Source organism: Euprymna scolopes, chromosome 6 (genome assembly GCF_053919585.1).
Source record: "Euprymna scolopes isolate OS-2025 chromosome 6, ASM5391958v1, whole genome shotgun sequence".
Lineage (NCBI taxonomy): Eukaryota > Metazoa > Mollusca > Cephalopoda > Sepiida > Sepiolidae > Euprymna > Euprymna scolopes.
Genome location: NC_136487.1, coordinates 82,720,636 through 82,792,724, shown reverse-complemented (window position 1 = coordinate 82,792,724; position 72,089 = coordinate 82,720,636). Strand labels below are relative to the sequence as shown.

General features: G+C 32.8%; 1 protein-coding gene and 1 pseudogene across 1 annotated transcript; both read left to right on the top strand.

The window, feature by feature from the left end:
- The first annotated feature begins 16,137 nt into the window (after positions 1-16,137).
- LOC145277734 (RING finger protein 151-like) lies at positions 16,138-51,502 on the top strand. The gene is made up of 3 exons (XM_080129439.1): positions 16,138-16,761; positions 22,024-22,577; positions 50,606-51,502. The coding sequence occupies exons 2-3, from the start codon at positions 22,070-22,072 to the stop codon at positions 50,695-50,697; spliced, it is 600 nt and encodes a 199-aa protein (XP_079985565.1). The 5' UTR covers positions 16,138-16,761; positions 22,024-22,069; the 3' UTR covers positions 50,698-51,502.
- A 24-nt stretch (positions 51,503-51,526) lies between these two features.
- Positions 51,527-51,709, top strand: LOC145278444 (U2 spliceosomal RNA; annotated as a pseudogene).
- The last annotated feature ends 20,380 nt before the right edge of the window (positions 51,710-72,089 follow it).

Genomic DNA, 72,089 nt, shown 5'->3' with positions numbered 1-72,089 from the left:
ACAAAGTATGGAAATAAAAAATCGAAAAATTAACAAAAAACGTTTATAAGTGTTTTTGATATAGATGTACATAAAACATACTTATCAAAGTATTCTTAACTTAAATAGGGATGGTATAATAAAATTGTGGGGTCTGCATTCGCGCCTGGCCTTCATAGAATGGAAATAGGCACAAACTTTAATAAAGACTTTTCATATCTATCTGCGTAATTATGCTTTGATAATTATGTTTCAGTTTGAAGAAATATGGTATAGTAAAATTATGGGGTGTCTGTTCGTGCCTGACCTCCACAGAATGAAAATATGTCACAAAGTTTAACAAGGTTTTTTAATATAGATCCATAGAATATTGTGATAAGTGTTTCAGTGTGAACAGGTATGGTATAATAAATTATGGGGTTTATTTATTTTATTTTTACTTTCATCATATTTTGCTTTGGTTTTGATACCTCCAAATTCGAAGTTATCTCTTTACAACCCTTCCTTTTCATAAGCTATCATACTTTCATAAATCAGAGTCTATTTTCTGTAGGCTGTTTTTGAACCCAGTCAACAACGTGTACTCTTGCTAGTATATATATATATAGATTCTATACTTCTTTGTGACGTCAGTACACGGGCCAGACATGTGAATTCCATGCACATGCTTCCAACACGTGTCCTGGCAACACAAGTCCTAAACTTTCTTTGTGGACATTCTTTAATTCCATTGTTCCATTATTCCTGCTTTAACCCAAATTAACCTGCACAACTTTCTGTTTACCGCATTCTTTTTTTATATAAGTTTTTCTAATTTGCATTCCTCACTACAATGGATAATTCATTGCATTCCTGGAATCGTATCTAACTAAGAAAAATGTATTCTTTTTAACTTTTAATAACTGCATTCGATTTCACAATTTTCATCAATAATAATATTCGATCCTAATTACTTTGTTTCTAACTAAAAACCGAGAGTTGTCCCCTTCGATATACAAAAGTGAGACTGAATCCCCATTCTTTGTAAAAGCCCTTAGTGGTGCTGAAATTATTTTTTTTTCCTCAATAAAGAAACGTGACATAGAACTGCCTGTACGCATTGTGTTGTCTCTTATCCATCAGAATCCACATATGAGAATTGATGAAAGATAGGGTATATTTAGTGAGAAACTATATGTATCTATTAATGTTAAGATGATTAATCAGAATCGGAAAAATCAGAATTTTTACGGGTATCGGAACCGTGTCTTTTTTCCAAAGCCAAAATCGATTCTTTTAATTGTCTTTTTATTTGATTTTGTTTAAAGCAAAATCTTTCACTATTGGTAGTAATAGTAAAATAATAAAAATTTATTGGTTTTTAAACTACCAGTAAAGCCAAAAATTGATAGATTATCCCCATACGTGATTATTTTTACGTTTGAGAAAATATATGCACATTTAACACGTGATTTGAGAGTAATTGGAAAAAAAATAACAATTCTGTATTTCAATATAAAGAGATCTATAAAGAATCAGAATCAGTAATTGTATCAGAACCAGGAAAAATATTGGAATCATCCCATCACTAATATTTATGAAGTTATATACATGTGCGTTTATTGAGTGGTGTGTATGTGCTTTGCCATGTTTAGAAGTTCATGAAAGTCTCTCAATCGTCTGTTGTGGTCCTTCACCTGGAGTTGGAATTACCTTTTAAGGATGTATCCACATGACTTGCGCATGGATGATAATACTGGAACAAAAAGAGAAATAAAGCTGTGTTTGGTGAACACTGAAATTCATTGATTGGGTGAAACAAACTGTTGATTGTAGGTTTTAGTCCAATGAAGAGTCGATACATAAGTATCACATTCATTGCACTGCTACTCATCAAACTTTAACCTCTGAAGAAATCTTGTTAAGGTTGAAGTTGAAAATTTATGACAAAGCGATAATAAACAAAATTATCATTAGTAGTTAGCTGGCTTTTTTTTTTATATTGCAGAGGTCATCCTAACCAACCCTAACAGCAACTTAACATACTTATACTTTCTATTAAATTGTTTTTAATGTAAATAAATCACACACAAGTAGATAAACTTTAAACCAAAATTAAATGTTTTGGACTAATTTGTCAGCCATATTTCCTATAAAATCTTTTATGTCACCAATAATAACATTTATCTATTACTAGCGAGGGGTACCCGGCATTGCCCAGGTGTTTGGAGGTGTGTGTGTGTGTGTTGAGGTGGGGGGTAAATCAAAACAACCCTGTTAAAAAAAACAAACAAAAAAAAAAAAAACGTTGTCCGGGCGGGTGTTTGGAGGTGTAAAAGAAAAAAAAAAAAAGTTTTAGTAGAAAGGTAGGCTTGAACCCCGAACCTTTGATGCGGAGGTGGAAAGTAAATGGAAAAAAAACCCTGCAACCTAACCATCTCGACCACAGGAATAGATGAATTGATAAGTGTGTTAAGTTGACGTTTATAAAGTGAAATTAACAGGTGCAAGAATGTCAAGTCACGTGATGTTTGACCAAGTTTTGCGCTGAAAGCCAGTTTCTGTTTTCCCCTCTACGCGGTGATCAAAAAATATCTCGAAAATAAGCTGTAAAAATCGGGTAAATTAAAAATAGCTGCAATCAGAGTTCCTTAGTCGTAGATATTATTATTATTTAGACAGCATATAAAAAGTTTTAAGAAGGAGCGAGCCAATCGAGAATCACGTCCAAAAAAGCCTTTTGTAGACATACACAAAAAGCGAACACACATACATACACACATTTTTGCTTTTATATATATAGATTATTATTATTTATTTATTTGTTTTACTGTAAACCATGATTCAGTGATTTTACTGTTGTGGTGTGTGTCAGACCACCATTCCACTCAAACAAAAACAAACAATGGCTACGCTTGTTGGTAGAAAAGGTCATGTGACCGATCATGATCATGAGTATACGTGCTAATGACTCTTTTGTCTTAAACAAAAACAAAAGGAGAAAAAAATATAAAACTTGATGTTTTCCAAATAAACAATAAGAGCAGACTTTTGATTTTAAGCTGAACTTAATATAAACACAATTAATATACATCTAAAACTCTTGATTGTGACAAGTTCAGTTGAAAATTAATTTTCTATATTTGTTTGTTTATTAGGAGCATTCCTAACTCTTTCATAAAGAGAGCGTTTTCTCAGCCAAATTTTTTCAACTCTGCTAGGGATCTTTATCCTGGGTCTTCAAAATCAACAGAGATTAGACCATTCCTGTAATGATCCAGTCCCTGTTGATTTTGCAGTGGGAGTAAATTTTTGTGCAGTTCTAGGAGGTCTTGCCTTCTCTCTTTGAGAAGAGGTTAGTTTATAGCTAATCGTCTGAGGTGCCCTCGTCGGGGAATGCCTAAGTTTTGCAGTGGGAGAGAACTAAATATCAACTCAGCTAGGAAGTAGGAAGCTTCCTGAAATGTGATTTTGACTCTCCCAGTCAAGTCGCAGCTGAAGGGTCTCCAGCAGCAGTAACAGCAGTTCTAATAGCCCTTTTTAGGGCTAACAGCCATTTTCAGGAAGACTTTCCACAAATTACTCTACTACCTGCCTGCCCTTTGGAACTATCCTTTACAACCAGTGAACTCTGGCGCCTGTGGCTACCAGATTCCAGAGTCTGCTGACATCTGGCTACCCATTCCAGTGCCCATTGACATCCAACTACCTGTCTCCGTGTCCACTGACGTCCAACTATCTGTTCCAGAGCCCACTGACGTTCAGCAACTGATCCCATCTCATTCGGACAGATCTTGATTATACAATCTCCATCTCTCTTTTGTTTTCTCGGTAAATAAAACACGATATCCATCGTCTTTAAACAAATATCAGTGCCTGTCATTCTCCTTTGCCATTAACGTTATCTCTTTTGCCTTTGTGTCTACCTTGTAGTTGTATCGTCGATTGGCACCTTCATACCGTCTTTCGCTTCTCTGCAACATTACGAGTAACAGATGCCTTTTTCACCAATTTTGAAAACAATATAAAAAAACAAAACAGTAATAAACAAAAAACAAGACAAAACAGAGAAAGATAATTCAATAATTCAAACTTGCAAGATTTAATGAATTCTCATAAATCGCTTAAAAATGATTTTCTTTATAAAAATAAAACTATTTGATCAATCTACGTATTTTTTGGAATATGACATTTTCGTTTCAGCACAGGTACTACATCATACAGATTTTTCTTTATTTTATTTCTTAATCTAGGGGGGATTCTGGACAAAAACCCCAAACTTTAAGAACAATATCAACAACAAAAAAAAGTGTACCAAGTTTAATCGCCTACATAAAAAAAATCAAAAAGGGAGGTAACTCCAAGTTTTTTTTTCTCAGCTCATAAGTGAAAAGCAAACATTAGAAAAGAAAAAAGAAACTAGGAAAAACTTCGGGTTTGTATTACTGTACACATAGATTCGAAAAAGTTGTCAAAAAAACAAATATATAACAAATAAATGTTATCAAAGGCAAGATGTTATTTTTCTGCCAAACTGGATATATTTTTTGTGTTTTTATTCAATGTAACATATTTATTCAGCTCGAAAAACATACAGTGTTTACCGATGTATTGGAAAATTCAAGATGGCGTCTGATTCTCTCTTTAACACGGTAAGTTTGGGAAAAGGTGTTATAAATAAAAAACTATACAAAATACTATTAAAAATCCGCCCAATATATGTCAACCTATGTCACGGTAACATATATTGAGCGAGTTTTTAACAGTATTTTATCTGGGTTTTTATTTATAACACCTTTTCCCAAACTTACCGTGTTAAAGAGAGAATCAGACGCCATCTTGAATTTTCCAATACATCGGTAAACACTGTATGTTTTTAGAGCTGAATAAACATGTTACATTGAATAAAAACACGAAAAATATATAGTTTGGTAGAAAAGTAACTTATCTTGCTTTTGATAACATTTATTTGTTATATATTTGTTTTTTGACAACTTTTTCGAATCTATGTGTACAGTAATACAAACCCGTAATTTATCTTGCCTTTGATAACGTTTATTTGTTATATATTTGTTTTTTGACAACTTTTTCGAATCTATGTGTACGGTAATACAAACCCACGTTTTTGTTTTGTTTACTAAGTAAATTTTTTTTTTAATCTTAAATTTTCAAATGCTACTTTACTAGTTGGGGTGGTGTTTCTTATAATCTTTTATTTTATGAAATAAATGATCGTTACCAGTTCTTTCAAAAGCCGTAAGCAGCACAGGTAAAACCCTACTCCCTTTCTTTGGGAGAAACGTCATTAAGCGCCTCACCTGTGCTCGTCTGTCATTGTCTATGAAAATAGACGATCTGTGGGCCGAGCCGATCAGTTCCTGTTCCATGAGGTTATCGACCACGCCCTCCACGTCCAACATGTTCTCAACAAATTCCACGTGTAACCTTTGAAACATCTCCCTGTCTTCATCGCTCATTTTACCGGATCTTTTCGGTGAAACAGCGACAGTACAATCATTATTATCTTTACGAAAAGGGGGAGTTGGTGAAGAAGAAGTCCGGAGTTTTGACGCGATCATTTCGTTATTAGTTTGATCCAGAACGGAACAGAATTTTTCAAATATATCGGCTCCCTTTTTTTCGAGTACGTCCAAAATGAAACGAATTTGTTGCCGTCGTTCTCGTTTGCATCTTATTTCATCGACGGTCGAGGCGGAGAGGACCGCTTCGCCGAGACTGTGGTCGAGGACTTCATCTATACAAAGTAAATTCTCTACGATAAAGCATCTGTTTCTTCGAAGTTTCTTCTTGTGTTCATCCATGCCGTTGCTATTTATAGCAAAAAAAATATTAAAACTTTAAAATAACTTTCTAGATAGACACGGCACCACTGCTTGCGTAAATAGCACATGCTTTACGCAAACCCGTTACATCATTGTTATTGTACTGGGTGTCACTGTACCTGCATTTTAAAAACAGTTCCAGGGAAATGGAAGTGATGGTGGTGGTGGTTATGTAGAGGTATTGCCGGTCGCCTGAGACCGGGGAATAATGACGAGTTTTTGCTCAGCTATTTTTGTATTCTTCCATAATGTCTCCTTGAGGGAGTTAGTCCTTCTCACATTTTAAAGTGATTGAATATGAGGCTTAGATACTTCCTCGGTAATATTGACAGGTTTCTTACCGGTCTCCGCGACGAAAAATAGTTCGCCTCAAAGTTGTATCAACAACCTGAACTTGATGTAAGAACGAAAACATGAAATCCTATCCTATTCTATGGAAACGAAACGAAACTTCTAGCGTTTTTTTTTAATTTTTAATTTTTTTTTAAATACTGCAATACTTAGTTTTCATTATTTTCTTTTGTATCCTTACTTTCACTGCAACAAAAAATAAAATAGAAAAATATTTTGTAATAAAAAATATTAGGTGCATTCAAAATAATTAAAAATAACAATTCATCGTTTTGGGAAGTTCTGTTAAGAGAAGTCAACAAACAAAAAGTGACAAAGGCAAGATAAGTTACTCTTCTACCTACTTGGATAAGTTATGTATTTTGATGTTTTTATTTAATTCAATAAGTTACTCTTCTACAGACCTTCACTTCGAACTATCGAAGCCTTATAATGGATACATTTACTTTTAAATCAAATTTTCATGATACTGAAAAGATACTTTTCCGCATGTTTCATGTAATGTAACGCGGCGGCCATAGTTGTAGTTTTCCTGATATTAAGCAATATAACTGTTACATGTTATAATGTTATAAGTGGTGGACTGGTGGCCATTTTCTTACCGAATAAAAGCATTAAAATACATTAAAACACAAAACTTATCCAGGTAGGTAGAAGAGTAATTTATCGAAAGTGTGTTCCCAAGGTCCAAATACGCTATATATATATATATATATATATATATATATATATATATATATATATATATATATATATATAAAGCTGAACGTCTGTGTGTGTGTCTGGTTACGAATAGGCTCCTATATGGTTAACTATTATAGAAAACTGATCACATATAATGATAGAAGATGCATCGAGACACAGGAATGGGCATGTTTGATCTGGCATAATGATGATTCATTAAAATTGTGGGGTCTGCGTATGCGCCTGGTCTACAAAGTATGGAAATAAAAAATTAAAAAAAAAGTTTACAAGTGTTTTTGATATAGATGTACATAATAATACTTTGATAAGTATGTTTTAACTTAACTTTAATAGAGATGGTATAATAAAATTGTGGGATCTGCGTTCGCGCCTGCCCTCCATAGAATGGAAATAGGCACAAGCTTTAATAAAAGACTTTTCATATCTATCTGCGTAAGTATACTTTGATAATTATGTTTCAGTTTGAAGAAATATGGTATAGTAAAATTATGGGGCGTTCGTTCGCGCCTGCCCTCCATAAAATGAAAATATATCACAAAGTTTAACAAGGTTTTTTTGAATATAGATCCATAGAATATTGTGATAAGTGTTTCAGTTTGAACAGGTATGGTATAACAAATTATGGGGTTTATCTATTTTAATTTTTACTTTCACCATATTTTGCTTTGGTTTTGATACACCCAAATTCGAAGCTATCTCATTACAACCCTTCCTTTACATAAGCTATCATACTTTCATAAATCAGAGTCCATTTTCTGTAGGCTGTTTTTGAACCCAGTCAACGACTGGTACTTTTGCTAGTATATATATATATATATATATATATATATATATATATATATATAAACAGGTCGGTGTGCTAAAATGGTTTCATCCTAAATTCTACACAATTATGCACAGCACAATGTCAGAACTATGGATAAACAGAATTACATTAAATAGAACCAATCATCTAATTAGAAACCATAAAAATGAATGATTAATTAATGCTTTTCAGAGGAATATGGAAATTAGTTAACCTTCATGTAGTCGCTCGCATATCCATGACTGAGTATATTAAGAAGTTCGTTTAAATAATTTTTTAATAGAGAAAGTAGGCTTTTAATATCAGTCAGAACAAAAAAAAAAACCTCAACTTTTTAGATATTTAGATAAATAAGAATACTCAAAAACTGATGTTTTTCAAATATGGGTTTTTACATACATTTTTCGAAAAATATCGTTTTTTCAAATAAATATTTTTATTTACATCTATTTAAAAAAAAAAAAAATGTTTATTCGCATTTTTTTTTTCAAATAAATGTTTATTTATATATTTTTTCAAATAAATATGTTTATTTACATTTTTCAAATATTTATATCTATTGACATCCATTTTTTTAAACAAATATATTTATTCATATATTTTTTTTTCAAATAAATACGTTTATTTTCATTTTTTTAAATAAATGTTTATTTACATTTTTCAAGCAAATACGCTTATTTACATATTTTTTCAAATAAATATGTTTATTTATATATCTTTCAAATAAATATGTTTATTTCCATTTTTTACAAATAAATGTTTATTTAAATATTTTTCAAATAAATATGTTTGTTCGCATATATATTTTTTAAAATAAATATGTTTAGTTACATATGTTTTCAAATAAATATATTTAATTACATACTTTTTTTTTAATTGTGATTATTTGCATATATTTTTTTCAAATGAATATGTTTATTTACATTTGTTTTCCAATAACATATTTATTTATTTATATTTTTAAAAAAATAAATATGTTTATTTACATATATTTTTAAAATATGTTTATTTACCGACACATTTTCTTAAAAATAATGAATATTAAATAATAATAACATACTATTAATTTTTCATGTGGAATAACTTAAATAAAATATGATAAAGAAAATAAATGAATATTAACTGAACATATTTCCAAAAACATGAATTTTTCACATATAATTTCTCAAATAAATATGTTTATTTACATAATTTTTTTTTTTTTACATGGAGGTCACCACTTATCAAGGCCCGGAAGCCGCTCAGGGATAAGGGTTATTGCGTGTACAGTAATCAATGGGATAGTATCGTAGTAATCGTTAGTATTGGAGATTTGATAAAGTGTCTTACTTAAGGGGGCAGTTCATCACGAATTTGTTTGTGTTGGACTTGAAGACATCCAAGTTGTAGTCAGGTGGGAAACAGGCAAACGGAAAAGAGTTCCACAGGCGTGCACTTCTAAGAAAGAAGCTTTGTTCATGGAATCTACGTTTTGATTTAAGCACAGATAAAAAGTGGGGAAAATTACTGACAGTGGTTTCAGCTAGACAGGTGTTTATCATGAAAAACATACACATTTTCACAGAAATAATCGATATTAAAAAAATAAGTTTACGATTATTCTCATTTATTATATTTAAAAACAATATTTTTCATCAAATAATTGTGCGAAAATAAAATGAAACACACAAGAAAGCATAGAACCTATATGGGCACAATCATCAAATTACCTGACATCATCTACTTCCTGTGATGTACAATGACATTCAAAACAGGAAATGACTCAAGAAAGTTAATATGTGGGTTCGCCAAAATGAGAAATGCAGACGAACATTTAAAAAAATAGAGATCGTTTTATTGCATCAAAAATGTATAACAAAAATAATGCTGTCAGACGTTAGAGGTGTAGGAGATGCAGAGGGACGTCTGTTAGTGCAGGAAGGACATAAGCAGTAACAGGAGATGTAGAATCACGAACAAGCTGCAGATGTTGATGATGCATGGATCAGTTGGTAGTTCGTATTATGATAGCGATGATGTTAATAATCACAGGTAGTCATTGTTGACGAGCTGCAGAAGGAAGTGAGCTATGGTATGTGCTGGAACACATTGTTGGTTTCTTACACATGAATTTTGTAGCCATGGATCAGGGGTATGATGACTTTGATGTCTCAATAAACAACGTCCAGCATGCTTTCAGTTGTTTACAACCCTGTCTGTGGTCTTATTCTAGATCACAATAGACACAAAAGTCTGGATCTATGAAGCACTCATTCAGATTAAGCTTCTGTATGGCTGTGACACCTGACCAATGAGAATTACAAATCTCAAAAGGGTTTGACCAATATTGCTTGCGCTGAATTCTTCAGGTTCGTTGCGACCATTTTGTCTCCAATACCTAAGCCAGGGCACAATGTAAGATTATCTCTGCAACCAATCTCTCTTAAAGAAAAAACATTGCTGGTTCAGCCACGCTGTGCACCGTGACCCAAGAGAGTAAATCCATGAAGCAATACTTCTAGAACCACTCTAAGGTTGGTGACGATGCTTAGGAGGTCAACTAAAGACATGTTTACGCACCATCAAAGTTAACGTTGAACTTAGTTCTGGTCCACAGATCTATGATGTTCATCAGTGAATCCAGGACTCACTGCGCATCACTATCTTTGCTGCTACAAACTGTCATACATGGTCTGTGTTCATCTGGGATGCTGTGTGTTCTATGGGAGGAGCTGGCTCAAACTATCCTGGGGTGACTGTCACCTCAAGTACAAGTACACGAGTTAAGGATTAAATAAATGCTTTTATTAGGAGCACCAAGTTGTAAATGGGGTCTGCACAACAACTGCTAAAGTGCTCAAAGATCAAACATCTCGTTTTTTTAGCATTGCTGAGTCATAAAAAAGAGTTTGTCAGTGAAAGAGAAATCCTTCTCGACTTAGGTAATATTTATTTTTGTTCCAATCCAGCGTAACCCTTTTTGGTGATCTGAATTTTTCCTACATTAAAGACCGACCTTGTGTCTAAATTTGACCGCAAGGGGAGCCAAGTAAATAGAAAACTTATTCTCTAGTGGCACCTCGTTAATAAATAAATAAACCACACACACACACACACACACACACACACACACACGCACGCACGCACGCACGCACGCACACACACACACACACACACACACAAAAATATTGAAAACAGTAAATTATAACAAGATTCATCATACATGTGAAACGCCAAAATGAAAAACCCATCGTGAACAATATAGTTACCATCTATATAAGCATGTTCCAAGGTGATAGCTCAAGTTAATAATTTTCTAGTTTAAGGATGCGGAACCTTTTTTTTTTTTTTTTTTTTTGAGAAAAAAATTATTTTACCATTTTTGATTGATAAATTTTCAGTAGTAAAAATAATGTTTTTCTCGCAAAAATGATTCTTTTGTCCCTATTTACTTGTCTTTCCATGAGGGCAGAGTTAGACACATGGTTGGTTCTTGATGTAGGGAAAATCCAACTCCTCAAAACAGGGAAAAATGAAAACTGACTCATTCTAGAATTTCTCCATATTTAAGCGAGGACAGAAAAAATGAAGTGTAGTATCAAAACAGATACTACACTTTGCATTGTTTATTTACAAAAATATAAAATCACATTTTAACAAGTTAGGCACAAGGCTATGAAAAGTGCTAGGAATTAACTTTGCTACGACTCAAAAGGCCAAGTTAATTATGAAGTTGAATTATCGCCCTTGGACCTGTTTATAAAGCTGGCAATGATATCGTCCTGGTCGAATTTTCATTTCTTATACGATGGAAAGATATTGTTTGGAAGTAATGCCGAATGAAAAAAGTACATAAAAAATAAAATTGCAACATAGTATATATATATATATATATATATATATATATATATATATATATATATATATATATATATATATATATATATATATATATAAGTAAAACAATAAATTTATAGCAAACGAAGTAGAATTAAATTCTCTATCGACCACTATACTTTTAACATGTGGAAACTGTTTGTAAAAATGTTTTTTTTTTTTTTTTCAGAATTTTATTTCTAACATCGTGTGTTGATAAGACACATATAAAGTAACATGCCGTATGAAATAATAGCTTTGCCTCACTAAATTTAGACAATTAAGTGTGACTTTACAAGTTTTTTTTTCTTTTTGAGGTTTTGCCACCCAGAATGAGAGTTAATGATAGGGTAGTTAATTTTTTACTATCTATTCATTATGAATTTAACTGATGTATTGCCTACCATTGTCAATAATTTTGATTTTAACATGACGATAATCCACATGAACATAAAAAGCAAATTCCGGAGTCTGCATGGAATTCCGAATGAAACCCTTTATTTTCTGATCTCGTTTCATCAGCCATGACTGGGTAGAAGTCTTAAGTAATTTGCAGTTTTATTTTTAATATCACCTGCTATGCAAAAGGTCTGTGATGTAATGGATAAAGACATTCTTCTGGAGGTTGAAGGTTCGATCCTCAGTGTGGGTGATACTAAAAATACAATTGAAAATTACTTAAAAATTCCATGCAAATTCCCAAGTTCAACAGAAAGATTGCCGAGTTTAATAAGATAACCTGAAGAAGGTCAGAGGTTACATCAGCCGAAATGTTCTGAGAATAACACTCAAGATGAGAATAGTGGTCGATATATAATTTAAATAATAGAAATTCTTAACCCTTATCACAAAACTTCAGAGACATGGTAAACAAATTCTGAAATAAGAATTGTTTAAAATTTCTGAAATAACAAGAATTGTTTAAGATTTCAGAAATAACAAAGATTGTTAAAAATTCTGAAACTTCAAAAAATTGTTACAAAATTTCTGAAAAAACAAAAATTGTTTAAAAATTTCTGAAATAACAAAAATGTTTATAAATTTTGAAATAACAAAAATTGTTAAAAATTTCTGGAATAACAAAAATTGTTTCAAAATTCTGGAACTAAAAAAAAGTTGTTAATACTTTCTGAAATAACAAAAATTATTTGAAAATTCCGAAATCATCAAAATTATTTAAACTTTCTGAAATAACAAAAATTGTTTAAAATTTCTGAAATAACAAAAATGTTTAGAAATTTTCAAATAACAAAAATTGTTTTAAAACTCTCAAACCAAAATGTTTAAAAATGTCAGAATTTGTGCATTCATTCCTTTTGCGGACTGTTATCCTCATCTTCATATTTGTTGTTTCACCAAGTTTTGACCATGGTAAAAATCAAAGGATTCCAAAAATAAAAAAAGAAAGAAACAAAAAAAAAATGTCAGTATTTTAATAACTTTTTGGTTTGACTGTCTGCAGACTAGATGTTGCCCTGCTTTGGAAATGCAGGAACTTGTTGCCGGACGTCCTAGATACTACCAGAAGAAAGGTGTTCTTTCTGTGTGGAAAACTCATTGGCCACCTCTCGGATTGTGGCTAGTTCCGAAAATCAACTAATATCATCAAGCAAAGGACAAGTGCAGTGACAAAAGGATGAGACCATTGAAGCAAGGATGCACCATTAATATGTAAGTTGGGCCGACCCATACATGTGTCAGTGACGAGAAACTTAATATGTGGCTTGATACAAGTTCCCTGATCACCATTGTCATTACTTAAAATATGTGGAACCACAATTGAAAATACATGTTGGGTGTGGCCAGAAACGTACGTATGGCATATAAATCTTGGGGAGTTGAATGCTATTCTAAAAAAAGTGATTCTTTCTATACGCTGGGAAACCAAATCTTTACACCTAAAGACTAACTCCTTATGCGTCCATTGATGGCTCACAAACATATTGACTAAGAGCATGTTCTCATACAGAAGTTCCATAGCAAACCCCACTCTCCCAATGGTTCACTCCTACTTGTGCAGCTGCCATTGCTCAAAGGTAGCATGCATACTGCAGATTTATCTGACATGTCCAGTACAAATAGACAAAAGTTTATAGAAGCTAGAAATAATTGTAAGAGCGAAATAGCCGTAGCTAAGAAAAGTTTATACTGAAACCATCATTGAGGTGCAGAAATTAGGAACTCGTGATTTCTGGAAAATTTATAGCAGTGTAGTAAATAATAGGCAATCAACAATTCTCCCACTATCCAACAATTTTGAGGTTGTTTGCATGGAAACTGAGAAGGCTAATCTACTTGCTTGCCCAACGGTTTGCCCCCAACTCTACTTTGGATCTAGCAAACCATTTCCTTCCAGATTTTCCTTTGCGGACAGAAACCACATTCAATGATCTGAAAATCACCCTATTCTCAAATTCGTGATATCATAAAAAATCTAGACACTTCAAAGGCATGTAGACATGATTTCATCCCGGCTATACTATTAAAAAATGCTCCTCTGAGGTTGCCCCAGTTCTCTCCAAACAATTCAACAAATGCCTTAACGAATCTTGCTTTCCTGACTCATAAAAAACTACTTCAATAATTCTGGTGAAAGAACTGACCTGCTCAATTATCGTCCTATTACTCTCCTTCATCTCTTTGCCAAAATCTTGGAGTCCTTAATTAATCAAGCACCGGCTCAAACATACTGAACTTCTTTCCAACCAATACTATGGATTTAGTCAAGATCTATGAATGTATATACCATGCTCTGGATAAGGATGAGAACAGTAAGAAGTGTAATGGAGAAATTCAATCCCCTCGACATCAGGGACAAATAATTACTTATGCCTGGAAGGTTATTTGCATAACTGGTAGGCGAACTGATAAAAACGAGAGTGTTAATGGGTGGGACAGAACGAACTAAACGACGAAAGAAGTTGTATGTTTCTGAATTTTTGAGATCAAGAATGATAAATCGTATTATTTGGATTATTCAGACTACTCTTCTCATCTTGAGTATTATTGAGTATTATTGTCAAACTCGTGAATCATTCTTTCTAACGCGGGAATCTTCACGAAATTTTTAGCAGAACTAATAAACTGTTATCAGGGGAAATAACTTAAAATTCATTGAATAATGTTCATGTTATCTCCCGTGTGTTAAGTTATTCCCCTTGAACATTATTATAAACCTTCAAATTTTAACCAGAAATTCCCTTTCGAATTGACATTTTAAAAGCTAAAAAATCACATTCCATTTTCTCATAAACGGTATTTAACGTTGTTAGCCATGTTTGTTTTTCTGACTGTAAAAAAAAACAAAAAAAAAACAAAAACAAAAACTAAAAAACTACAGTGATTTTGGAGTCTTTAAACTGCTAGATAGAAAGTAATTTCTGGCTACAGTTACAGACGAAAGTAGAGTATGGTTTTAGGCGCTAACGGAGTTTAAGATGATTATGTAAGAGAGATAATTAGCATCAACTAAACATTAATTATAATTTAAATTATCATTTTTTTTTAATTTTTAGATTTTAATTAATGTGTTTCATTTTCGTAAACTGTTTCGGCAATCTCCGAACTAACGGTTCTGTGGAGATCATGGTTCGAGTATTCGTGTATTGACTGAAACGCCAAATCGACATTTTTTGTTTGTTTGTTTTTTGTATTAAAAAAATTTAATTTTTAAATTATATTTTGGATGATGGATATTTATGATCGCAAATTTATTTTTCAGTTTCGAAAGAGTACAATATTTTACGTGGTGTATTTCCTTTCCCCAAACCGCCTCGGTAAGTTCCGGGGTCATGCTGATGCTCTTGTGGAGATGAAGGTTTTATTTTTACTTGAAATTATTTCATTGTTCGATCTATTAGTTAGCGTCTCAAATTATCTTTTGCAAAAAAATCTTATTTTTGCTTAGTTAATGCTAGTTATCTTCCTTCATAATCGTCTCGAACTTGGTTAGCACGATGGTTTATTTGTGTTAGATGATTAACATTTCTTAGAAGAATCACTCAAGAACCGATTTATATATATTAGTTTTTACCTTTTATTTTTAATACTAATAAAGGATGCTATAGCGCAAGAAGTGATAATTACTGCTGGTCGCATGACTCAAACTCAGTCAACAAAATCAACCTTGGCTTTGCAGACTAGCAATAGCATACGTCTTCTAAGCTATGAGAAATCAACATATAAGTGGAAGCAAATTAAAATACTTATGAAACCATGTAAGTCGGCTTGTCATAATCAACGGTCATAAGAATATTCAAACAAACACGATACATGTGGCCGTTTATTCTCAATTCACTAAATACGACTCAACTGTAGATTGAATCGGGAAGCGATTCTTACGGACGCGAAAATGCAAATCCCCATGATTGCTTATGCTCTTTCCTTCTCTGCTTCGTTGAAATTCGCTTTCATGTTCAACCCCTAAAGCTAACAACTTTTAACACGAAGGTGTGAAATGAAATAATAGAAAATATTTGCAACCCACCAAAAAATAACACCTATTCGTGAAAGTAATAAGCCAGTGCGAGGTTGGAAATTCTTTAAAATGAGAATACAAACATCGAAAAGAGACGCCGCCATTTGGCTCAACAAAAAGGAACCCAAGAACACGTTCTGTACAAACCATTCTGTGCTCCTCTAAGGCTGATAGTGGCGAAAGTAAAAAAAATCTATAACTCATGTAGCTAACTTTTATCACTTGTGTACATCTATATATGCACTATAAGAACAAAAGTAATCAATACACATACATAATGTCATGCTGCCGAATACTCAAATACACACCTATTTACACAATGAACATTTCAGGCCTGCGCAAATTCGGTGTGCAGAAACGAGTTTATGCACTTTGATTTTGGAAACCGAAGGGTAAACTTCAACTACAGTCATATTCTTGGAAGACTCAAAAGTGTCATCTGCTTCTCGAGCTTTCTGATTAAGCATTTACGTAAACGACCGGAAGATTCCGAACAAAAAGTCGGTTTTGTCTTGTTCCAAAAACCGTACCAGTACAAAAACTCAAATCAAAGTGCAAAGGCCAGGAGACAGAGTTGAATTTGTTTTCATCTCGCGTTATTTGGTAAAAAAAAAAAAAAAAAAAAAAGATGTAATTCCGAAAATGACGTCACACAGCGTCTTAAAAACATTGTCGTCGCCAAAATCAGTTTATTTATTTACGAGTTATTAAATGTTGATTATTTTTTACGACCGAAAATCGGATAAATCTTTTTCTGTAACGGAAAGGTAAATTATTATTATTATTATTATTATTATTATTATTATTATTATTATTATTATTATTATTATTATTGTTGTTGTTGTTGTTTATTTATTTATTTATTTATTTATATTTTTTTGTAAAAATCTTTTTGTTTTGATACTCCCACACAATACGAAGCAAACTGTTTTTTAACTCTACCATAACTAAACAAGCATAAACTAAGTTTTAAGTTTTTATTTATTTTTCATCCACATACAGTTACAGTACTGTTTCATTATTGTATCACAACTCATGAGTGAGACCGAAAACCTCCTACAACCATCACATTCATTGTAGTCTGCAGCTCTCACCATTGGACCACGAATCAGTGCCATAAATATTTCTCCTCGAGTGTGTATTAAATCCACACCCACCCGTCGCAACAGTGCTCTTGCTCTAACTATCAGCTTGTTTATAAACAAATTAATAATGGGCTTGGCTTCGCTGTATAGCTTAAATACGCGTCAGGTGAGAATATATTTACAAAGTGCCTAACCTAAAGAGGAGGACTTTAACTGTCTACCTATCTATCTATCTATCTATCTACCCCCCCCCACACACATATATTCAGCCACTCTGATGAGTCGTAGACGACGAAACACGTGTCAGTGGATAATTATATTTAAAAAATAATATATAGGCCGCTCCCCATGTGGGGGTACCAAATTGGTTAAAGGGAAAATTATTCCCAACTCACATTTAGGTAAAATGCACTTCCGTAAATAATTGAATTCATTACAGACGTATCGCAAAAACAAAAACAAATAAGATATACGTAAATCGCAATATATCCGAACAGTTAGCGAGGTGAACGAGGGGTAAGGGTTTAGGCTTCTTACTATGGGGTCCCGATTTCGAATCTAGCTAGATAAGTCGTATATATATTATTTTTTAAAATATAATTATCCACTGACACGTGTTTCGTCGTCTAGATAGGTAGACAGATAGATATCTCTATCTCTTGTCTATCTCTCCTATCATATAAAAAGAACTCTGTGTGTGTGTGTGAGGTAATCCCCTATGGACTCAGAAACAGCTGGGCCGATTTTTTAAAAATTTCACACGATGGTAGTTAATGTGTCTGGGAGTGTTCTTACGTAAGTTTTGTATTAGAATGCATTTGGTAAGTATTGAAAATCGACAATAGAAAAAATCCGATTAATGCAGGGATTCTGATTCTAGCCTAAGTTAACACTTTTATACAACCTAGTATCATAGGTGCATTTGAGAAATTTTATCACCGCACAAGCAGAAAGAGCCCTCCCTATAAAATCAATGGTAGATTCTTTTATAAGACAGAGTTGCGTTCGAAATGATCTCTTTTTAGAGTATAATTGAACCATAATACGTGACTTTTGTATGAGTAACTTTAATTCAAGTGATTATGTAAAAATAGTTTAATAAAATCAATAGTTGATTCTTTGATGAGACAGGGGCGCGTTCAAAATAAATGTTTCTTTTTAAAGCACAATTGAACCATGATACTTGACATTTATGCATTTTAAACCTTAGTTCAAGCCATTATTTACTAATAGTTTTATAAAATCAACAGTAGATTCTCTACAGTGCAATGTAGACTACAATGTATTGTGGACCAAGTCACTGTGGGGAGGCATGTGGAGTTTCCTCTCGGTACACTGTGAGCAGGAGGGGGGTCCCTTACTAGAGCAATCAATCAATGGATTTGATTAAAAGATGGGCAATTTCACCGATTTCGATGACAATAAAAGTATGGGGGTGGTGCAACAAAGTTCCTTTTATATAATAGTCGACGGATTTTATGTATCCACATAAAATGTTATAAGCATATTTGGTGTAAAAGTTATGTTTTAGTGAAGAAATAAAATGAATGGTTATATACAGAACATGCATACATAACAAAATAAAAATGAAACTAAAACATTGAAACAATAGAAGAGTCTCCAGGTAGCAACGGCTGCCTAAAGCATAAACAGAGTTTTATATATAAAAAAATGGACAAATACGGCAGTTTATAATAAAAAAAAAATTTATGTAAGAAATAAGAATAGAAAAGTTACTTTTATGCTAGTAAATGTTTATAGTGCAACACGTGTTTAGCTGAAGAAGTTGAATGGATTTCTACTATTATATGAAAAGAACTTTGTCTGTATATCTGTGCGTCTGTGAGTTCGTTCCCTATGGACTCGAAAACGGCTGCGTCGATTTTTATGAAATTTAACACAAAGGTACTTTATGTGCCTGGCAGTATTCTTAGATTGTTTTTTTTTTTGTCAGAATGTCTTCGATAAGTATTGATAATCGAAATAATCAGATAAAAGAAAGAACAGGCGATATTGACCAAAGTTAACATCTTACACAGTCTAACATCACAAGTGCACTTGAGAAGTTTTCATATAAGCCAAAAGGTCCTAAGATATAAAATCACCAGTAGGTGCTTTGATATGACAGAGGCACATTCGAAATGAATGTTTCTGTTTAAAGAAAAATTTCATAATGCTTAACTTTTGCATTTTAAACTTAAATTCAAGCCATTATCGCCCCAGAACCAGTAATGCCAAGCATATAAAATCAACAGTAGGTTCAAGGATGCATTCGAAATGAATGTTTGTATTTAAAGCACAATTGAAACATGATACTTGACTTTTTCATTTTAAAGCTTAATTCAAGCCATTATATATAAAAATAATTTTATAAAATCAACAGTAAATTCTCTACAGTGCAATGTAGACTACAATATATTGTGAACTTAGTTACTGTGAGAGGCATATGAAGCTTCCTCCATGTGTATCATAATGTGTCCCAATTAGAGTAGGAAATCAATCGATTTGATTGAAAATTGATTTTGATGACAACAAAAATATGGGAGTGGGAAACATTCGTTGATCATCATTCAAACCCGAGCAACTTCAGGTCACCATGCAAGTCAATATGTTCATTGTGTATTGGGCAGCGTGGCATTTTGTTTTGTGTGTGTGTTTACCTCTATTCTTTTAGTGCGTATATAGCTGTGCATCAGTTGAAGTAGATATGTGAGTTGCTAAGTTCTTTCGCCTTGCTCTCGCCCCCTCCCCCCCCTCATAAAAGAAAGGCACAGGGTGGTTTGTGGAGAATCTGTGCTTGGATTCCTCTGGTTCAGGCAGACAGGCGAAGTCTCTCTAAATCTGATTTTTTTATTATGACTTATAGGAATTTCTAAGTTCACGCTGGCTTTCTACATTCACATATGTGTGTTACTTTTCTTACACAAGTGCATTTTAGAAGTTTTATTACCACACAAGCAGAAAGGTCCAACATATAAAATCAACAGTAGGTGTTTTTAGGTTTGAAACGATTTCCATTAGCTGAAAATACTTTTGAGTTTAAAAATTTTTTAGTGTCAAAATTTCCTTGCTTTGAGGAGTGAAGAGAAGAGCAAATTCTAATGAAACAGAGAAGGAAAGAGTGTTAGCAATTAGAACCATTTGATTTTTAGCGTTAGTATGAATCAATACGCGATTAAGTTACCACAAAGTAAAGCAATTAATTGATGTTCCTCCCTTCTTGACCAGACACTTGGGTTTAATCAGTCTTTCTTGGTACAAGCTGCCTTTCTCAGGACAAATTGTTATTTTCAGGATTGCACTAATTACAGCACTTGCAAGCTATCATTCCTTTCTAGCAAAAACTTTGTCCTTTTTAGGAGACTTCTCTTTCATTCTGCTAAGCTGTTTTTCAACCTCATTCAGACATCCACACTCGACCAGCATCGTTTGAGAAACGACTAAACTTGCCAAAGAGATTGCCATCTTTTAGAGTCTAATTTTGTCTGTTTTTTTTTTTCTCAAAAATGACAGTGTAAATTAGTGAACTGTACAAATTTGTGCAAATATTAGTTTGTTTTCTGATTTTTTTGCGAATTTCTTTTTTACTTTTTAAAATTTTTATTTTACAAATACTAATTTGTTTTAATTAATAAGAGATTGTTTTTCTGAAGACGTCCCACCTGCCTTAGTTTTTCAGCAACTTAAACAAATACACTCTCCCTTAGTCCTATCACTAACCTTACGTCTCGGTGGCATCCCTCCAAATAACTCTGAACTGAAAAAGAAATAGTAATTATCACCTGTTCGTAGAGTTAGTAGTACCTATTTACTATGCCTCCCCATGGGTTAGAGTTAGACACCAGGGTCGTTTTTTAACGTGGAGAAAAGGTACAAAAATAAAAAAATTGTCTCAGTCGTGAAGGACTGATCCTCCACCGAAAGAGGACAAGAAATGGAAGTGCAGCATCTGAAGAACAGATACTACACTTTGATCTTGGCCAAGTAGTAGGGTTAACAAGGATTGTTCTTAAATTGCTGAAAAACATTAATCTGTAATAATAATTTGAAATATTTCCAAACACCTGCCGATAAAAAAAAAAAAAAAAATGGAAAAAAAAATCTGGAAAAATCATTTTCTTCATGACGGACTTGTGAAAAACATTCAAAACTAGTCGATAAAATATATCAGTCTCTTTAGGTAGGTTTAGTCAATTTCTCCAACGATGCACGTTGGATGTGAATACCTCACTAAGGAAAAACAGCTCAATAGAATTCTACTAATTTAACTCATTTTAATGTAAAATAAAATGCGTATTAGATATGTTTGAAGCCGAAACAACGCATTATTACAAATAAACAGATATTTATTTTGTTTGAAATTTATATTAGAATTTATAAATATATTTCGAAGATAAACTTCATCCTCAGTATGTCTTTTTTTTTTTTTTTTGCCATGTTATTGTTGGAGCAAGTAGAAGTCCATTTGTTGTTTTTACAGAAGTCTTTTCAAGTGTTGGAATGGTGTGTTGGTCATGCGGAATTCACGTTAGGGTTTGTGTTGCTTGATAGAAGCGCTGGTTGAGTTTAAAATATGTTTATAAATTTCAATATAAATTTCAAACAAAATAAATATCTGTTTATTTGTAATAATGCGTTGTTTTGGCTTCATACGTATCTAATACATATTTTATTTTATTCAAACTCAACCAGTGCTTCTATCAAGCAACACAAACGCTAACGTCATTTTAATGTATTTTTTACTTAAAAATAAAGGTAGTATAAAGTCTGTGGAATTAAACCGAAAAACACAATGGTAGTCTCATTCGAACCAGAGTTGAGCCTCGATAATTCAACATTCGAAAATTAACTTTAACCACTATTATCATATCCACATACAAAAATTGATCGATTTGAATGTCGACATCCATAAAGTTCACTTTTTCTTCTTTTTATTTTTTTCAGAGTAACAAATTTAAGTTAAAAAGATAAAAAAATCAAAACAAAAAGAATGTCCCGGTACAATATAGAAAAATTCTTACATACTCCAAGCCCGGAACTTATCTGCTGCATCTGCCAATGTGTCTTTGACAACGCTGTAGAAAGTCCATGTCAACATGTCTTCTGCAAAGTATGTATTGAGCAGTGGCTTAATGACCACTACAGTTGCCCAACGTGCCGTGCACGGCTGTCAATGCAAACGATTAAGAACGTCCTTCCCTTGGTCCAGAGCATTATCAACAAACTGGCCATGCACTGCGATTACCAGAGTAATGGCTGTAAGCAGAGTCTCCTGCTCGAAGAGTATGATGCCCACGTTCAACAGTGTGAATTCAAATTGCTGCAGTGTCCAAATGCTGGTTGCAATGTGAGTATCTTCCAGAAGGATCTCTCTCGGCACATCAATGAGATTTGTGAATATCGAGAGGTTACATGCATCAGAGGATGTAATCTTCAAATACCAATCCATGAATTAAACTGTCACGATTGTATTCTAGCTTTACGACATAAACTTGAAAGTAAGTATTATTATTATTTGCACTCACTAGGAGTTCTTACACAGGTAATCACCAGAGATTACTCACTGACAACAACTTGGTGGTCTTCCCTGGAGTCTGGATGACAATTAGTCACCACAGATTTTCAGTATTCTCCACCTCTTACGATAACCTTTGCAAATGAACTTGCATTATCGCAACAGTTATTTACCATTGACTTCTTGCTGGCAGCGACCATTAGCTTTCACTGGAATTTGGGTGGGAATAAGTCTCCCTAAGGTCCCAGTCCTCTTCGCACTCAGCCAGATGAAGTCTGGCTAACGCTTTTCTTTCCTCGGTCTTTCCATCCTCTTTAACCCTTCATGATTATTTTAGCTTGGTGCCAGTCAATGTCAACATTACATTATTATTATTATTATTATTATTATTATTATTATTATTATTATTATTATTATACCTTTATATGTTTTTCTGTATTTGAATGGAAATAACTTTTAACTTAAACATTATCCTCTTTTTCAAGAAAAATTTTGAAATATTAATCTGTCCAGTGTTATCTGCTCCTACATTGAGCAGATACCAATAGAAGAGGAAAATTCAAAATGGATGATGCTATCGAAATGGACTCGGTGCGAGATAATTAAATCTTCCTTAGTCACAATAAATTGTTAATAAATAATTTATTATGTGTTGATGTTCAGAGAATCGTTTTCATCCACTTATTTCCTCATCTTTGTATCTTACAACTCACAAACTACTTTGCACAAATATTATTATTATTATTATCATTATCATTATTATTATTATTATTGTTGTTATTATTATTATTATCATTATCATTGTTGTTGTTGTTGTTGTATTGTTATGGTGGAGCTGAGGCTAGTGCGATTGCAAGAATTGGAAGTGGGTGGAATAAATTCAGGGAATTCTGCCTTTACTAACCAGTTACCACTGTCGACGAAGGGATGGCGCCATTAGGCATGTGCACGTAGTGTGATCATATAGGGAAATAAACCCTGGCCATTGAGGGTTAAGGCCATGCATTGTATGAGGAGAAATTATATGTGAATGATACAATGGATGTGTAGTGTGAGTCTTAAAGACAGGCCTAGATGTGACACCTTTACAGGAAGATTATATCTGGAGAGTATAGGGAAATATGTACAGAACAGGAGACTTTGTTGGTAGGGTCATATTGAAAAGAAATGGCCGAGAGTGCTTGGGTTAGTAGATGTAGAACAGTTGAGGAAGCAGAGTCAGTTGGCAAGGAGAGGTCAAGAAAAACATGGGAGGAAATGATAAGGATGGATCATTTTCTAAAAAATATCGTATACATGCCAGCATTACTACTACTGATGATGATGATGATGATGATGATGGCGGCAATCATGCATTAATAGAGGTGTACCTTTCCTTTTTAGTTGCACCCTGCTACGAAGAAAGCCAGGCGAGAAAAGAAGGCTGAAAAACATGATTAGCAACAATTTACAAACAACAATATTTTCCGCCATTAAAAAAGATAATGTCAACAATGTTGTAAATTCTATTACTTATTTTAAAATAATTAATTTATGCAATCCCGTGGCGCAATGGATGACTGAGTAAAAATCAATTGCAAGTGATGATCATCTTGAAGGTGATACAGCTTGAGGGAGCTGCTTGTCTAGCTGCACTGAAGAGCTGTGATACAACGAATCAGTTTGTCTGTGGATGACTTAAATATGCTCCCTTTCTTGAGTTGAGTATCTGATAAATGAAATAACGAACTTACACTAACATATAAACGCAATACGCTTTGTGTAAATAAATGAAATAAGAAACTTACACTAACATATAAACGCAATGCGCTTTGTGTAAATAAATGAAATAACGAACTTACACTAACATATAAACGCAATGCGCTTTGTGTAAATAAATGAAATAACAAACTTACACTAACATATAAACGCAATACGCTTTGTGTAAATAAATGAAATAACGAACTTACACTAACATATAAACGCAATACGCTTTGTGTAAATAAATGAAATAACGAACTTACACTAACATATAAACGCAATACGCTTTGTGTAAATAAATGAAATAAGAAACTTACACTAACATATAAACGCAATACGCTTTGTGTAAATAAATGAAATAAGAAACTTACACTAACATATAAACGCAATGCGCTTTGTGTAAATAAATGAAATAAGAAACTTACACTAACATATAAACGCAATACGCTTTGTGTAAATAAATGAAATAAGAAACTTACACTAACATATAAACGCAATACGCTTTGTGTAAATAAATGAAATAAGAAACTTACACTAACATATAAACGCAATGCGCTTTGTGTAAATAAATGAAATAAGAAACTTACACTAACATATAAACGCAATACGCTTTGTGTAAATAAATGAAATAAGAAACTTACACTAACATATAAACGCAATACGCTTTGTGTAAATAAATGAAATAAGAAACTTACACTAACATATAAACACAATGCGCTTTGTGTAAATAAATGAAATAAGAAACTTACACTAACATATAAACGCAATACGCTTTGTGTAAATAAATGAAATAACGAACTTACACTAACATATAAACGCAATGCGCTTTGTGTAAATAAATGAAATAACAAACTTACACTAACATATAAACGCAATACGCTTTGTGTAAATAAATGAAATAAGAAACTTACACTAACATATAAACGCAATACGCTTTGTGTAAATAAATGAAATAAGAAACTTACACTAACATATAAACGCAATGCGCTTTGTGTAAATAAATGAAATAAGAAACTTACACTAACATATAAACGCAATACGCTTTGTGTAAATAAATGAAATAAGAAACTTACACTAACATATAAACGCAATACGCTTTGTGTAAATAAATGAAATAAGAAACTTACACTAACATATAAACGCAATGCGCTTTGTGTAAATAAATGAAATAAGAAACTTACACTAACATATAAACGCAATACGCTTTGTGTAAATAAATGAAATAAGAAACTTACACTAACATATAAACGCAATGCGCTTTGTGTAAATAAATGAAATAAGAAACTTACACTAACATATAAACGCAATACGCTTTGTGTAAATAAATGAAATAAGAAACTTACACTAACATATAAACGCAATACGCTTTGTGTAAATAAATGAAATAAGAAACTTACACTAACATATAAACACAATGCGCTTTGTGTAAATAAATGAAATAAGAAACTTACACTAACATATAAACGCAATACGCTTTGTGTAAATAAATGAAATAACGAACTTACACTAACATATAAACGCAATGCGCTTTGTGTAAATAAATGAAATAAGAAACTTACACTAACATATAAACGCAATACGCTTTGTGTAAATAAATGAAATAAGAAACTTACACTAACATATAAACGCAATACGCTTTGTGTAAATAAATGAAATAAGAAACTTACACTAACATATAAACGCAATGCGCTTTGTGTAAATAAATGAAATAAGAAACTTACACTAACATATAAACGCAATACGCTTTGTGTAAATAAATGAAATAAGAAACTTACACTAACATATAAACGCAATACGCTTTGTGTAAATAAATGAAATAAGAAACTTACACTAACATATAAACACAATGCGCTTTGTGTAAATAAATGAAATAAGAAACTTACACTAACATATAAACGCAATACGCTTTGTGTAAATAAATGAAATAACGAACTTACACTAACATATAAACGCAATGCGCTTTGTGTAAATAAATGAAATAAGAAACTTACACTAACATATAAACGCAATGCGCTTTGTGTAAATAAATGAAATAACGAACTTACACTAACATATAAACGCAATACGCTTTGTGTAAATAAATGAAATAACGAACTTACACTAACATATAATCGCAATGCACTTTGTGTAAGTAAATGAAATAACAAACTTACACTAACATATAAACACAATGCGCTTTGTGTAAATAAATGAAATAAGAAACTTACACTAACATATAAACGCAATACGCTTTGTGTAAATAAATGAAATAACGAACTTACACTAACATATAAACGCAATACGCTTTGTGTAAATAAATGAAATAAGAAACTTACACTAACATATAAACGCAATGCGCTTTGTGTAAATAAATGAAATAACGAACTTACACTAACATATAAACGCAATACGCTTTGTGTAAATAAATGAAATAACGAACTTACACTAACATATAAACGCAATGCACTTTGTGTAAGTAAATGAAATAACAAACTTACACTAACATATAAACACAATGCGCTTTGTGTAAATAAATGAAATAAGAAACTTACACTAACATATAAACGCAATACGCTTTGTGTAAATAAATGAAATAACGAACTTACACTAACATATAAACGCAATACGCTTTGTGTAAATAAATGAAATAACGAACTTACACTAACATATAAACGCAATACGCTTTGTGTAAATAAATGAAATAAGAAACTTACACTAACATATAAACGCAATGCGCTTTGTGTAAATAAATGAAATAACGAACTTACACTAACATATAAACGCAATGCGCTTTGTGTAAATAAATGAAATAACGAACTTACACTAACATATAAACGCAATGCACTTTGTGTAAATAAATGAAATAACAAACTTACACTAACATATAAACGCAATGCACTTTGTGTAAATAAATGAAATAACAAACTTATACTAACATATAAACGCAATGCGCTTTGTGTAAATAAATGAAATAACGAACTTACACTAACATATAAACGCAATACGCTTTGTGTAAATAAATGAAATAACGAACTTACACTAACATATAAACGCAATGCGCTTTGTGTAAATAAATGAAATAACAAACTTACACTAACATATAAACGCAATGCACTTTGTGTAAATAAATGAAATAACAAACTTATACTAACATATAAACGCAATGCGCTTTGTGTAAATAAATGAAATAACAAACTTACACTAACATATAAACACAATGCGCTTTGTGTAAATAAATGAAATAACAAACTTACACTAACATATAAACGCAATACGCTTTGTGCAAATAAATGAAATAACGAACTTACACTAACATATAAACGCAATGCACTTTGTGTAAGTAAATGAAATAACAAACTTACACTAACATATAAACACAATGCGCTTTGTGTAAATAAATGAAATAACAAACTTACACTAACATATAAACACAATGCGCTTTGTGTAAATAAATGAAATAACAAACTTACACTAACATATAAACACAATGCGCTTTGTGTAAATAAATGAAATAACGAACTTACACTAACATATAAACACAATGCGCTTTGTGTAAATAAATGAAATAACAAACTTACACTAACATATAAACGCAATGCGCTTTGTGCAAATAAATGAAATAACAAACTTACACTAACATATAAACGCAATGCGCTTTGTGTAAATAAATGAAATAATAAACTTACACTAACATATAAACGCAATACACTTTGTGTAAGTAAATGAAATAACAAACTTACACTAATATATAAACGCAATACGCTTTGTGTAAATAAATGAAATAACAAACTTACACTAACATATAAACGCAATGCGCTTTGTGTAAATAAATGAAATAACAAACTTACACTAATATATAAACGCAATGCACTTTGTGTAAATAAATGAAATAACAAACTTACACTAATATATAAACGCAATGCGCTTTGTGTAAATAAATGAAATAACAAACTTACACTAATATATAAACGCAATGCACTTTGTGTAAATAAATGAAATAACAAACTTACACTAAGATATAAACGCAATGCGCTTTGTGTAAATAAATGAAATAACAAACTTACACTAATATATAAACGCAATGCACTTTGTGTAAATAAATGAAATAACAAACTTACACTAATATATAAACGCAATGCACTTTGTGTAAATAAATGAAATAACAAACTTACACTAATATATAAACGCAATGCACTTTGTGTAAATAAATGAAATAACAAACTTACACTAATATATAAACGCAATGCGCTTTGTGTAAATAAATGAAATAACAAACTTACACTAATATATAAACGCAATGCGCTTTGTGTAAATAAATGAAATAACAAACTTACACTAATATATAAACGCAATGCACTTTGTGTAAATAAATGAAATAACAAACTTACACTAACATATAAACGCAATGCGCTTTGTGCAAATAAATGAAATAACAAACTTACACTAATATATAAACGCAATGCGCTTTGTGTAAATAAATGAAATAATAAACTTACACTAATATATAAACGCAATGCACTTTGTGTAAATAAATGAAATAACAAACTTACACTAACATATAAACGCAATGCGCTTTGTGCAAATAAATGAAATAACAAACTTACACTAACATATAAACGCAATGCGCTTTGTGTAAATAAATGAAATAACAAACTTACACTAACATATAAACGCAATGCGCTTTGTGTAAATAAATGAAATAACAAACTTACACTAATATATAAACGCAATGCACTTTGTGTAAATAAATGAAATAACAAACTTACACTAACATATAAACGCAATGCGCTTTGTGCAAATAAATGAAATAACAAACTTACACTAACATATAAACGCAATGCGCTTTGTGTAAATAAATGAAATAATAAACTTACACTAACATATAAACGCAATACACTTTGTGTAAGTAAATGAAATAACAAACTTACACTAATATATAAACGCAATACGCTTTGTGTAAATAAATGAAATAACAAACTTACACTAACATATAAACGCAATACGCTTTGTGTAAATAAATGAAATAACAAACTTACACTAACATATAAACGCAATGCGCTTTGTGTAAATAAATGAAATAACAAACTTACACTAATATATAAACGCAATGCGCTTTGTGTAAATAAATGAAATAACAAACTTACACTAACATATAAACGCAATGCGCTTTGTGTAAATAAATGAAATAACAAACTTACACTAATATATAAACGCAATGCGCTTTGTGTAAATAAATGAAATAACAAACTTACACTAACATATAAACGCAATGCGCTTTGTGTAAATAAATGAAATAACAAACTTACACTAACATATAAACGCAATGCGCTTTGTGTAAATAAATGAAATAACAAACTTACACTAACATATAAACGCAATGCGCTTTGTGTAAATAAATGAAATAACAAACTTACACTAACATATAAACGCAATGCGCTTTGTGTAAATAAATGAAATAACAAACTTACACTAATATATAAACGCAATGCGCTTTGTGTAAATAAATGAAATAACAAACTTACACTAACATATAAACGCAATGCGCTTTGTGCAAATAAATGAAATAACGAACTTACACTAACATATAAACGCAATGCGCTTTGTGTAAATAAATGAAATAACAAACTTACACTAACATATAAACGCAATGCGCTTTGTGTAAATAAATGAAATAACAAACTTACACTAATATATAAACGCAATGCGCTTTGTGTAAATAAATGAAATAACAAACTTACACTAATATATAAACGCAATACGCTTTGTGTAAATAAATGAAATAACAAACTTACACTCTTATATAAACGCAATACGCTTTGTGTAAATAAATGAAATAACAAACTTACACTAATATATAAACGCAATACGCTTTGTGTAAATAAATGAAATAACAAACTTACACTAATATATAAACGCAGTACGCTTTGTGTAAATAAATGAAATAACAAACTTACACTCTTATATAAACGCAATACGCTTTGTGTAAATAAATGAAATAACAAACTTATACTAACATATAAACGCAATACGCTTTGTGTAAATAAATGAAATAACAAACTTACACTAATATATAAACGCAATACGCTTTGTGTAAATAAATGAAATAACAAACTTACACTAATATATAAACGCAATGCGCTTTGTGCAAATAAATGAAATAACAAACTTACACTAATATATAAACGCAATGCGCTTTGTGTAAATAAATGAAATAACAAACTTACACTAATATATAAACGCAATGCGCTTTGTGTAAATAAATGAAATAACAAACTTACACTAATATATAAACTCAATACGCTTTGTGTAAATAAATGAAATAACAAACTTACACTAATATATAAACGCAATACGCTTTGTGTAAATAAATGAAATAACAAACTTACACTAATATATAAACGCAATACGCTTTGTGTAAATAAATGAAATAACAAACTTACACTAACATATAAACGCAATGCGCTTTGTGCAAATAAATGGAGCTTTTGACGTTTGGTAATGTTTATCATTGTGATTTCATCTACTTTAACAGCAGCCAAATGGCTTAGAGGATATAAGTGCCAACTGTCATCTAGTTTGACGAGTTTCGATCCCAGCTTGAGGCAGTTGCTTGTCTAGCCACAGTGAAGAGTGGTGATACATCAAAATAGTCTGTCTGTGGATGACTCTCTCCATATATAAATATATATATATCTACATATAGAGAGAGTTATCCATAGACAGACTGTTTCGATATATAACAGCTTTTTATTGTACCTATTTACTATGCCTCCCCACGCGACAGAGTTAGACACCAGGGTCGTTTTTTAACGTGGAGAAAAGGTACAAAAATAAAAATTGTCTCAGTCGTGAAGGATTTCTCCTCCACCGAAAGAGAACAAGAAAATGAAGTGCAGCATAGCTAGACAAACAACTACTTCAAGCTTGGATCCAAACTATATATATATATATATATATATATATATATATATATATATATATATATATATATATGATATATATATATGTATAGTGTAATATCCTAAACTAATGAACAGATCATTATGAATTTTGAGATATATATAAAAAATACATAAAATGATATTGGCACATTATTTTTTGAAAATGTTAACATTTAGTGGGTGCATATATATATATATATATATATATATGTATGTAAGGTCATGTTATATGCTAGTGATACCATGTAACCCAGTACTACCTGCCTCATGGTCGGGTCACTGGCGACTAAATTGGTTCCCCCACCAGACTTGTTTGGTGAGGAGGGTGGCTAGTCTCCCTGAAGGATTAAAAACAAGACCTTCCAAAGGGCGAATGAACCCTTTTTCGGGATCAACGGCCAACTAGCACCGTGTGTGTTTGTGTGTATGTATGTGTGTGTGTGTGTGTTGGGGTGGAGAGGGCTCCCGTAAGCCATGGTGAAGGCAACCTTTCTAGGAGAAGTAAATCTCTGATTTAAAAAACCAGAAAGCGGGAGACCAGAACCCACATTAAGCTGGTCTGCAGTTCAACTTGTTGCTGGCTATCTTGCTCTTGCTTGTTGCTGGATCTCAGCATTTTGAACCGAGAGAGAAACTTAGCTGTCGTACAAAGCTAAGACTCTGTCACATCATCTCTGTACAGATACTCCCTCAGGCATTTGTCTATTAAAATGGTCCTTTAAGTGTCTGAGAGGGTGGCACTCATCTGACAAGACGTTGCAATCATCATATATATATATATATATATATATATATATATATATATATATATATATATATATATATATATATAAAGCTTTTTTTTATTTTTAAAAATTTTATAGTTTCTTTATGAATCGAACGTTATGAATTTTGGAATAAATATTCTTGGCAACTTAGGCAGTAACATGAGCACATTATTATTATTATTATTATTATTATTATTATTATTATTATTATTATTATTATTATCATTTTTTTTTTGTAAACTTTACAATTTAGGGAGTGTGTGGAGCCAAACTTGCACCTTTTCTAAAAAAACTTTAAAAATAAGATACAAAAAATTTGACAAAGAAAAGAATTACTTTACATTACATTTCAGTTATATAAAGCAATATGTGTTAAAAGGATCGGTGCATGGGTGAGCGTTAATACTACGTATTAATAAAATAAATACGTATAAATAAAATAAATATCCATATATATAAAAGCGAAAATGTATGTATGTATGTATGTATATATGTATATATGTATGTGTGTATGTTTGTATGTCTGCTAAAAACTTTTGACAGACAGAACAAAAATTCACAAATTTGGTCTCATATGAAAGCCCCATCCTCCGGACGACAAATATCGAATTTTGGGCCTGAAAGGTCCAATCTAAGTTACTCAGTTGACCCTTTTTCTACAGGAGGAGGGGGGGGGCAAAAATGACATTTTAACGATATTTATACGTAATTTAATAAATGCTGAGTCATGTCACGTGACCTTGACGTAAGCAAGCTGTAATGGCGATATGTATATGAAAACATTGAATAGAGAGAGTTTGTTATCGGTAAAAAAGACGACTATCATACACATCAAACTACAAAAAAATTATGTTAGGAAAACGTTACCAAAGTTATTAGTAGGTTTAAAAATAGTTAGATACGATAGTTAAACGAAAAATAACAAGCCAAAAATGGGAAGTAAAAAAAAAAAATACGCTTACAAAAAATATTAACGATCGATGTTTTTACAAAAAAAAACAAAGCCAGACGCCATTTTCTTTTTTAGTAACACTCTTTAGAGTAAGGAAGACGAAGTGTGTGTGTGTGTGTGTGTGTGTGTGTGTGTGTGTGTGTGAGAGAGAGAGAGAGAGATGTCTAGACAGGAAACAAGATTTAAAGATCAAGTAAAAAAAAGACGTGTGTTATATATTTTTCGTATATTAACTAATTCTATTTAGAGGGAGGAAGGTTTCAGGCATAATATGAGTTAGGGGGAGGGGGGCGAAAGATGAAACCACTTTATTTCTAAGAACAGATACTACACTTTGATCTTAGCCAAAAGACCAAGTAAAAAAAAATACATGCGTATTGGATAAAATTGGTGCATATGTACGAGCAAAATACCCAGCATCGCCCTGAATTGTATGACATAGCACTAGCACGACATATATACTAGCTGATTACTCGGCATGGCCTAGGATTGGATAAAATTCATGGAATTTGTCCTAGCAGAACACTCGGCGATGCCTGTGATTGGAAAAAATTGGTTGATATATGTATTAGCCAAATGCCCAGCGTCACCCGGGATAGATTACATAGGTGGATATCTGTACTAGCAAAATACCGGCATAGCCCAGGATTGGATAAAGTAGGTTATATGCACTAGCAGAACAGCCAGTGTCGCCCGGGATTGTATGACATTGGTGGATGTGTACTAGCAGAATACCAAGCGTCACCTAGGATTGTATGACATAGGTGAAGTATAGGTCCGATTTGACAATTTTGAAGGTGCTTGTGCAGTATAGGTCCGATTTGAAAAGTTTTGATGGTGCTTGTGCATTATAGGTCCGATTTGACAATTTTGAAAGTGCTTGTGCATTATAGGCCGATTTGACAATTTTGAAGGTATTTGTGTAGTATAGGTCCCATTTGACAATTTTGAAAGTGCTTGTGCAGTATATGTCCAATTTGAAAAAAAATTAGAAGGTGCTTGTACAGTATAGGTCCGATGTGAAAATTTTGAAGGTGCTTGTGCATTATGGTCCGATTTGACAATTTTGGAGGTGCTTGTGCAGTATATGTCCGATTTGAAAAATTTAGAAGGTGCTTGCACAATATATATGTTATAATATGCCAGTGACCTCCCTTGGATGTAGCTTCATTATCAGATTCCATTAGATTAATATACAATCATTGTTATAATATGCAAGAGACCTCCCTTGGATGGAGTTTCATTGTCGAATTCCATTAGATTAATATACAATCATTGTTATAATATGCAATTGACCTCCCTTGGGTGTAGCTTCATTGTCGAATTCCATTAGATTAATATACAATTATTGTCATAATATGTAAGTGACCTCCATGGAGTGTAGTTTCATTGTCGAATACCATTATATTAATATACAATTATTGTACTAATAGGCAAGTGATCTCCCTTGTATGTAGCTTCATTCTCGAATACCATTAGATTAATATACATTCATTGTCATAATATGTAAGTGACCTCCCTTGGATGTAGCTCCATTCTCGAATACCATTAGATTAATATACATCATTGTTATAATATGCAAGTGACCTCCCTTGGATGTAGCTTTGTTGTCGAATACGATTAGAATAATATACAATCATTGTTATAATATGCAAGTTACCTCTCTTGGATGTAGCTTCATTGTCGAATACCTTTAGAATAATATACAATCATTGTTATAATATGCAAGTGACCTCCTTTGGGTGTAGCTTCATTGTCGAATTTCATTAGATTAATATACAATCATTGTTATAACATGAAAGTGACCTCCCTTGGATATAGTTTCATTTTCAAATACCATTAGATTAATATACAATCATTGTTATAATATGCAAGTGACCTCCCTTGGATGTAGCCTCATTGTTGAATACCATTAGATTAATAAGCAATCAATGTAATATTATGCCAGTGAATGCTCTTGGATATGGCTTCATAGTTGGATATTTGTACTAGCATAATACCCAGCGTTGCCGGGGATTGTATAAGAAAGGTGGATATATGTACTAGCAAAATACCCGACATTGCCTGGGATTGGATGTAATAGATGGGGTGTTTCCTAGGAGAATACCTGGGATCGGATCAGATAGGTGGATATTTGTGCTAACAGAATACCCCATATAGGATATTATGTGGTTAAATTATAAAAAAACGATTGTCGAAATTAGTAACATATCCAAGAATCATGAAAAGTGATTAAATGTAAGTTATTGGATTGGTGAGTTTATAATGAAATGAACAGCCCAGCTATAGTCTTAAAGTTAATATTTTAGTAAGAGGGGGTCGATTATCTGGGTTACATCATTAAAAATGATTGTAGAAATTAGTAACATATCCAAGAAAAGTGAAAAAAGATGAAATGTGAGTTATGTGATTGGTGTGTTTGTAATTAAATTACCAGCACAGACAATGTCTCAAATGTATTAATTTAGTAAGAGGAAGGGGATTATGTGGGTTAACTCATCAAACATGATTGTCGAAATTAGTAACATATCCAAGAATTATGAATAATTATGAAATGTTAGTTATTTGATGTGTATGTTTGTAATGAAATAGACACCCTAGACAATGTCACATGGTTGTTATTTTAGTAAGAGAGGGGCGATTATGTGTGTTAAATCATGGAAAATGATTGTCGAAATTAGTAACATATCCAAGAATTATGAAAAATGATAAAATGTGAGTTATTTGATTGGTGTATTTATCATAACCAATAACCATGAAATAACCAGGAACAATGTCTCAAAGTTATTATTTTAGCAAGAGGAGAGGGGATTATGTGTGTTAAATCATGAAAAACGATTGTCGAAATTAGTAACATATCCAAGAATTATGAAAAGTTATTAAATGTAAGTTATTTGATTGGTGTGTTTATAATGAAATAAACAAACCAGATATTGTCTCAAAGTTAGTATTTTAGTAAGAGGGGGTCGAAATCATAAACAATGATTGTCGAAATTAGTAACATACCCAAGAATTATGAAAAATGATTAAATGTGAGTTATTTGATTGGTGTGTTCGTAATGAAATAGACAGGCTAGAAGATGTATCAAAGTTGTTATTTTTTGTAAGAGGAAAGGGATCGTGTCGGTTAAAGAGGGGAGCGATTATTTGGGTTACTTCATTAAAAATAATTCTCGAAATTAGTAACATATCCAAGAATTATGAAAAATGGTCAAATGTGAGTAACTTGATAGGTGTGTTTGTAATGAAAAAACAGCCATACAATGTCTGAAAGTTATTATTTTAGTGATAGGAGGTGGCAATAATGTGAATTAACTAATGAAAAATTATTGTCGAAATTAGTAACATATCCCAGAATTATGAAAAGTGATTAAATGTAAGTTATTTGATTGGTGTGTTTATAATGAAATAAACAGCCCAGTCAATGTAGCAAATTTATGATTTTAGTAAGAATTGGGCGATTAGATGTGCGTACTCATTAAATTTGATTGTCGAAATTCATAACATATCCAAGAATTATAAAAAATGATGAAATGTGAGGTATTTTATTGATGTGTTTGTAATGAAATAAACAACCCAGAAATGTCTCAAAGGTATTATTTTAGTAAAAGGAGAAGGATTATGTGATTGAACTCAGAAAAAATGACGTTTGAAATTAGCAACATATCCAAAAATAATGAAAAATGGTGAAATGTGAGTCATTTGATTGGTGCATTTGTAATGAAGTAGACAGACCAGACAATGTATGGAAGTTATTTTAGTAAGAGTTCGCGATCATTTTGGTTACTTCATTAAAAATAAGTGTCGAAATTAGTAACATATCCAAGAATTAAGAAAAATGATATAATGTGACTTACTTCTTTGGTGGGTTTGTAATGAAATAACCAGCCATACCATGTCTAAAAATTATTATTTTAGTGATAGAAGGGAGCGATAATGTGGATTTACTCATGAAAAGTAATAGCAGAAATTAGTAGCATACCATAGCCTATGTATCAAAGTCTTTATTTTAGTAAGAGTGGTGGCGATAATGTAAGTTAAATCATGTGACATGGTTGTTGAAATTAGTAACATATCCAAAAATTATTAAAAAAATGATGAAATGTGAGTTATTTGGATGATGTGTTTGTAATGAAAAACCAGCCAAGACAATGTCTCAAAGTTATTATTTTAGACAGGTGAGCGATAATGTGGGTTAAATTGTCGAAATTTGTAACAATCCAAGAATTATGGGATTTAACGAGATATGTCCACATATATACGTACAGATTACCCGGAGTCACCCTGGATTCAATGAGATACATGCAAATGTATGCAAGCAGAATACAGGGTCGCCTAGGATGTAATGAGATAGATGCAAATATATACTAGCAGAATACTTGGCGTTGCCTTGGATTGAATTAGATTGATTGAAATATATACTAACAGAATACCTTGCGTCACCCACGATTTAATGAGATTGATTGAGATATATACTAGCAAAACACCCAGCGTTGCCCGGGATTGAATGAAATAGGCGAGAATATATATTAGTAAAATGCCTGGTATTGCTTGGGATTTGATGAGATAAATGTGTTGTATATCACCCGTCCTTTCATATACATGCTATAAATGACCTACCCTAGGTAAGATACAATTATTTCATATGTGTAATACCCGTCTTATGTAGGTAAAATATTCTTTTGTTCGAAATAACAAATGATACATAAACATACAAAATTCCTCCCTCATAAGAACAACAAATATATTACAAAACCAAATTCAATTTTCTCATTGTTTATACGGCCCCGAGCAACGCCGGGTAGCCCCGCTAGTGTATAAATAAAATAAATATGTATAAATAAAATAAATATGCATAAATAAAATTTTTAATTATTGAACTTATCATCATGTATTATGAGATATGTATTCTAGGCAAAAAGATATATAACGTAGCCACATTATTATTATTATTATTATTATTATTATTATTATTATTATTATTATTATTATTATTATTATTATTTAAACTATACTATTAGAGATGCGCCACTGAAACCGAAAAAGAGAAATGAAAGATTAAGTTTTAAAACTAATGCTATATATGAGCTACCTTCAATAAGTTTCCAGATTTTTTTTTTGTACAGGCATTTAAAATTGTTGTAAACTCTTGAAAATTCAGTATGTTATTGCTATACATCTTATGAGATGACTGACCAATTTTTATGATTACAGGTTCAAATGAACAGCTACAGCAGGAATTGGAATGCACCTTACTAAAGCTGGTGAATTTCAAAAATGCAATCTGGATGTGAGGGCACTTTAGAAGAATGATATGCAATAAAATTCTGTTTTAAACTTGGAAAAAATGCCACAGAAACATATGGTTTCACGTGTATACTATCAATAAAAGTGCCCACACAAAAAAAGTCTGGAAACTTATTGAAGACACCTCGTATATTGCTTTTAATCATAATTGGACGGGTATTCTATTGTATTAAATGAAAATCGTCTAAAGGTAATTAAGCGTATCATAAGATTAAGCAAAGATATCCCAGTATGTATTGCATTAAAATAAAGCTTTAATTCTAAACTAGTGGCACCTGTGGAAATATCACAGGAGACTCATTCATATGTAATATATTGATGTTGGCATTCTGTAGATGTTTAGTGTAAATGGAGACGCTCTGATATTATTGTAGCTCTTTTGTTAAAACTGCAAAAGTATTTATCTAAGCTAGCAGTACGCCTAGTGTAGCCCGGTCATAAAGTACGCTTAAATATGATATTTAAATTCTTGCAAATTTTGTATATATTATTATAGAATTAATGTTCTATCAACTTTTATATATTATAAAGTTGCGATTTCAAAAATAAAACAATATGTCTATATAACCTGTGTGCATCAGCTTGATTCGAAACTGCAAACAAAACTTATGAAATATATATATATATATATATATATATATATATAATATAGAATATATATATATATATGTATATATATATATATATATATAACTTTAGTTCCTTCAGCTATAATCGAAACCGAAACCAAAACTTATGAAGAATTCTTGATAAAATTATTTATAAAAAAAAAATAGATACTGGAATGCCATCAGCTATAATCGAAACCGAAACCAAAACTTATGAAGAATTCTTGATAAAATTATTTATAAAAAAAAAATAGATACTGGAATGCCTTCAGCTATAATCGAAACCGAAACTAAAACTTATGAAGAATTCTTGGTAAAATTATTTATTACAAGAAATGAAAGTCCATAACGATTAAATGACAGTCACTCGGATGTAAGCACGACACACAAAATAAATAACACGCTATCCTATTAATATATAGATGATGTAAGGAGAGGTCAACTGGAAGCTACGTGGATTAAGATTTTTTTAAATTGGACGACTTTGCTAAAATCGGGAGGAATATTTCCATCATTCCAGTAATTATAGAAGCAACCGGACTCATAAAAAAACAAAAAACAAAAAAAAAATCAAAAACACCTAGAAAATATACTGGATAAACCAAGTGCAAGAGAGATACAAACAATTGCATTAAAAGGGACGGAAGCAAAATGATAAGAAAAAAAGAAGGAAAAGACAAGATTGCGGAACGATATAATGAGCACATTCATGCGCTTATAAATTGGGAAAGAGAAAAGATGGCGGTACACTAAACGAAATTAATACACTAAGAAAAGAAAACGTTTCATACTGGAAAGTTAAAATAAGGGAAAAATTATATGAATATTAGTACGAATACTACTGAAGCATAACCTTTCTTTTGTAATTTTTGATTCAGCATGTACACTCATATAACACACACACACACACACACACATATATATAAAATCTACTATTATATAAAAGGAACTTTGTGTGTCTATGAGATAGTTCCATATAGACTCGAAAACGGCTGAGTCGATTTTTATGAAATTTCATACGAAGATACTTCATGAGCCTGGCAGAGTTCTTAGATAGGTTTTGTGTTGGAATGTCGATAAGTAACAATAATTGAAATAATCCGATGAAAGAAAGAAAGGACAGGCGATTTTGAATGAAGTTAACATCTTACACAGCCTAACATCACGATTGCATTTCAGATGTTTTATTACCACATAAGCTGAAATCAACGATTGGTTCTTTGATATGACAGAGGCGCGTTCAAAATGAATGTTTTTGTTAAAAGGCAAATTTCACAATGATACTTGATTTTTTTTTATTTTAAACTTAAATTCAAGCCATTATCACTGCACGACTAGTAATGTCAGGCATCAACAGAAGGTTCTTTGATATGACAGGGGTGCGTTCAAGATGAATGTTTCTGTTTAGAGCACAATTGAAGCATAATACTTTACTTTTACATTTTAAACTTTAATGTGAGCCATTAAATATAAAATAATTTTATAAAATCAACAATAGATTCTCTACAGTGCAATATAGATTACAATGTATTGTGAACTTAGTTATTGCGTGAGACATATGAAGCTTCTTTCAGGTGAATTGCCATGGGTTTCCAATTAGAGCAGGCAATCAATCAATTTGATTGAAAAATGGGCTATTTCACCGATTTTGATGACAATAAAAATATGGGAGTGTGAAACACTCGTTGATCATCATTCAATTCCGGGCAATGTTGGGTAACTCTGCTAGTATATATATATATATATATATATATATATATATATATATATATATATATATATATATATATACATGCATATATATATATACACACACATATATATATATATATATAAAATATATTTGTAGCCATCGACATACAGTCCTGTTTCGTTGTATCACAACTCATCAGTGCCGCTAGACTAGCATCTCTCCCAAGCCAAGGATTGAACCTAGAACCGTCGTGTTATATATATATATATATATATATATATATATATATATATATATATATATATATATATATATATATATATATAGCAGAAGTAACCATTTCAAACAAAAGATGCATTTATATCACACTCATACATCACACTCATGTTATTTTATTATTAGTATAATAGTTGTTAAGTTTGCAGGTTGAAACAAGTAACGTAGAAAGCAATACAAATGACGACTCAACAAACAAAGGTAGATCAAATAAGAAGTGTATTAGGAAAAGGTATATTTACAGGATATTTACATAATGGTGTCAAATAAGAGAGTCTTTGCTGGAGAAACATATCTGCTCTCGGCGGCCTTCGGTGGCTTCTGGTGAACACACACTCAGACTAACTGAGTCTTCCTATTTATGTGTAATTACTATCCACATATGCAAATGAATGTGTGCCACCACAACACCCTCCTCCCAAGATTTGAGTCGCACAGATTTCAATATCTTTTTCTCTTGGGATTTAACATTAATGGTTCATTAAACTTTCTTTTTCTACCTGATCTTCGGGGTTCAGGTGTATATTGAGGCGGTTCCAAATTAAAGGATTCGTATATGATGTCCATGGTTTCCTCCTCTTCGACTGCTGTTGTATAATCACCATCTTGAATGTGGCGTTTTTTTATTTGGTTCAGGTGCCTTTCATATATATTTTGTGAACCTTTAATCATCTATGTACAATCACCAATGCGTTTATCAACTACTCCACATTCCCAGTAAGAAGTGTTATTCCTGTAGCACTTGAAATATACTCGATCTCCCGAGTTATATTTCTTTCTTATCATGTGTGTAGTGTTTCGGACAATTGCCTGTCTTGGCAATAGTTTATCAAACGCTGATTTCACCTTTCTGGCAAACATTAAATCAGCTGGTGATATGTTTGACAGGGTATTAGGGTGCGGTGTTATCCTATATATTTGCAAAAATTGTTGCAAAGCTTTTTCCGTTGGTATCCCAATGGATTTTTTCAACGCTCGTTTTAACGTGTCCACGAACCTCTTCGCGAGGCTGTTCGATCTTGGATGATACGGCAGAGTAGTGATATGCTTTACTTGGAACGTGTCACAAAATTCCTTAAGTCTGTGGATGTGAATTGAGTTCCATTGTCAGTGACCAGTGTGTCTGGTACACCAAATCGTGCAAATAACTCGTGTAGGAATCCTATTGAGTTGTTCATTGTTGGATTCCTGTAACGTATTACCTCAGGCCATTTTGTATAACTATCTACTACAATTAAGTAGTAATTTTCTCTTACTGGACCAGCGAAGTCCATGTGGATTCTCGACCATGGGTGGTCGGTTTTCGGCCAAGGTTTGTGTACTATAGGTGGGGATTTTGCCGCTAACTGGCATCCTTCACATCTATTTATTGTTGTAGCTATGTCGACGTCCATGTTACGCCAGTATACGTAGCTTCTCATTAGAGACTTCATCCGATTTATCACCGGATGTCCTGTGTGGAAGTCTCTCAAAATCCTCTTCTGCAACGTTTTAGGTATTACTACTCTCTCGCTATATAATAACACATCGTTACATATGGAAAAAATTTCCTGAAACTTTTTGTCATTTATAATTTTTTCTTTTATATCATTTATATATTCATCTTTATCGGCTTCTCTTTTAATGTCCGACAATGTTACCGGTAGTTCTTTAATGATGTTTGCTACCATATTTTTCACTTCGACGTTTGTTCGAATTGCTGCAATCACGGATTCTTCCAAATTATGTTTCTGTGGTATCAGTCTTGAAAGTCCATCCGCATGGCAAATCTTTTTCGATGCTAGATGTTGTAGCTGGAAATCGTAATTCAGTAGGATCGTACCCCAGCGCAGCAATCTATTTGCGGTGTATACAGGCAATCCTTTTTTTTGATCCGTAGATTGTGACTAATGGTCTATGGTCGGTTTCAAGTATGAATTGTCTACCATATAAATATCGGTGGAATTTAGTCACTGCAAAGATTATGCTCAACACTTCTTTTTCAATCTGTGAATACGCCTTTTCTGCTGGAAGCAGTGTTCTTGAAGCGTAAGCTATCGGCTTTCTAGATCCATTAGGCATGATATGTTGAATGCATGCTCCTATGCCATAGGAACTAGCGTCACTACCGACGACTATATTTAATTTTGTGTCATAGTGAGTTAGAAATAATTCAGATGTTAGTGCACTCTTTATTTTGTCAAAAGCGGTTTGACATTCTTGCATCCAGTTCCAAGTTCCTTTTTTAGCAGCTCATTTAAGGGAGCTAGCAAATTATGCATCCCTTCAATAAAAGATTGGTAATCTGCAAGGTTGTTACATTATTAGGTGCTGGCATGTTTTTTATTGCCGCAGATCTTTCTAGGTCTGGACGTCGCCCATGTTTTTTTATTATATGTCCAAGATACTTAATTTCGCTCATACAAAAGTCGCATTTATTTTCTTTTACTTTAAACCCGAATTCTTGTATTCGAGTGAATACTTGTTTTAAATGCTCCTTATGTTCTTCTAGGGATTTGCTCCTGATAACAATGTCATCCAGGTATGCACATGCGCACTCAATACCACTTAGCATGGTGTCCATCGCTTGTTGAAAAATGGCAGGCGCTACTTTGATGCCAAAGGGCAACCGGTTGTATTTGTACAATCACGTATGCGTGTTGATGCATAGTATTTTTGAGCAATTCTCCTCCACCGGTATTTGTAAATAGGCGTCGCTCAAGTCTATCTTGGAGAAGATATTACCATCATTCAACTTTGTGAATATTTCCTCTGGGCTTGGTAGAGGGTAATGGTAATCTTGTAATATGGAGTTTAGACCTGTCGAAAAGTCTGCGCACACTCTGATTTCATCATTCTTTTTCTTTACATATACGGTGGGGGCTGCCCAGTCGCTATGTTCTATTTTTGATAGTATTCCTGTCTGTTCCAATCTGTCTAATTCTTCATTAATCTTTTCCAACCCAGCGAACGGAACGTTTCACTTTTTTCTAAAAATTGGGCTGGTGTTTTCTTTAAGTTCAAACGAGGCCTTAAATTTATTGCAACGACCTAATTTAGTCATAAATACATCAGGGAATAATTTTTTTAAGTCCTCTTTTATATTTTCTGTTGTTGGAGTAGTACATTCTATTGTTTTACAGAATGTATTAATTGGCTTATCCCAGAGTCCAAATTTCTCAATTAAATCTATTCAAACAGGTTTTCGCTATTTTTCAATACGAACATTTTTAATTTCTTCGTAATCCCTTTCAATTTTATCGGAAGGATAACTTCTCCTTCAAATTTTATCTGACCACCAGTTACCGTCCGAGCTGATTTACTTGTTTTCATCATGGTTGGTTTACCCAACTTTTTCCATGTATTCAAGTTTATTATAGAAATATCGGATCCTGAATCCAGTTGTAATTTTATTGGCGTTTAAAATTTTTCCGCTTTTATGTATTTTCGCCGATTTTTGTCTAATTTTTCATTTGATTTTGTTTGCTGTACTCTCTTTCTGGTGAAATCTTTATATCTGCAACAATCGCTTTTGTGTCCGACTTTCTTGCAAATGTAGCATTTTTTCTTCTTATAAGGGCAATCCGATTCCCAATGTCTTTCTGCGCATCTCTTACAGTTATATCTAAGAAGAGACTTGTTATATTCTTTACTATAATTATAATTATTATATTTGGAATATCTCGTTCCGTTTTGACTGCTTTTATTTGTATAGTTCTTGGTTGGTGTGTATGGTTTTCTAACCTTTCTTACATATGCCACTCCGGATTCTTCTATCATTTTTGAATCCATTTTTAGTGTAATGGCCCTTTCACAATCCTCTGCTAATTTCTGAAGTGTTAAATCTTGCTCAGATTCCAGCTTAGACAACACTCGTCTGCGTATTTCTGCATTTTTCGTGGAGACTAACCCTTGTGCGAAGATTAGGCATTTGAAATCTTCTACTGTTAGTTCCGCTAGCTTAAAATTATCACAGTTTTTATTGACAACTGATGCGTATATCAAATAATCTTGGTTGTCCATCTTCCTTAGATTCATGCACAACCATCTCTTATGAAAAAGAGATATATTCGGATTAAATAATTCTTTTAGTAATTTTACAGCTTCCATGAAATCGAATTCCATAGTTTTTTTTAGGTAGTATATAATCTACGAACTTGCTGTGTTCTCTTACACCCAACTTCCTGAGTAAAAGGCTCATTTTCTGGCTATTTTTTTGCCACGTTCGAGTTTTTGTTTTTCTTTGAGACTGCAATTAAAGGTTTTAGTTTGTCTCTTTTTTTCCCCGAATAGTATTTTAGTAAATAAAATACTATTAATCGAGGTTACTTTTTTTTTTTTGCCTGAATGTAGTTTTTGTTCTTGGAATTTGGGAAACAACCGTTTCTTTCTTTTAGTGTTGTACTTCGCGAGGAAAATATTTTACAGTTTTCCAATGTTCGCTGAATTATTCATTTTTTCCGCTTGAGTCGAACTTCTCTTTAACGTAAAATCCGTTTTTACGACTATTTCGTTTGTCAAAACTTGTATTCCTTAGAAAGGTCACCCGTTGCGTTGTACTTTTTTTTTTAGTGAGTTCTTTCCATTTCTTCGTCAAACTGTTATATTTGACGTTTATCCTCGTCGTCACTGTTAAGTTTGCAGGTTGAAACAAGTAACGTAGAAAGCAATACAAATGACGACTCAACAAACAAAGGTAGATCAAATAAGAAGTGTATTAGGAAAAGGTATATTTACAGGATATTTACATAATGGTGTCAAATAAGAGAGTCTTTGCTGGAGAAACATATCTGCTCTCGGCGGCCTTCGGTGGCTTCTGGTGAACACACATTTTTAAACCAGGTGATTGCTTCTGTAGTATTTGCCCACTGGTTTAGTTCTAGGTCTTGTTTGATTTGTTTGTTTACTCTAGAAATTATAGTTTTGCTAATTCTACCTATTTCTGGTTTAGTTGGGTTTATCAGGCGTGTGCTGGGATTATTATCAAAGTCCCATTTGTGGTCTTTAAGCAGAATGTATGCCTCTCTAGGTTTCAATTTGCCAACTTTATCGCTAATTTTTAATTTATCGGTAATTTGTTTACTTTCAGTATTTATTATATCTATGTAGTCGCATTCGTTTGTGTCTAGTTTTTTGTAGTTTTTTGTAATGTTTTCTGTGATTAGTTTGTTATATTCTTGCTTATCTATTTTATAAATTCATTCGTTTTATTTATTTATTTATTTATTTTTTACTTTTTGATACCTTTAACCTGGAAAATTCGCGACACTCCATGATAGACTGGAGCAATACCTGAAAAGATATAAAAATAGAAGTACAAGAATGGTTGACTAAAGGAAGAACTACGTTAGTACAAAAAGACACGACCCCAAGGAATTGCAGACCGATAACCTGCTTACCGACTACATAACTGAGTGAACAGGTCTACTACTTGCTAACACTTGCGGGCTACTGCTCAAGGAACAAAAGGGATGCTGTAGAGAAAAAAGAGGGACGCACGACATAAATAAAAAAATATTGAGAGATGTTAAAAACAGGAAATAGTCATGGCATGGATTGATTACAAGAAAGCCTATGGTAGAATCCCACAAATATGGATAATTGAATGCTTAAGAATATACAAGATTTCTGACAAGATTATTAATATTATTAAGAAAGCAATGGAAACCTGGAGACTGGAACTGACAGCTGGAGGACAGCATCTGACCGATATAAGAATACAGAGAGGCATCTTCCAAGGAGACTCACTATCATAACTACTGTTTATCATAGCCATGATGGCGCTAAACTACATACTGAGGAAATGCAATGCTGGATACAAATTTATAGACAGAATAAAGAATAAACCACCTCATGTACATGGATGAGCTGAAGCTGTTTGCTAAAAGCAAAAAGGAACTGGAAAAATTAATAAATACAACCAGAATATTCAGCCAGGACATTGGAATGGAAAAATGTGCATTACTAAAGATGAAAAAGGGAAAGCTGGAGACATCAGAAGGTAAGGAACTCTCCAACCAAAAGAAAATGAGAGCACTCAATGAAAATGATACACATATCTAGGGGTGCTGGAAGCAGACACCATTAAATCTAAAGAAATGAAAGCTAAGATTGGAAAAGATTACCTAAGAAGAACAAGGAAACTGTTAGAAACAAAGCTATGCAGTAGAAATTCATTTAAGGGAATAAACACATGGGCAGTATCGCTAATAAAGTACTCTGAACCGTTCGTAGGATGGACTAAAGAACTTAGACAACTTGGTTAGAGAACGAGGAAATTAATGACAATGTGCAATGCATTACACCTAAAAAACGATACTGACCAACTCTATGTGAAATGGAGCGAAGAAGGAAGGGGACTTATAAACGTAGAAGACTGTGTAGAAGGCACAAAAAAGACTTGGGAAAGTACATAAGTCAGAACACAGAAAGACTGGTCACCACAGCGAACTCTGTAGACGACTACTTGAACAAGCTGATAAATGGTTCAAACACAAACCAGAAACAGTGCAGGAAAACGAAAACAACAAATCCTTTGGGACATGGAGATACAAACAGATAAACCCGTCCAAGCAAAAAGACTGGACGTCATAATAATTAAGAAGAAGCAAAGAAAATGCCAAATTGTAGATTTTGCCGTCACCAGTAGACCACAGGGTGAAGATCAAAGAGACAGAAAAAAAAGAATATGACAGAGAACTTGACAAGGAATACGGCATGTGAAAAATCATCAATATAATACCAATAATTGTAGGAGCATTACGAACAGTCCCCCAAAACTTGGGAAAAATCGGAATCGGTAGGAAGACTGAGATTATACATGAAACAGTAGTGCTGAAAATAGATAAAATCTCAAGGAAAACCATTGAGTGCAGAAATTAGTCCACATTAATGACAAATTTTAATTGGGTATATGTAAACTGCAATGGAAATGAAACAAAAAGATCCAAAAGAACTGGTACACTAAAAGTGAAAAGTGTCTATTCCCTCTTCCTCTTCCCCCCTCCCTCCAAAAAAATACTAGTGTCAGTACGACTAGCACCGCACCAAATAGTTGAAGAGTCAAGGAATATGGAAAAACCGAAAGCACTAATCAGGCCTCAACTGGATAAGTGCAAAGACTGCTGGGCGCTTGGGGAGGCTTATTGCCACTCAAACTCCAGTGAAGACTAATGACCGGTACCAACAAAAAATCAATGGTAAACAGTTGTTGCAACAACGCAAATTAATTTGCAAATGGTATCGAAAGAAGATAAGAATACTGGAAATCTGGGGGGACTCGGTGTCACTCAAACTCCAGGGAGTACCACAAGTTGTTCTCAAAGAGAATTCTTTGATGATGGACTGTCTGAAAACTCCTAGTGAGTGAATAAGGAACTTTGACTTTGTATGTGCCTGTGTATGTATGTCTGTGTGAGTTTGTTCCCTATAGACCCTGGAATGACTGGGTCGATTTTTATGAAATTTCACATGAAGATGCTTTATGTGCCTGGCAATGTTCTTAGATAGGTTTTGTATTGGAATGTCTTCTATAATCGATAATCGATAATCAAAATAATCCGATAAAAGAAGGAACAGGCAATTTTGATCAAAGTTAACACCTTATACAGTCTAATATCACAAATACATTTGAGAAGTTTTATTACCACACAAGCCAAAAGACCCTGCATATAAAATCAACAGTAGGTTCTTTGATATGTTGGAGCACTTTCAAAATAAATGTTTCTGTTTAAAGCACAATTTCACAATGGTACTTGACTTTTTCATTTTAAACTTAAATTCAAGCCATTATCACCGCACAAGCAGTAAGCCAAGGTATATAAAATCAACAAGGTATATACACTGTGTGTCAAATTATTAACGAGATAACATTTTTTTTACTAGTCTCAGAAACTTACCGGTAGTTTCATATCAAAAGCTTCGAAAACGTTGGCAATGCTGTAAATGTAAATTAAACTAGAAGAATATCTGTCCTAGAAGAGGTAAAATTAATTATTCGAACTGAAATGTTTTACAACATTTTACTGTCTCTTAACGAGATAAAATTATACTAAACCTTGTGTCTAGACTTCTTATTTGAAATTTTCCTCAAAATCTATTACATAATTTTGATTCGATAAAATGTGTAAAACTCAAAAAAGTTTAAGGTGTCTTAAGAAGAAATTGAAATTCAAGGAATATTGCTTAATTGGTATCTAATAACTATAGATTCAGTGTAAATGTTCATAGGTGATGGACAATGCTGGGCAAATAGCGGATGTATTGCATACACGCAATTACAGGTAAAACCATGTAAATCAAATTGCTAAGCGATATCGTCAACGCTACATTCCGATCAAAGAATCGCGATTATGAAACAGTGAGAGAAAATATTTTAACTGAATTGGAATTGCTAAAAGTGCAGAGCAATAAAACAATCAAAATTTCAAATCGAATGTCAAAATAAACGAACTGTTAGATTCTGATCAAGGAATGTGGTTGATGTCAATATAAGACATAAACAAAGGCATGAGTCAGAGAGAGTGAGAGAAAAAGCCAGCAACGATGCTTCTACTGTTGCTGCACCAACCAACCACACCATCAACCCATATACCTACCTGAACTTTTTCTCTTGTCATACAATGACTGTAATGCAAATAAAACTTAGAGAGAATTTGCTATATGATAATAAACACGAAATCAGCATAAATTTAAATATCATATTTAAGTGTATTTTTTGACTGAGCTAAACCGGGTAGCCTGTTAGTATATATATATATATATATATATATATATATATATATATATATATATATATATATATATATATATATTTAAAGAGATAGAGCTTCTCGTATATACACAATATAATTTATAAAACTTACTATCCGTGTCTGTCTGTCTGTCTGTCTCCATATTTTCAAACTCCATCTCTTCCGAAACTAAAAGTCGCAGGGCGGTGCTAGGAGCCTCAAATGATTGGATATTTTATGAACCGTTCTATTATGGGTCTTTAGCAGGAAAAAAAAAGAAGTTTTTAAGGGGTCAAAATTGAAAAAAATCGTTAAATATTTTGTACATTCATTCTAGTTTATTTTTAATCAGTTAATATGCGTGTTACGTTGGTACAGTGGTAACGTCGCCAGCTTTGAATGCTACAGTTTTGCTTTCGGTCTCGATTCTAGCTGATGGTACTCAAATATTTTTTTTTACTTTTGAAAGCACGACCCTATAATAATATATACGAAGTTTGAACAAATTAAAATATCATATTTAAGTGTATTTAACAACCAAGCAAAGTCGGGCGACCCTCCCTCCTGCTAATATTACATAAATCTGACATATTTAAATGTTTGAATGAAAAGTTATGCCGATATTATGCCCCCTAAAACATTTAAAATAGAAATGCAGGGAATGTTTATTAATTAAAGTCTAATACCCAGTATTAAAATTTTACAATAATCACATGTACCAGAATTTTCACAAAAGGCTTCCACCCTCTTTTACTTCATTTGCATAAAATCAAATCAAACTAAATACATCTCATATTACACCCCTTTACGCCTAACAGTTGTATTCCTAAATTTATAATGATTGATTAATTAGTTTTTGAGTGAACTTATACATATGAAAATGTAAACATATACACATACCTAACTTTATACAAATAGGTATTACTTCCCTTAGTTTTACAGGTATTTATATATATATATAGAGAGAGAGACATTGAAACACATCGCTTGTTATTATATGAGAGATTATTATTGTTTTGTTTTTTATCTATTTTCAGAGCAACAAAAAATAATTCTGGAGTATGGTAGGAGATTTCAAGAACTTGCTTACAGGCATCAGAAGATGTTGTACCCCATCACTCTGATGTAGTTTCCATACATATATTGCATATGACTACTAGCAGCAACACTCATTAATTACAAGATTATCTCCCTTGAAAGCTCTTCTTAAATAACAACAAAAATGGATAGTTTTGTATTGCAGGCAATAATAAAAGCGGGCAAAGAGTACAACTTTCTGGCATAACATATATCGGCTAAACCTTTTGTATTATTTGTTTATTATTTCAGAATACTTTTTTATATGGTAGCAGGGGTAATTCTGTCTGCTATCTAGGAGATATACTGATATCCAATGAGGCTTATTTATACAACACCAGCTGTACCCGGCCACGCGTTGCTGTGGCTTAGTGGAAATGAAAGAAAAAATGCAGAGGTTTATGGAAATGCCCCCCTCCCCTCTGAAATATTCAAAGGACACCAGGTTTTGCTTTTATCACGCTAATCTCATTGATTACAAACGTAACACCCAGGAGTTTAAAAAAAAAAGGAAGTTTTTAAGATATTATTTTTACGATTTTTATCGTTGAGTTTGATGGGGGTTTTGGTAAATGTGACAACGGGAATACCCTGGTCCAATCACCACAAAAAATACTTTGTGCCCATCAAACTTAAAAACTGAAACTCGAAATGAAATGAAACGTCAATTATTTATTTATTCATCATCATCATCATCATCATCATCATCATATAATTACGCTTATCACTCCGTCTGTTATCATCCTGTGCATCCCTAAAAAAGGAAAGTGGAATATTCCAAATATAACTTGTCACCCCTAAAAAGCAAAGTGGAATATTCCAAATTCATAATAAAACAAAAAAATTGGTGTTGGTGTTGAGGCAAAGCTAATAAAAATGATTTGTCTTTCTTGGCCTTTTGGCTAAGATCAAAGTGTAGTATCTGTTCTTCAGATGCTACATTTCAATTTCTTCTCTCTTAGTGAAGGAGAAATCCTTTGCGACTAAAGCAATTTTTTTTCAGGTTAAAAACGACCCTGGTGTCTAAATCTGTTCCGTAGGGAGGCATTGTGAATAGGTGCTATGTTTAATGTAACAAAGTTTTAATATTACAAAAGTAACTGAGAAAAGTAATTTCTGGTTTAATTACAAAATGCCCTGTAAATGTCCCTTCTGATTAATTATATGCCCTGGAAAATGTCCCTTCTGATTATTTTTTTTGTTGTTGTTTGTTTAGTTGCCTCCCCACAAAGACGGAGTTGGACATGAGTTTGGTTAAAAATTTTTGGGGAAACCAACTCCCCAAAAGGGGTACTCTGATCAATAACAAAAATAAAAATTGTATCAGTAAAGAAAGATTTCTCCTCCATTAACCAAGACCAAAAAAAGGGGGGATTTAAGTCACTGGAATGCTGGGACTGATACTACACTCAGAAATTCATGTTGAAGCAATGATTGCCTAATCACTAACCGTGTTAATGTTTTTATGTATTAATTTCGAAAAGCTGCTGAAACAGTTTATAATTTAAACATTACTTTATTTCAAGTATATTTTAAACAGTGGGTGAGGGATATAAAGTCAGTCCCAGAAATTACTTAAACCGTTTACAATTTAAACATTACTTTATTTCATGTATATTTTTAAAAGTGGGGTAAGGGATATGCAATCAGTCCCGGAAATGGGTGAAACCGTTTACGTATTAAACATTACTTTATTTAATGAATATTTTTAACAGTGAGGTGGGGTAAAAAGTCGGCCCCGGAAATGGATGCAACCATTTACGTTTTGGACATTACTTTATTTAATGTATATTTTTAACTGTAGGATGGGAGATAAGAAGTTGGTCCCGGGAATGGCTGAAAAAGTTTATGATTTAAACATTACTTTATTTCATGAATATTTTTAACAGTGGGGTGCAGGATATGAAGTAGTCCCGGAAATGGCTGAAACAGTTTACTATTTAGACATTACATTATTTCATGTATATTTTTAACAGTGGGTTGGGGGATATGAAGTCAGTCCCGGAAATGGCTGAAACAGTTTATGACTAAAACATTACTTTATTTCATGTATATTTTTTAACAGTGGGGTGGCGGACATGAAGTCAGACCCGAGATTGAATGTGATAAGCGCAAATATATGCTAGCAGAAAGCGGCACACAGTATTGAATGAGATAAGGGGAAAACATATAGTAGCAGAATACCCAGCGTCGTCCAGGATCGAATTAGATAGATGGAAGATATATATTAGCAGAATATGTGGCGTTACTCAGGATTAATAGATAGGTGGAACATATATACTATGAGAATACCCGAAATTGATTGATGTGTTTGTAATTAAATAATCATCCCAGGCAATATATCACAGTTATTATTTAAGTGAGGGGGAGTGACATAGTGGGTTTAAGTTATGAAAATTATTGTCGAAATTAGTAACATATCCAAGAATTATAAAAAATGATGAAATGTGAGTTATTTGATTGGTGTGTTTGTAATGAAATAATAAGCCCAAACAATATATCAAAGTTCTTATATTAGTAGGAGGGGGGCATAATGTGGGTTTTTTTTAATTATAAAAAATGATTGCCGAAATTAGTAACACATCTAAGAATTATGAAAAATAATGAAATCTGAGTTATTTGATTGATGTGTTTGTAATGAAATAAGCAGTTCGGCAAATATATCAAAGTTATTATTTTAGTAAGGGGAAGGCTATAAGGTGTGTTAAATTTATGAGAAATGATTGTCAAAATTAGTAACATATCCAAGAATTATGAAAAATGATGAAAAGCGAGTTTATTGATTGGTGTGTTTATAATAAAATAATCAGTCCGGACAATATATCAAAGTTATTATGTTAGTAAGAGAGGGCGATAAGGTGGTTTTAATTATGAAAAATGATTGTCGAAATTAGTAACATATCCAAGAATTATGAAAAATTATAATATGTGATTTAATGCAATAATGTGTTTGCAATGAAATAATCAGACCAGACAACATATCAAAGTTATTATTTTAGTAGTGTGGGGTTATTAATGTGAGAAAAAAATATAAAAAAGTGATTGTCGAAATTAGTAACATATCCGAGAATTATGAAAAATTATGAAGTGTAAATTAATAAATAGTTGTGCGTTTTATGAAATAATTGGCCCAGACAATATATCAAAGTTATGTTTTAGTAAGAGAGGGCGATGAGGATGGTTTACATTATAAAAAATATTGTTGAAATTAGTAAGATATCCAAGAATAACGAAAAATGATGAAATGTGAGTTAACTGATCGGTGTGTTTATAATAAAATAATCAGCCCAGACAATCCATCAATATTATTATTTAAGTAAGAGGAAAGGCAATAAGGCGGGCTAAAATTATGAAAAATTATTGTCGAAATTAGTAACATATCCAAGAATTATGAAACATGATGAAATATTAGTTGATTGATTGGTGTGTTTGTAATGAAATAATCAGCCCCAGACAGTATATCAAAGTTATTATTTTAGTAAGAGAGGGCGATAGGGATGGTTTTAATTACAAAAAATTATGGTCGAAATTAGTAACATATCCAGGATTATGAATGAAGATTAAATGTGAGTTAATCGAGTGGGTGTTTATAATAAAATAATCAGCCCAGGAAATATATCAAAGTAATTATGTTAGTAAGAGAGGTCGACAAGGATGGTTGAAATTATGAAAAAATAATTGTTGAAATTAGTAACATATCCAAGAATTATGAAAAATGATAATATGTGATTTAATAATAACTGATATATTGTCTGGGCTGGTTTTTTTCATTACACCACACATTATTATGTGTGGTGTAATGAAAAAAATCAGCCCAGACAATATATCAGTTATTATTTTAGTAAGGGGGGTGATGGCGTCAGTTTAAATGATGAGAAATTATTGTCTAAATTAGTAACATATCCAAGAATTATGAAAAATGATGAAAAGTGAGTTAATTGATTAGTGTGGTGTAATGAAAAAAATCAGCCCAGACTATATATCAAAGTTATTATTTTAGTAAGGGAGAGCTATAAGGTGTGTTTAACTTATGAAAAATAATTGTCGAAATTAGTAACATATCCAAGAATTATAAAAAATGATGAAAAGTGAGTTAATTGATTGGTGTGTTCGAAATAAAATAATATGCATAGACAATAAATCAAGGTTATTATTTAGTAGAAGGGGAGGTGCGAAAATATGGGTTAAAATTATGAAAAATGATTGTCGAAATAAGTAACATATCCAAGAATAAGGAAAAAATGATGAAATGTGATTTCATGCAGTAGTGTGTTTCTAATGTAATAATAAGCCCAGACAATATATCAAAGTTATTATTTTATTAAGGAGTGGGGAGATAATGTGGGTACAAATTATGAAAAATGATTGTCGAAATTAGTAACATATCCAAAAATGATGAAAAAGGATGAAATTGAGGTTAATTGATTGGTTTGTTTGAAATGAAATAAGCAGCCCAGCAAATATATTAACGTTATTATTTTAGTAAGTTTGGGCGATAATGTTGCTTAAAAATATTTTAAAAAATATTGTCGAAATTAGTAATATATCCAAGAATGAAAAATGATGGAATGTGAGTTAATTGATGTGTGTGTTTGTAATGAAATAATCAGCCTATACAATATATCAAAGTTATTATTTTAGTAAGGTGTGCGAAATGGTGAGTTATAAATGATGAAAAATTATTGACATAATTAATATCATATCCAAGAATTTATTCCATATGAAAAATGCCGCTGTGGAATTTTCACAGGTCCCGCTAGTTATTATTGTTGTTGTTGTTGTTGTTGTTGCTGCTGCTGCTGCTGCTGCGGCACTTTTCTTTATTTAGGCACGCATTCACCAGAAAAGAACGAATTACTATTTCGTTATCCTTCTTACTAAAACAAAATTGTTATTTCTAGTATTTTTTCCATGGGTACCTGCTCGAATTACTATTTTGGGTTCTCCTGACCCTTGTGTCTCCCAATTTTTAATCTGCTAAAATTTTAATCACGTGATTACGGTGTAATGACAATAAAATAAACCATTCATTTAATTGTTGCTTGTTATGGATTTAGCTGAATACAATATTAAAAATCACTTTATTATTACTTATGCACTTATGGCACCGGGCTGGCGGGTGTTTTGTAACTATTTTGTACTTTCACCTAACAATTTAATAAGCAAAAAAAGATATCGTAAAACTTGAATTTATATATAGGGATAATCATTTTATTATATATATTCTTTGGGGGGGGGGATTGACCTAGCGAGATAAAGGACGATTTGAATAAATGCACAATGATTTAAATTTGTAATTATAAAAAAAAGCAGGTAAAACTTGCGGAGAATGCTCTGCTTTATGGTTGTTCTAAAAATGGAATGGAAATTTAAATTTCGTTCTGTTTTAATCTTTATTCATATCTTGGAAACTACTCGTATGCCGGATTTTTATACATTATTTTCGTTTTCAGCACCCCCGAAAACCCCCAAAAGTGGTAATTTTAAAGGATTTCTCAAGGGTGTAATCATTCATACAGGGTGACCTAAAAAAAAAAAAGGGGCCCAACTCTAATTAGGCCCCCTTTCTTAGTGTTTTGTTCGAACGAAATTTAACACAGTGTATTCTTTGTCCCAGCTCCCACTGGAGTTTTGGTGTACTCACCGTCGTTGTTTCTGCCATGTCCTGTAAAATAAGGGCAATCGGTGAATAAATAATGGAGATATCACGTTTTTTTTGGGTCATCCTGTATTTACCAAATAAAGAAATGCTGCCAGATGAAGTTTTACAATGAGTAAATGTGCTTCATTTTATAATTTATAATTAAAAGCGCTGAACAATACAAATGAGGAAGGGACGGTCTTCTGTAAATATTCTTCCACCTTACAATTAAATAAAAAAATAGTGTGAAAGTTGAGTTTAACCTGAAAACACTAATTACAAATAGTGCGGTACAAAAAATGCATAAATACTAAATTTTAAAGTAGATATTGATCTCGGATGTGTATGGTGGCAGAGTGCGATACCATATGCAACCATATGACAGCATAACTTAGTGCTTATGAATTTTTTAATTTTTTAACTTGAGGAGGTTGAGGATTGGCAAATGACAAAAACAACAGCAGCCGTATTTTAAATTTTTACATTGGGGGGAAGGATGCATTCTACCACCGGGCAATGCCGGTTAACGGGTCCTGCTAGTTTATTATAAATAGAAATACCGTAGGTATTAAACGTAACGTTAAATTCCTTAGAAAAAATGAAGTAAAAATCGAAAAGAAATTGAAACACGTGCATGCGAGTGTTATGTTTTTTCTAAACAGTTCACTTCCTGTAAGTAAAAAAAAAAATACTTGAGCTGAGATCGAAACCAAAACTTAATGACACTGAGTCAAGTACAGTAACCATTCGGCCAGTGAGACATACTTCTTAAAAAGGTGTTTTCAAACCGACTTATACTTAACATAAGGAATCTGTCATTCACACCTGCGCAATCGTGAAACAGTTAGCAAACAGAAAAATCCGACGACTCCCACATACAAATTTTTCAATTTTTACTCCTTATTAAAAAGTTTTCCACATATCTAAATAACCTATGTACCAAATTTCAAGTCTGTAGATTAAAAATTCATTGAGTATATAGGTTGAGAAGTGACCTTACACACACACACACACACACACACACACACACACACACACACACACACACACACACACACACACACACGCGCGCGCACGCACACACACACATATTCTCACTTTTATAAATATATAGATGTACATACAATGGAAATAACTACTTGAACTGTTATAATATCACTATCACACGTTCTGGAACTTTCTATTTCAAGCAACCTTCTCTTCAAACTTTGAGCAACAACACAGTTTTATCTACTGGTCTTTCGAGATCACAAATTCTTGCACTTCTCATACAGTTAATCCATTTGTTCCGCCGTTATAGATCTATCAGCTATTTCTTTCTTCATTTGTTTCAGAAAACGTTGCTCAAGTTTTGTACTAGCTTCCATCACATTTTTTTTAGATAGAGATCATCTCTTACAAACTCACCATGTTAGTTATGATCGTCCATCATATGGATGACGACATTTTGTTCATCTTTTTTTTTTTTTTTTAACTCTGTTAATGTCTGTGAAGCCCGATGCGTGATCTATACTGCTTTGGACAGATAGAGCACAGGAAGACAGGATTTGAGTTTTGATGGTGATTTGGCCACCGCTTGTCGGTGTCTCAGTGTGCGACGCTCTGTAGCTGCTCACTTATGCTCGTTGTTGAAGAAGGCCATCCTGTTATCACATGTGGAGTGCCAAGTGTCTCTGTCCACTGCCAATGTCTCCAAAAGATTGAAGGGGATATTGCAGCGCTTGAGGATGAGCTTGAAGCAGTCTATATAGCGTTTTTTTCGGGTAGCTGACGTTTCATCGCCCGTGAGTGAGCTGACTCTTTGAGGTAGTGGCAGTGTAAGGATTGACGATTTCATTGTGAGCAGATGGTGCCAAAAGTTCTGGTCACAGATGGTTCTTAATACCTGCTGCAGATAAGGGCCGACTTTTCAGTACTAACATACTAACAGCAAAGTTCTCAAGAGAAACTGTCTAGCCCTACAACACACTAAGAATATGATTTAAAACATTTCTTATCGTTCTAATTTACCTTTTCCAAGCATTTCCTATGTGACTGAAAGCAGGTGGATTCATAATGAATCTACATTTTAGTTTATTCATTCTTGGCTCATTTCTTTCATTAATGACTGAAACTTTGTTTCTTTGCATCGATAAACTTAATTCCTGGATTACAATGGAGTTGGCTGACGTTGTTGTACGTGCAAATGAAGCAACGCAAGGCATTGATGAATGTATCAGTAGTCAGATCGCCTAGTGTTTTAATGTGGACAGTTTTGAAACACATGCAGCTAAGCAACAGTCTATATCTGTTTAAATTTCTTTTCCTTTATCTTTAACATAAAAATGGTCCAAAACAATCCATGCCGCTATAGATGAATGAAGTAGTTTCTATTCTGTGACGACCGAAAATCGTTATCACCCAAAATGGGTAACAGTAGAGCATTCTAATGAAGGAAGGTCAGTGGCCAATCAGGTTGAATAAAACAAACCTAACCACTCTGGCGCTAAAGATAAAAGCAACCAGTATTTTAGGCATCAGTTAGTTACTCACTCGATCAGTCAGTCAGTCAGTCAGTCAGTTGCTCTAAGATCCCGTCTCTGTTGAATGATTTTGGGACTCCGTTATCAACAAGCAAGTGGTAACGTAGGAAAAAGAAGGGAAATTACGAAACTCTTCGAATGGATCGGCTTTAGTGTGCTCGTACATCGACATTACATGAACCATCTTGAAAGAGACTGTCAGCTGCTTCATGTTTTATCTATTGCTTGACTTTTGAATTTAAATTGTCGTCAACTCGCATATATTACGAGTTTTGAAAAAAGAAAAAAAAGAAGGATTATGTTTACGTTTTTTTTTCAACCAAAGGTGTCGCCTTTATCTTTCTCTAGTTAGATTTTTTTTTTACACAGGCATCATCACATTATCAAGGACAAGAGGCCACTCAAGGATAAGGGTTAAAGAGTGTACAGTAGAAATTGGAAAATATAATAATCATTAGTAATGAAAATTTGTTAACTTATATGGAACGGCTCATCAAGAACTTATTTACGTTAGACTTGAAGACAACCATATTGTACTCAGCCGGAAAGCAGGAAAACGGAAGACAATTCCACAGGCGTGCAGTTCTAAGAAAGAAGCTTTGTTCATGGAATCTACGTTTAGGTTTAGGCACAGATAAAGAGTGGGAGGAATTATTGATAGTGTTTTCAGTTAGACACGTGTTTCTTGTGAAAGTTTGGCGAGGGGGGACCATAGATTGAAGCTCAGTCGAACACTTTCCATGAAAATAACGATACATCAGAGACAAGCTCGCAACATCTCTTCTGTGAGTTGCAGGGAAGAGAAAAGGACATCTACGAGGCTACGAAGTCTATTTTGAACTCTATCAAGGCAGGACAAGTTCTTTCTAGCAGCTCCTACCCAGATGTGGCAACAGTATTCCATCCTTGGATGTACCTGGCTCTTATATAGATAGAGAATTGCATCAGCAGTGAGATATCTACTGGATCGATAGAAAGATCCCACCATTTTTCCAGCGGCCCTGGCAACAGATTTGATGTACGTGTTCCATTTAAGATCAGGAGTAATTGTCAAGCCCAGAAGCTTGTCAAAACTTGAGGCCTCCTGAAGACGAGAGCCATTCATTTCAATTGATGCCAGATGGGGATCAGAATGTTGATGATGTAAAGAGAGAAGCTTGGTTTTAGATGCATTAAAAGTAACCAGCAACTCCTTTCCCCATTGTACCCCATGCTCAAGATCAGAGGAGAAAGAATCAGAGAGAACTTGGTCGTTTACTGTCTTAGATGTGCTACCATAAATGGTAGTGTCATCAGCATAAATGTCTACAAATGATGTAAGGATGTGATTTAGAAGATCATTAATGTAGATCAGGAAAAGAGTTGGGCCCAGGATGGACCCCTGAGAGACACCAGCATTAATACTGTGAGCTTCTGATTTTTGCCCCTCAACTACTACTCTAATGAACCTATCAAAAAGAAATGATTTAATAATTGAGAAGACATTTCCAGCTATACCATAGCTAGAGATCTTGTGAAGTAAGCCTTTATGCCATACCCTATCAAAGTCCTTAGATATGTCAAGAGCAATTGCCCTAGAAAGGTTGCCTCCGTCGAGAGATTTGCTAATCCTATGAGATATAACTGTAAGCACATCAGCTGTAGATCTAGCAGAACGGAAACCATATTGAGTGTCACTAAGAAGGTTATTTTTGTTGAGATGGTTGATTACTTCTGTATTTAACACAGATTCCAGCAACTTACTTATGACGCACAGAAGACTTATTGGCCTGTACTGAGAGGGGGATGAGCGATCACCTGAATTCTTAAATACAGGGCATTTATTTAAATGCACCAATAATTGACGTAACCCCTCCGAAGCTTATAGGCAGCATTCCTAAGTTAAAAATCGAGATAACTTATATGTAATTAAATTTCTGACGATGAGGGAGAACGAAATGGTGGCTGCCACATGCTCTCATCGATGACCCTCTCCACAGATTATTTCTGGTTTCCTGGAATATTTCGAAATAGGACCCCAAGGGAGCATGTAACAGTTCTTTCCGGGAGTAGGTTAGTCGTCTTTTCATTTTGGTTACCTTTGGTTTTACATTGTAGGCTCTTGTAGATGAGAGATAACACTCCTCTATTACATCCTAAGATCCAAATACTGTTGGATCTAATTTTTTATTGATAGTCATATCTCGACTTTGATTAAAGTTCTGCATGATTAGATGGGAAATGCGATGTTCTTTTAGGAAGAATAACTGGGTGTTTCACATGGGAGTGCTGCTTTTATTAGTTTTCCTCTCACCCTTAATGTATTTTGTTTTTGTCAAAGGACGGATTCAATCTGTTCAATTTTGATAAAAAATCTATATATTAATACCGTAGTACCTTTAATGTACGTACATATGTGTGTCACGGTTTTCAGATTATGAATTATTTGATCGGGAGATCCTATCTATTAAAAAGGAGTATAGAAGGTGATTACATAATACGAATATTAAATTAGTAGTATATAGATACGCTAATTTAATGTTCGTAGTATGTTATAACTAGGGTTAGGACAACGGCATATCCTTTTCCTTGTTTTGACTCCCGAGTGTGTATCCGTTGATATCTTATATGCTTTTATATAGAGTGACGTGGTTCTCGGTTGATTAACTGTGTCTAACTGTGTCGGATATATACTCGAGAGTCAAAACAATGAAAAGAATATACTGCTGTCATAGCCCGAATTATCACCTTATATACTTCTTTTTAATAAATAGGATTTCCTGATCATCGAAAACGCAATGTAAAAAAAAATAATAAATTAAAAAAATGATGTCGCTTTTGGGCCACATGTGAAACTAAAATATACCTTCTTGGTCTTATAGCTATGATTCAAGGATAGTATCTGGTCGGTTTAAAGATGGTATAATGATATCATGGGGTTTCTGTTCCCAATCAGCGTCCATACAATTTAAATATGTCACAGACTCCTATAAGGATATTGGAGATAAACTGTAATAATCAGATATATTCTGACACTACATTAACCAGATTACTTAGATAAATACTTCTACAGTTTTAACTACAGGACTACAATAATATTGCAGGTCTCCATTCACGCTGAACATCCACAGAATGGCCAGCAGCAATATATTACATATGAAAGCTGCCACTGTGGAATTTCCACAGGTCCCGCTAATTTCTTTTCATAGTTTCAGCACCTTAATTTCACTACTGAATGATTTTCTTTATACTTTTTGAATGTGAGATTTCTTAGTGTTTTTTCTTTCTTCAAATGTAGGTTCTTTGGAATGTTTTGTTTTAGGTGTGCGTGTGTGTGGGGGGAAGGGGGGGGGGAGGAAGCTAACAGACACTTAAAATATCGATAAAGTCTTTGGCTATGGCTTTCAATGTTGTGTCCCAGTCTAAGAATTTCTGCAAATGTATTAATAAAAAATCTTTCTTTATTTACCTCAGTCGGATGACCAGTCGTAAGACATTAAAAACACGATTTCTTATGCTTAAATTTAAATTATTCTTCGCATCAAGGCATAGCATCTCTCCAAGTCATATCCAGAACTCTCACAATAGACACATTTTGAATTTGCGTTAGAACCGGTATCTTGCATCTCACACCTGTGGCTATTGACTGCAACGATGTAATAGGGTTACAGGCAATTCTTGCTTCCTGATTTCAAGACAAACTGGTTTATCCATTTATTTATCTTTGTCAATCTAACATTCTGTTGCCGACAAACATTTTGATGCATCTGATTTTCATATGACTTTCCGGAAACATCTATATTGTCTTGCTCGATTTCCACTGGTTTCCTGGCAAAATTTCGTCTTGTAGCAAAACTATAATTGCAAATCCTCGCATCTCTGTTGTTCAATTTGTTCAGTTGTTATAAATTCATCAGATATTCCATTTTTCCATTTTTTCCAGAAAACATTGATCAATATTACACCTGCTACCATCTCATTTTAAAGTAGAGACCTTCTCTTACAAACTCACCAAGTTAGGTGGTGCGATAATTGACGATTGAAATTTAGTTTCTAACAGCTTTTTCTTCTCTATTCACACTAAAATATTAAACAAAAAACTGTTTTTATATTAAATGATGTTTATTTTTATTTTATTTTTTTATTTGTGTCAACTTTCTTTCTTCTTTTGATACATAAGCCATCATAAACTTAAACAAACGTAATAAAGAGGACACAATGCATAAAACAAATGGAAAAAAAAACACAGAGGCACACAATAAATACATATCAAACTTTTCATCCCCCCTTCCCTGGAGGTGCGATTTTTGATACTTCTTCACATTCTTATTTTTATTTTTTTTATTTTTCTTCCTTTGAAGATTGTAATGCTGGGTATGGGGCAGCCAAACCAGCTGCCAACATTGCCCCGCTTTTTTATTGAAACCAATCGAGAGCTCTTTTTAGTATCCTCGCTGTTCCCTTAAGTGCAATTGTCTGAATCTCTTTTGCACTTGGTTCACCAGGAATATTAGTTAGGTAGGACTTCAGGTTCTTCTTCATAAGTCCTGTGGCACCTATGATAACTGGTATGATTGATATCCCCTTAAGATTCCAGTTTCTTTTCATATCATACATGAGACCTTGGTATTTGGTCTGTTTCTCTCTTTCAGCTCTGTTCAGACCGCCATCATTAGGAACAGTCACTTCAATCAAGGTTGCAACTCTCTCTGACTTATTCCATATAACTATGTCAGGTTTCACAGCAGCATTTTCAAGGTAGGTGGCTGTAGGGATTACATGGTCGTAATGTATGATATATGAGTCATTTCCAACTGTTCTTTCAGGTTGATGTTTCCAGGACTTGCTGCTTGGAGTGGATTTCCACGTGTTCAACCTGTGCTACAAAAACATTGTGTCAGCAGAATATGTCACTTTTAAACCCACGCAAGACAGATAACTACTTGCACCGTTACAACTAACTTTTTTTTGGCGTTTTTACAGTGAGTGTACACTCGTTCATCAATAACCATCTGCAAATTTAATTTTTCTCTTAAGCCCGTTTTTAAAAATCACAATACACATCATCACTATAAATAGAAATTGACTAAAACTACCCGTTTTTCAGGGCCAGAGGCTCATCGGGGTTTCCTGCATCATATACATCACACGTCAGGTAAATAGACGATGTGAATTAAAAATGGAAATGTGGAAGACCTAAATACTCAACGTTTCGCCCATTATTGCTCGGGCTTTATCAAGAGAGAAAAAGGCCTAAAAGTGGTAGGTGTATACACGATGGATATTATTTGTTGATGACTTGAAAATGCACCGTCAGTCAAAAAATAATTTCTAAAATAGTAGATTGGCATGAAATATACGGCATAATCTGATTCATGCACCGGTTCTCATTAGATCACAAAGTTAAGTGACGTTGAGATGGGTGACATTTGCAAAATCAGGTTCTGTATGTGGGAAGACGGTGATATGTTCCTGCAAATAAAAGAAACTACCAAAAAAAAAAACAACAACAAAAAAAACAAATAAAAAGCAATGTTGTTATCTCCCCTCATCAAAATTTACATGCAGCCGGGGACTACTTATGAATTTAATTCCCTAAAAGCTTCTGTCCTTAGAAATTCAGTTAAATCTGACCAGGGTGAATGCCACACCCGGTACCAGAATGGTAATTAAAATAATAATAATAAAAAAAAACACATACACACACAATGAAACCTCTTTCAGGAATAAGACATGCCAACCATGGCGATGATGAAGATGATGATGATGACAGTTGTAGTAGTAGTGATAATAATGATCATTGTAGTGATAATGGTATTGTAGTGGACAATGGTCAAAGTGGTGGCAATTTAAATAATGGTTTTGTTCGTTGTTGTTGTAGTGGTCTTTATGTGGCCGGAACGGTGACAATGAAGATGATAATGATGATCAAACAAGAAGGTTGTTTCTGTCCATTTAGATTTTATGAAATAAAACTATCAATCAACAGTTATAAATACTGTCAACAATAACCCCATATGCAAGCACAACAAAAAGAAAAAGGAGGGAGAAAAAAAATGCAGTCTGACCATAGTGACCAGCGCTGAACCTTTTCTATTTTCTGTTTTCTATTTTCTTTTCAAGATATCTCTGTGAAAACATGACCGATATTAAGAATGTTCCAAACATAATCACATTTTCCAAAAGAAAAAAAAAACCCCAAAAAACAAAAAAAAAAACAAACAAAAAAAAAAAACGAAAATAACAGTGTTTGAAGCAAGTAAGAAAATGATTTTCTTGAATTAAATCTGAATAATTATAAAACTTTGTGGAACGTCCGAGCGTCCTTGCTTGAATCTTGTTTTCAACAATCGGGCGATTCCATCAACAGAGATGACAGGAGATTATATATATATATATATATATATATATATATATATATATATATATATATATATATATATATATATATATATATATATACTAGCTGTACCCTGCCACGCATTGCTCAAATTCGCACAATGGAAAAAGTTCCAAAATGAGGCAATGCATGTTTCTTATAGGTTTAATATCTCATTTCGTATGGGTACACAGTTTTTGTTGTTTCATTTTCTTAGCTGATATCGAGATTTTTTTGGCTAGGTGACTCTTGAACATGTAACATAAATTGTCCATGTGAAAAAACAGTCAGTGAATCAGTGAATAGCTGTAAGTCACACAATTGTAAAGATTATTCCCTTAGCTTTGATTATGGTTATTGCAAATGACAATAAAATTGGAAATGTTTCCTAAAGTGTAATGGTGTATCTGGTAGAATGCGTGGAATAAAGATATATTCACCTGTGAAAGGTCCTGTTAAGATTATTGTTTCTATGATATTGTTTGTTAATTTTTTTTACTGCAAGCCATGTGCCATTGCAAAGCTTGGATTGGTTTATATATCACAGCATGATAATTAGTACACCAATTTTCAGTTGCAGTATATACGGAGGCATCCCTGGCAAATCTAGCTGTTGGATAATCAACCACTTTATCTGCTTCCACAACTGTGTTGATGGATTTGTATGTGACTACCTCACTTAGAATTTTACGTTGAATAATAGCGTTAAGTTCATGGACGTCTTTGTATTGAGCTGCAAGAATAGCTCGTTCAGTCAGTCAAGTGGAATTCATATAATTAATTTGAATATCTGAAAAAACCTTTGTAACCAACTCTTCTTATGATGTAATAAAATTACAGAAGTTAAGAATCAAAGAATTTTGCCCTTAACTCGGATCAGCCAGCACTTTTCCATACCCAATTTCCCACAAGTAATGCAAAAATTTCTGTGCAGATCGAGCAATCTGCAACTGGACACGCATATTTTGAGTTAAGTTTAATGTCTTCACATGGCACCAAAAAGTAGAGTATTTGAGGCAAGCATTTATTTCATCTGCTGGTGTTGATTGAGGAATTGTAGGTAACATTTGCCTGAAATCTCCTGCAAGCAATATTACTGCATTCCCAAATGGTCTGATAATACCATGCAAATCTTGCAAGGATCGACCAAAAGCTTCAAGTGATTTTTTGAGCGCCATTGTGCATTCATCCGAAACAATAAGTTTGCATTTTTGCAATATTTTTCCCCATGCTGGATGTTTTGGAGATGTTAAACATGAAATTATTGAAAAATTGAATGTTTAATAGTAGTTTCAAAGTAGAATAAGTAGTTCTACTTGGTAGCAAGATCACAGGTATTCTGCTTGCAGCAAGGGCTAAGGCTATGTCATTTTGTCACCGAATGGCTGCCAAAAGCAATTTAATTAGAAAGGTTTTACCAGTCACTCCTGGTGCTGTTCAATGTAGCAGTAATTTCCAAATAACTTCTAATCTCACAGTAAGTAGATTAGGTGACTAAAATGTTTTGACAATGCCTTATTCACTGTAATTAATTTAGGAGACTAAAATAGGATGAGGGATTAGACATGGACAGATAGAGAGGAAGATATATAGATAGAAAAGAGAAAGTGAGAGGGAAACAGAGAAAGAGAAGGAGATAGAGAGATATAGAGGGATTGAGAGATAGACAGAGAGAGGGAAGAGTTAGAAACAGAGAGGGAGCCAGACAGAGGAAAGGAGAGAAGGGAGAGAAAGAGAGGGAGGGAGTAAGAGAGAGGAAGGGGTTCAAAGAGAGATGGAGAGGGTGATATAAAGAGAAAGAGAGGGAGAGATGGATGGAGAGAGATATTAAGAGAGGAAGACAGAGAGGGGAAGAGAAACAGATGGTGAACTACACTTCCCCATGTTTTTCATCGATCAGTAGAGGAGAAATCCTTCGGGACTGAGGCAATTTTTATTTTTGTTACTATCTAGTGTACCCTTTTTTTCGGAAGCTAGATTTTCTACATATTAGAAACTGACGGGGCTATCTGTACTTTCACCTTACAATTTAATGAATAAAAAGATATTGTAAAGCTTGAATTTAACGCGAAAATACTATTTTCAAAAATAGCACGGTACCATAAGTGCATAAGCGCCACTTTATTTTAAATATTTATTTTCCAAAGGAATGCTTGAATAAATCCACAATGAATTAAATTTTAAGTGTTGTGTAATTATTTTTTCAGTGTTCGGCTTTCACCGCTACATGACGTCAACAGCCGGATAAAGCCGAGTGTTGCCGATGTAATAATAACAAAACTATGTGAAAGAAATTATAAAGTAAAATTTTAAATGTAGAAACAAAACATCAACAGAACCCCCCCCCCCAAAAAAAAACCCCTAAAAAACCTACCGTTCATTTGTATTTCTTATTAAATGTTTGTAGAAAATGTCATTTTTTTTGTCAAATAAATAAATTTTAAGAAATTTTTGCAAAATATAATAGCAACGACGTACGACTTGCCGCAACATCCCCATGTTAAAAACGGCTTTCGAAATAACTCCCCTCCAAAGAACGATTTTCGAGGTTTGGGGGATGGTGTTTAATCCGAAAACCATTTTTAACATGGGGAGATTAGGGTGTTTATAATTTGCTGGAGCAAGTCGTAAAAATTAACCCGCAACTTTCTTGTTAAAGTATTTTTTTTATAGTTTAGAAAAAGTGAAACAAACTTTTTTGTGTATTTTTTTTGCAAGTATTTAAACAACAAACAAAAATGGTGTATATATATATTGCCGAATCCCGGCGAGTATTTTTTTTATTATTATTTTGTTATACGAGGGAGGAACACATAAAGAAAATGCAGAAAGGGGGGCAAAAAAAAACAAAACAAATTAATGCAATTTTTACTATAAAAAAAACAAAAGAGGATTAATAGTATACTTATCGATATGAAATGTCACTGAATAATCGGAATAATGAAAGCAGATTCAAGATAAACCGGAAGTATTTCCGGTAAATAGCCTCGGCTGAAATCGGATCGGAAAGTAATGATATCGAAAAAAGTTTTTTTAATGTGGTAATATTTTTTACTTTTTAATATTTAACCTAAGTTACAGTTGGGTTAGATACAATCACTGTTGCAAAATATAACGAAAAACAGACTTGTAGTTTTCTAGTTTAGTTAAGTTGCACAAACCAGACGTTTCATTTTTATATATATACTAGCATTTCAGCCGGGCGTTGCCCGGGTGTTTGGTGGTGTATGTTGAGCAAAAAAAAAAAAAAAGCGGTCAATTTTTTAAACTTTGACCCATATTGTGACCCCTTAACATTGATTGTTTGGGGCTCAAATCAAGTTATTAAGTTAGATCCATGTCCAAGGAACCTATATCCAAAATTGTTTATTGTTTAGACCCAACATTGTCGGAGGAATTTGGTAGAGTTCTCAAAGGTCAAATCGTTGAATTTTGACCTCTTAACAGACAAATTTCTGGCCGAAAATGGATTACAAAGATTTTCCCAAATCTCAGTACCCTGTATATCAAATTTCGAGTCTGTAGACTTAAAATGACAGTTATTGCATAGAAAAATGTACACAGACACGTTCACTTATATATATATATATATATATATATATATATATATACCAAGTTAAAGGTATTCAGGAGATAAAACTCATGAATTAAAACAAGGTTATTAAGAGTGCTCAATAAAAATGAGCAAAATATAATATTTTTATTATATAGACAAATATTACATAATCGCTACACTGAACATGCTAATGTTTTGGACAATTAGTTGGCAAGAAACCAAAAGTCACTCGTCAGGTTAAGGTTAGTTGATTGGTCAATTCTATCAAAATACTTAATTTTAATGGGTTTCCTATATCGGACGTCAATTAATCAAAAAGAGTTTGTTGAGCACCCGCTAGCGTTAACTGTATCAGGAAGAGCCTAAGTGCTGTCGCTAGTGAAAGTCAGTAAAACACTCAACTTATCGCATAAACCCTTGTCGGTTACCAATCTGCTACACAAAATTCTTGTGATCAAACAAACTCTGTGACTTCTTGACTTTATAGCAAGCAACACGTCACAGTAATGAACTACTAAAACAGCTTATACACAGTTCAACGAATTCACTCATAACAAGTTTACATACATATGGACAGGGATAAACGTTCGTCTTGACTTTTTGAATTTGTCTTAATTCTTTACTCTTGATTGTTTCATTAAAACCCAAAAAAGTTGATGTATTAAACATTAGTGCTGAGACGATTAATTGGAATGGGGAATCGGAAAGATCTGAACCTTTTAGGGGTATCAAAATCGGTATCGGAAAAGTTTATACCTATTTTCCAATGTCAAAAGGCGATACTTTTAATTGATTTTTATTTGTTTGCATTTATTTAAAACAAAATTCTCCATTGCTGATACTAATGATGAAATACTAAATATTTATTGATTTTAAACTATCAGTCAAATTAAAATCCATAGATCACCCCCCCCCACACACAAATGTATTTTTATGTCTACAAAAAGATATGCCCATTTTTACATGGGTAATCTTAAATCAAAATAAAATAACAGCAAACAGCAGCAACAACACCTTAATAAAAATATATAATTAGATATTAAAAGAAGAAAAAAAGAAAAATTAGAATCGGAATTGGTAATTGTATCGGAATCGATAAAAATATTAGACTCGTCCCCGCATTATTATATATCAGACTAGCAAAACCCCATGAAAATTCTACAGTGCTGTTTTTTATCAATCTGTATAATTATTTTTATCCATTACAATATTAAATGAATGGAATTTTTACTTGGTAGACGCTAGACTAATCTGTTGACAGAGTGGATAATTTTTAACACCCTTTAAGTCTATTCTGAGCGGTCAAATCCATCCGCACAATTTCAAAACACTAATTTAAGCCCAAGCAAAAGAGTAAAGTGAGAGACTCAACTTTCCACACGAATTCTTGTCAGGCACAACGCTACTACTGTTGATAAGGTGGACCCTTTAAGTGTATTCTGAGCTGCCATATCCATCCACTCAATTTCAAAACACTTTTTAGCCCCAGCAAAAGAGGAAAGTAAGAGTCTCAACTTTCCACACGAACTCCTGTCAGACATATATCTCTACTACTGTGGATAGGGTCGATTTTTTAAGTGTATTCCAAGCTGCCATGTATATCCACACAATTTCAGAACGCTGTTTTTAGCCTCAGCAAAAGAGTAAAGTGAGAGACAACTTTCCACACGAATCCTTGTCAGTCATACCTTTATTACTGATTTTGTTCTTAGATTTAGTTTTTCATGATCTAATTGGTTACAATCCCCAAATAAAATAATCGCTTCATTTGATTACAATACTATAAAACGAATATACAATTAAAAAAATTCTTTCCATGATTTGGTAAATACTCAAATATCGTAAATAAAATAATTTTTAACATCCTTAAAGTTTCGTATGACAAGTAAAGTTTGTTACTGACTGGTAGCAACACTTAGACTCTCGCTCATATCGTTACAGAGAACAGATACACGGCTTTCTACGGCAAATTCTTTCTGATTGATTGAAGTCCTATATAGACAACCAATCTATAGATCAATGCCCTCTTTTGTTCTACATTAACTTTATCCCAAAGTTGCTTATATATATATATATATATATATATATATATATATATATATATATATATATATATATATATATATATATATATATATATATATATATATATATACTAGCAAAAGTACCCGTCTTTGACTGGGTTCAAAAACAGCCTACAGAAAATGGACCCTGATTTATGAAAGTATGATAGCTTATGAAAAGAAGGGTTGTAAAGAGATAGCTTCGAATTTGAGGGTATCAAAACCAAAGCAAAATATGGTGAAAGTAAAAATAAAACAGATAAACCCCATAATTTATTATACCATACCTGTTCACACTGAAACACTTATCACAATATTCTGTGGGTTTATATTAAAAAACCTTTTTAAACTTTGTGGCATATTTCCATTCTATGGAGGTAAGGTGCGAACGAACACTCCATAATTTTATTATATTATATTTCTTCAAACTGAAACATAATTATCAAAGTATACTTACGCAGATAGATATGAAAAGTTTTTATTAAAGTTTGTGCCTGTTTCCATTCTATGGAGGCCAGGCGTGAACGCAGACCCCACAATTTTATTATACCATCCCTATTTAAGTTAAAACATACTTATCAAAGTATTCTTATGTACATCTATATCAAAACCAATTGTAAACGTTTTTTTTTAATTTTAAAATTTTTTATTTCCATACTTTGTGGATCAGGCGCGAACGCAGACCCCATAATTTTAATGAATCACCGTTCTGCCAGATCAAACATACCCATTCCTGTGTCTCGATACATCTTCTATCATTATATGTAATCAGTTTTTAAAAATAGTCAACCATATAGGAGCCTATTCGTGACCACACACACACACACACACACACACACACACACACACACACACACACACACACACACACACACATTCAGCTTTATATATATATATATATATATATATATATATATATATATATATATATATATATATATATAGCAATTAGAAATAATCCACTTTCTTAGAAGAATAGCTTCAATAGCTTCGTGATTCAGATATATTTTCTCCACATACGAGTTCTCATCCATCTCCATCGTCTTACACTTCTTGCACCCACTGCGTATATATATATAGGAAAAAAGAAAAGTCCTAGTGGTTCCTGGATTTCCTAGCCGTGAAAATGCAATGTGTTTTTTTTCTGTAGGGGTTTAACTTTCATAAACTGTTTTCAGAAAGTTGAATCGCTTCTGAATACTGTCCTGATGTCATATGGACTACATATTCTTTGAACTTTTTCCGACAAGCCCTGCATATATGGTATATAAAATGTGGTGAGTTTCCGAAAGTGTCCTTTGGCG

Coding starts and splice junctions, on each gene's coding strand:
- LOC145277734 (XM_080129439.1), top strand. CDS start 22,070: ATGTCCCGGTACAATATAGAAAAATTCTTACATACTCCAAGCCCGGAA. Junction 22,578..50,605: donor TTTACGACATAAACTTGAAA/GTAAGTATTATT, acceptor ATCTATTTTCAG/AGCAACAAAAAATAATTCTG.